Source organism: Erpetoichthys calabaricus, chromosome 2, assembly GCF_900747795.2.
Source record: "Erpetoichthys calabaricus chromosome 2, fErpCal1.3, whole genome shotgun sequence".
Lineage (NCBI taxonomy): Eukaryota > Metazoa > Chordata > Cladistia > Polypteriformes > Polypteridae > Erpetoichthys > Erpetoichthys calabaricus.
The window spans coordinates 239,994,774-240,066,862 of NC_041395.2; the positions used below are offsets into that span (position 1 = coordinate 239,994,774).

General features: G+C 37.3%; 1 protein-coding gene and 1 long non-coding RNA gene across 8 annotated transcripts; one reads left to right on the forward strand and one right to left on the reverse strand.

Annotated features, from left to right (window-relative positions):
• The first annotated feature begins 9,966 nt into the window (after positions 1 to 9,966).
• Positions 9,967 to 59,543, forward strand: mki67 (marker of proliferation Ki-67). Its single transcript, XM_051922265.1, has 16 exons — positions 9,967 to 10,297; positions 10,594 to 10,709; positions 11,198 to 11,279; positions 11,363 to 11,478; positions 11,791 to 11,854; positions 12,442 to 12,502; positions 24,354 to 26,028; positions 26,533 to 27,347; positions 28,433 to 28,695; positions 34,385 to 35,384; positions 35,505 to 35,626; positions 38,804 to 38,972; positions 45,627 to 45,764; positions 51,926 to 52,845; positions 59,005 to 59,062; positions 59,297 to 59,543. Exons 2-16 carry the CDS (start codon positions 10,618 to 10,620, stop codon positions 59,404 to 59,406), a joined length of 5,685 nt encoding a protein of 1,894 aa, XP_051778225.1. The 5' UTR covers positions 9,967 to 10,297; positions 10,594 to 10,617; the 3' UTR covers positions 59,407 to 59,543.
• LOC127526550 (uncharacterized) lies at positions 25,576 to 27,345 on the reverse strand. 7 transcript variants are annotated; one of them, XR_007934045.1, is made up of 5 exons: positions 27,204 to 27,345; positions 26,916 to 27,059; positions 26,484 to 26,627; positions 26,082 to 26,195; positions 25,576 to 25,721 (listed from the first exon to the last, which is right to left on the reverse strand). It is a non-coding gene; the product is annotated as an uncharacterized LOC127526550 (long non-coding RNA). The 7 variants fall into 7 exon arrangements; XR_007934044.1 differs by lacking the exon at positions 26,916 to 27,059; XR_007934040.1 differs by lacking the exons at positions 26,484 to 26,627; positions 26,916 to 27,059 and adding an exon at positions 26,628 to 26,771.
• Positions 59,544 to 72,089: the final 12,546 nt, after the last annotated feature.

The window sequence follows — 72,089 nt, forward strand, 5'->3', positions numbered from 1 at the left end:
ACACAACACAATGCCTTTCTCTTCAGGCCACCTCCTTGTCCTCCTCCGACGTCGTCCTTCTTCCACCCGACTCTTGTCCCTGTCTGAAGGGAGACGGCCCCTTTTATACGCACCTGGATGTGCTCCAGGTGCTCCCCGCCAATCTTCCACCGGCACTCCTCAGTGTGGCGGAAGTGCCGGCTGCGCACCCCGGAAGCACTCCGGGTGTCCCCTCTTTTCTACCCCCCAGCACTTCCGGGTGTGGCAGAAGCGCTGGGGTCCAGGGTCCCCAAGGCATTGGGGCGCCCCCTGGCGGTGACCACAGGCCCCTACAGGGTAGAGCTTCCAAGCTCTGTACCCATGGCCCCCAAAGCAACCAGGGTGGTCGCCCCCTTGTGGTCTGGAAGAGGCACAAGCCCTCCTCCGGTCCTCCTGGGCATCCCGGCTGGGTACTACCCCCATCCGGGCACCACAAGGGGTAAAAATCCCTCTTACAACAGAAAAGCTAAATACCCCAAAATTTCAAAAATGAAGATTTTATTGAAATCTGGTAATGCTTTAGAAAAAACAAAATTAACTAACATGTTTTTTATTTGTCAATAATTTTGTTTATTTGTCGATATTCATTATGCTCTTTGCTGCACTTAGAGAGTACTTTATGCAACTAAAGGATGCAGGAGAAGTGATTGATGGGCCCAGTGAATCTCACCACTACCCAAAAGGGTGGACGGATGACTGAAGATAGAGTGGTGTCCTGTACAGGAAAAAAGAGATATGATCACGTTGTGAAATGGAAAGTGAAGGTTTGGTGAAATTCAAGGAAGATACAAAGCTCAAAAGTTAGTAAGCACTGTGTTTTTTTTGTTTGTTTTGCTGTTGAGTACTGATACTCGTAGATGTGAACTGGCTCTCATCTTTGTTATCCCCTCCACTCCACTGACCTCCAGGCCCTGATCACAGCTCTGAAAACCAAACCCCGCTTCCACTGTCGCTTTTCGACTGTAACACTTAAAACATTAAATGAGACGCCCTCCCCAGTCTTTGATCACACTTCTGCAAACTCCAAAGGAGAAGTGTTGGTCTTAGATAGTGGCATTTGAATTTCTAATGGGAAAATACTCTGTGCTCATTGTTCTTCTCGTTAATAAATCAGTGTAACACCAGCAAGTAAATCCACTTAAAGCACTGCTTTGAATATACATTCACATCTGTGGACCTTAAATGAGGACTACATAAAACTCACCAAAAAAAAAAAAACACAAAAAGAATTACTCTACTTGAGTGAATGGCATAAACAAATGAAAATCATAAACATCTAATAATTATAATAATATATATTCAGATTTCCTATTTTTGCTACTGATTAGCTATTTCAATTCAAAATACTGTACTTCACTTTCCTATAAAATGGTCTTTTGCGGTGGCCATAAATAAAGTCCAAGTCACTAGGAAAAGCGGAAAAAAGCAGGAATTGATCTAATGCAGTTTTGTTTTACTCATGGACAATTGTGTATAGCATGTTCAAGAGTAAGCAGCTACAGTGACCTAACATTATCATCATTATTTGGCTAACACCTTTATCCAAAGTGACTTATAATATTTGAGATACAACTGGTTGCATTTCTTTTGTTTTTCCAAATGGAGCACAAGCAGATGAAGTGGCTTGTTCATGGTCACATAGTGTCAGTAGAAGGAGCTGACCCCATAATCTCAGGGTATGAAGTCCTAGGTCCAAAACCTTAACCACTGCAACACACTGCCTACTAATAATATTAGCCCTTGGTAAAAAGAAAAAAAAAACTACAAATACTGTATAGAGAAAAGTACTCAGTTTGTTACATAGTAATTTTACTACACCTGATTAACCAATGGTACTATAATTGACGCCTATTGTCTTATGAAATTCCCTGGACAAAACTGGGTAACACATCTAATAATAATATAATTGTGTACTGTACATAATAATTCCACTCCTGCGTGGAACCTGAGTCAGTATCCTACTCCTCATTGTTGCCTGTGCATTGGCTTTCCTCCCACATTCCCAAAGAAGTGCAGGGTAGGTGACTTGCAAAAAAAAATCGCAGCTTGAGATGAGGGATTTCAGTCCTTCCACCTACTCGGTACTAGACCAGTGACGCAACTGGAAAGTTATACAATAAAAGTTGCAATGTTTCATGCCATGATTTTTTTTCAAAGCTCCCACATGAAAGTGTATTCTTTGCAATTAAACGACAGAAAAACATGTTTTTTCCTCTCTAACTTGTAGAGTTATTTCAGTTTATGTAATCTTTTAGACAATTATTGAAGGACTTTCCAAGATATTGTCCTTATGCCAGTTTTCTTGATGACATCCCACTGACAGAATAACACAGTCAGGAGCAGCTATAGAAGCTAGTGGAACAGGTGCAGAGATGGAAGATTGCAGGTCTAAGCTGTAAAGATCAAAGTGAACGTACTTTGGTAAAATGAAACAGGGTCTCATAACATCTGGCATGATCTGTACATCGCAATGCAGATGCTGTGGGAACATATCCAAAGAAAGAAAAGGCAACAATATTCAAATCAATATACCTACACCTCCTTACATACTTGAGTTAAAAGAGAATTTGGAACATTTAAAGTATTACACATTTTTGAAGATGTTATCAGCATTTCAAGCTCTAGCATATACAGTAATCCCTTCTCCATCGCGGGTGTTGCGTTCCAGAGCCACCCGCGAAATAAGAAAATCTGCGAAGTAGAAACCATATGTTTATATGGTTATTTTTATATTGTCATGCTTGGGTCACAGATTTGCGCAGAAACACAGGAGGTTGTAGAGAGACAGGAACGTTATTCAAACACTGCAAACAAACATTTGTCTCTTTTTCAAAAGTTTAAACTGTGCTCCATGACAAGACAGAGATGACAGTTCCGTCTCACAATTAAAAGAATGCAAACATATCTTCCTCTTCAAATGAGTGCGTGTCAGGAGCAGTGAGATAGAGAAAAGCAAACAAATCAATAGGGCTGTTTGGCTTTTAAGTATGCGAAGCACCGCCGGCACAAAGCTGTTGAAGGCGGCAGCTCACACCCCCTCCGTCAGGAGCAGAGAGAGAGAAGAGAGACAGAGAAAAACAAACAATCGAAAATCAATACGTGCCCTTCGTGCTTTTAAGTATGCGAAGCACCACGGCACAAAGCTGTTGAAGGCGGCAGGTCACACTCCCTCAGTCAGGAGCAGGGAGAGAGAGAGAGAGAGAGAGAGAGAGAGAGAGAGACAGAGTTTGTTTTTCAATCAAAAATCAATACGTGCCCTTCGAGCTTTTAAGTATGCGAAGCAGCATGTCGTTTCAGGAAGCAGCTGCACAAAAGATAGCAACGTGAAGATAATCTTTCAGCATTTTTAGACGAGTGTCTGTATCGTCTAGGTGTGCGAACAGCCCCCCTGCTCAATCCCCCTACATCAGGATCAGAGAAAGTCAGCGCAAGAGAGAGAGAGAAAAGTAAGCTGGGTAGCTTCTCAGCCATCTGCCAATAGCGTCCCTTGTATGAAATCAACTGGGCAAACCAACTGAGGAAGCATGTACCAGAAATTAAAAGACCCATTGTCCGCAGAAATCCGCGAACCAGCAAAAAATCCGCGATATATATTTAAATATGCTTACATATAAAATCCGCGATGGAGTAAAGCCGCGAAAGGCGAAGCGCGATATAGCGAGGGATTACTGTATACCATTTCACAAAGATAAAAAAATGGTGAGGTATCAACAAACAAGTAACTCTTACACAATCAATTAAACTGATGCCTTCAGCAGATAAATTAGTTCACTGCAATGCTCAAATATCATAGTCTGTATAGTTAAGTATTATTCTATTATGGAATTTTAGAGAGATGAGTCCTATGACTATAGAACAAAGAACTTCAGAATAAAGGGAAGTCACTAAATAAGGATATTGGATAGAAGGGTTTTGAGATGAAAATCAAACTCAATCCTCTAAGGGAAAAAAGAATGCAACGTATAGGAACACAACAATACAATAATGAAGACAGATACTTGGAGGTAAGGTTGTTATATTCACTGGTTATGGGGCTGGAGAGTGCACACGTGTTGCTTATTGATTAGCACATGTAAGTAAGACTTTCACTGTACTCTACACAATATTATGACAATATTGACCCGCTAGACCTATGAATGGAAACATCTGAACTACTCCTTTTTTCTCCTGCTATTAGTGAGTTGATTGAACCAATGCTGATTCTTTCCAACACACTTGCATTTATACTTGTCAAAAATAAAAAGCAGAATACTGTCTTCTGATTGCTTAACACAAGCAGAATGACAAAGGGAAGTACTGTATAAGGCCCATAGTTTTATGTCTCATAGTTTTAACTCAACACAATGCCTTTGGAGTTTTGAACTTAACATACTGAAAGCTCAAATACTTCAAATATTTAAACAATGATCATGTTAAAAATGTAAATATGTTAAAAACCTTTTTTGTAAGAAATACTCTTTTGGTAAGGACTCACTGTGCTACCCATCTCTATAAGTAATCAACGTAGACCTCAGAGTTAACATTTGCGGTGCAACTTGCAATGCATATACTGTATGTAGCTCTATGCCATTTGGTATGGGATTTGTTAAAAACATACTAGTGTTTGTGATGTTTAACCTATTGGAATGACAAATACAATACATTTTACTACTAAAAATGTTTGTGATGCAAAATCTTTTAGAATGACAAGAGACAGCAACCAGAGGGACACACAAACATTTATGCTTTTAATAAGCTGGTTGATGAATCTTCCACTGTCATTTGTATACAATACAATGAAATTCTCACTAGCATGTCTGTTGTCTCTTCAGAATAGTGACAGTGATACAATACAATGAAAAAGACAAAAAAACACCTTATATAGGCTGTAGCCTTTTTACGTGTATATATATATTGTCACAAAAACGAGACATAATCAGATAAAGGTTTGGGGCAGCCACCCGTATAATTTGTTTTCCTGGCTGCAAAATTGCATTCTTTTAAATACAGCACTGATGTGCTCACAACAGAGTCCAAAACAAGACTGAGGAAATAGGGAAAAGGGGCAGGCTTTTAAAGGGGGAGACAGGAAGTGAGGTCATAAGGATCGGGCCCATGTTCTTCAGCCATTGGTTTGAGCCCGGACGTGACATCACAGGGGCCGGAGCTGGTAAGGTCTCCTTCCATTGGCTCGGTCCCGGAAGTGACGTCAAGAGAGCCAGATGGAATCTCCTGGGAATGGTCTACAGGAAAGGGAGAAAAAGAGTCAGTGCACTCTGCCACATCCCGGCATGCCTCAGAACTGCCTTCACTCAAGCCCTTTAGCTGCCTCCCATGCGCACGTGTGTGACAATTTATATATATATATAATATACAGTATATGTGCAAGAACACATACCATATTTTTTACTATTATAAGCAGAAATGTAACCCAGACATCTCTGGTGTGCCAATGGTTCTGTATTGTTTGTCCGAAGAAAGAAGTGATTAAAGCAACTGTGCAGGATGGCTGAGGTCTTTAAAGATCCTGCTTGTATTTCTGAGGCAACGACAGTTGTACAGTATATGTCATGAAAAGAAGGAAGCTGAGTGTTGGTACTGTTCTCTGCTGTCTTCACCACACTCTGCAGGTCTTTATGCTCTTCAGCCAAGCAGGTGCCGTACCAAGATGTGATGGATGGGCTCCACAGTGCACTAATTGAAGTTTGGGAGAGCAGATGGAGAAAAGGGAGCTTTCCACAGACATCTCAGTAACTACAGGTATTGTTGAGCCTTTTTTACCAAAGACAAACTATGTTGCTCCCACTTCAGATCATCAGTCACGGTCACTCCAAGAAATTTAAAGTTACTCAGCCTTTCAACAGAGTCCCCTTTGATGTATACAGGCAAGTTACTGGTTTTTTAAAGTCAATAACTAGATCCTTAATTTTGCTAACTTTAAAGGGGAGATTGTTGTCCTGACGACAACAACTGTGCCAAAATAAATCTCTACCCCGTGAGCTGTCTCTTCATTTTTGGTAATCAGACCTGCAAAGATGGTGTCATCATCAAATTTAATAATGGAGCTGTGGACCTATTTCTTGCATCACAGTCAAACACGAAGAAGGAGATCCAGAAAGACTACCATAAACTACCAAAACCAATACATCTTGCGCATAAGATCAATCTACAGAATAAAGAAAATTACTTACGAATTTAATATAATTTGCTTGTTTTGCAAACACTTCTAATTAATAGAGGCTCATGTTATTAATAATAATACATTTTATTTATATAGCGCCTTTCCCATGCTCAAGGCACTTCACAGAGTTTAAGAAAGAACGGCAGAGTATACAGTATATAGCATTGTACTAAACCAAATAAATAAATAAAGAAGAGTAAGATAGTAAATTCAGAGAAAAGCCTAACAGACAACATAATTGATGGTCTAGCACACACACACAGGTTACATGAGCATCTTGACATAGAGGTAAACTGAAAGAAGGGTAATAAAATCAGGTAGAGCTAAAAGCCTTCCTGAACAGATGAGTTTTGAGTTGTTTTTTAAAAGAATTCATGGAGTCAGCTGATCTAATTAATTTTGGTAGGTCATTCCAGAGTCTGGGTGCTATATAGCTGAAAGCCCTGACACCAATGGAGTGTAGATTAGTGTGGGGTACAACAAGATTGCCAGAATCAAAGGAACTTAGTGGGCGGACAGGCACATCGTGATGGAGAAGGTCACTGATGTAGTTTGGTGCAAAGTCGTTTAAGGCTTTGTAGGTTATTAGTAGAATTTTATATTCAATTCTGTAAGACACAGGGAGCCAGTGAAGGCGAAGCAGGATAGGTGTTATATGCTCGCTGCTGCTGGTCTGTGTAAGGATTCTGGCAGCTTAGTTTTGAATAAGCTGGAGCTGTGATATAAGATTAGAAGGGGCACCTGCCAGTAGGGAATTACAATAATCGATGCGGGATGTGATAAAAGCAGGGATAAGATTCTCAGTGTTAGAAAAGGAGAGGAAGGAGACGAACATGTGATATGTTACGGAGGTGAAAGTTTTTTTAATGTGATTTATGTGGGTGGAATAAGAAAGGGAGGAATCAAAATGACACTAAGATTCTTTGCAGTAGAGGCAGGTCTGATGAGATCACCGCCAAGATTGACTGGGAAGGAGCTCATTTTATTTAGTTGCACTTTAGTCCCAATTTGCAGGAGTTCAGTTTTGTTGCAATTTAATTTTAAAGAGTTCTGCTCCATCCAGGTTTTAATTTCACTGAGGCAAGTTGTGAGCTGAGAAAGCTCTGATGAAGTTCCACTGTTAACACTGAAATAGAGTTGAGTGTCATCTGCATAAAAATGATAACCCAGTCCATAGCTACAAATAATAACAAGGGGAAGCATGTAAATACAGAAGAGAAGAGGGCCGAGCCCTGAGGAGCTCCTTGTTTGACTGGCGCTGAGCTGGATCTGCTCTTGCCAAGATTAACAAACTCTTGCCTATCAGTCAGATAGGACTTGAACCACTGGAGGGCAGTGCCAGAGATACCCAGCATGTTCTCCATTCTGGACAGTAGAATGTCATGTCTGACAGTATCAAATGCTGCATTGAGGTCTAACAGAATTAATATGCTGGTTTGTCCAGTCTGCTGCCATAAGCAAATCACTGGTTACCCGTAGCAGAGCAGTTTCACAGCTGTGCTGTGCTTTGAAACCAGACTGAAAGGGTTCCATCAAATTATTAGAAGTTAAGTAGTTGGTGAGTTGGGAAGCTACAACACGCTCAAGAACTTTTGACAGAAAAGGTAAGTGGGAAATAGGCCGAAAATTGTTAAGATTGTCAGCATCAAGACCAGACTTTTTTAACATTGGGTTTAAAGAAGCGGTTTTAAAAGTGAGTGGCACAAAGCCAGTGTCAAGGGATGAGTTTATTATTGTTGTAATAGTCGGGATTATGGCATGAAGGCAGGATTTAAGAAGTGTGGTGGGGATGGGGTCCAGTACACAAGTAGCTGGCCTCATCTTACAAAGCAGGTCATTAACAAAAGCAGATATGACTGGTGAGAACTTAGAGAAGGATGGAGTGGGAAAACAGGGAAAGATATAAACAGATGATGTATTTATGTTAGTTGAATTATTTAGATCTTTAATTTTGTTACGGAAAAAGTGGAGGAATTTCTCACAGACTTCAGTAGAAGATGTAGGTTGAAGTAATTTAACTACAGAGAACAAAACCCTTGGTTTGTCATGGCCACTTTCTATTATCAACATGTTGTGACAAGTCAAAACAGTCCAGTAAGGATAGGAATTCATTTCTCAGTTTAGATGTGAGGATGTCAATATGGATGTTGAAATCACCAAGAAGAATGACTCTCTGGGAAAAGGAACTTAAGTGGGTTAATAGTTCAGTCAGATCAGATATGAAGGATGCATTGTATTTTGGAGGACGATAAAGAACAATGCTGCGGTGGGTTGGCACCCTGCCCAGGATTGGTTCCCTGCCTTGTGCCCTGTGTTGGCTGGGATTGGCTCCAGCAGACCCCTGTGTTCGGATTCAGCGGGTTGGAAAATGGATGGATGGATAAAGAACAATGAGTAAGACAGGACCTGATTCCATTATTAGTTTAAGAGCCAGACACTCGAAAGACAATGGACAATCAATTGGGATTCTTTTGATGTTTAATTCCATTCTAACAATTACTGCAAGTCCTCTGCCTTGTCTTGAGCTACAAGGCTGTGTGAGGAAAGTGTAGCCAGGTGGTGTCGCCTCCGTGAGAGACGTAAATTCATTAATTCATGTTATACCCAATGTGCATATTTATTACTTACTATTTAGCACCTTTATCTTTATAATACACTTAACACGTAATATTCCTGTTTGTATCGTTTTAACCTATAGAAAACATATTTGCTCAATTGAGTTTTTTTATTATTTAAAACTTTGTTAATTTTACTTACAATATTTTGCGACTTGATATAAGTGTCCGCTGCTCTTGTACACAGAAATCAAATTACTTTTACATATACGTATTAAGGATTTGAAATAAGTTCGACATATGAGCTGTGAAAAACGCTCGGCATTTGTCTTAAAAAACACTACTTTTTTATTATTATTACTACGACGACGTTAAAAACATATAAAAATAGTAATGTTAACAGAAAAGCAAAGGCCATTAATACAAGTCACTTTCTATTTTCTAGGTCGACTTTATGCATGTTCTGGAGTGGTTTCAATTTTACAAACAAAACAGGAGTCTCCAGAAGACCCTCAATAATCCAATATCGTGATCAGTTCGTTTAATATTTTAAAGTATACACCGCATCTTGTTCGTTGCGCTTGGTCCACGCCGGCGCTTTAATGCCTACTAGCCACATAAATCTTTCCAACTTTTTCTCATAATTATTTAACGTGTTTATTCGGAGGGCAAAACAAATAATATTTCGCCATCATCACCTTAAATGATTCAAACTGATTACTAATTTCCCTTTGGGATTAATAAAGTATCTATCTATCTACTAGTACAAATACGGCCATGCGCTTCTTAAACTAAGTCAATGCTAATCGTGAACTGTAATTCTTTCTCTTTGTGATTTCCGTACGCACAAAACTGTGAAGCATCCGTGACCTTCATTGCTTTTTATTTTATAATCCAGGCTCACATAAACATATTCACAGCAGTAAGGTCACCCGCGTTTTCTCCTTTTCTCTCACTCTTCCTTGTAGTGTCGTCAGCTTTGTTTGTTTTAAATCATTGGTTAAAGCGAACATTTCATTCGTATTATTGGTGAGTTATTCTGCCCATTACAGTCTAAGAACCGCCTTAAACCTTCAGCGGTGTGCGCGCATGACTGAGTCACCCAATAGGAATTCTTCGCGCAATTTTTCAAATTATTTTCCGAGTAGCGCTATCCGGCGCTTCACTCCTAATGATTTCCGGCACTAAATAGTTCTTAGAGGAAAAATACTTTTGGAGATAATAACAATGGAAAGAGCGCAACTCAGAAATGCACATTAATATTACTCTCAGCTCCAAGATGTGAAGATTGCCTTTGGGGCTTGGTAGCTGTTATCACATGGAAGTGTTGGTCTTGAGCCGCGGAGTGATATATTATGTACGTCAGATAGTGAAACGGCTACGCACAGGGTTGGCCGCGCTTTGAGACGTTGAGCCCGACTCAATGAACTGTTTCGTGTAATGCGGCAATGGTTTAATTCCTAGTTTTTTGGTTTTTTTTACATCACCTTGTTTTTTTAGGACAGTGTGATTTTCTGAGTTTATATGGATTTTGATATCTCGTGTTGTATTTTACGATAAACAGGTATGTGTATCTGCCGTTTGTCTGAAGTATAACGTTTATGCATGAAAATGTTACGATATTGCATGGCATTTGTTCATATCGCCCGCCACAATTTGCTTCTTAGTCTGCTTTGCGGAGACCGCAAGTAGTAGTAACGTGCTACTGCGGCTTATTTTAAGACATGTAAGAACTGTTTCTTAATAGTTTTGCGGTATATGTGTTTATATATGCTTATAATATACAGGTTCGTTCTGGTTAAAATGTGTACTTTATTAATACTGTAATTTCCGTAGTCAGACGTTCCATGTTTTCAACAGGTAAGCTGATTTTAACTGACCAAGATGACGGTGCATGGGAAAATTGTAATTATAAAGAGAAATGGAAGTGATGGGACAGAATTCCCGCTAACGATGCCTTTATGCATGTTTGGAAGGTCAGTGACAATTTAACCGTTCGTTTTTCTTAAACGATACACGATGATTGTATTTAATGTGCATTAGATAGGCGTAAAACTTCTGCACGGTGATCGTGGATCATTCCACCTTTGGTAAAAACCCCGAGTTTCAGCCATGTTTGTTTCAGATGTATTCATATTAGTCTTCTGTTTATGCCTTGGATAAATTGCATCCTTCAGCTCAGTTTCAGCATATAAGTTTAACTGCAGCACTGTCTGAATCTGACTTTTTTTTTTTTTTAAGGTTAAAAGCCATTATATAAATGGTTCCCAGTTTTTATTTTTATAAAAGTGTATTTAGACAGCATTAAATATATGGTCTAGTGGTAGGTAGTTACAGTTCTTAATTTTAAGATGCTGCTTTTCTGTTCATCTCTTTTGAAAATAAATTATTTTAAATATGCAAAGCAAAACAATAAATAACTGGCATATGAAATATGTTAACCTGCATTGTCTGTTACGTACAGGAAACCAGATTGTGATATTCGCATTCAACTACCCCATGTTTCTAAAGAACACTGTAAACTGGAAATTAATGAAAATAAGGCAGTAAGTCATGTTTTATGTAAATCTAATTTAAAATAGTTATGTTGTTTGTAGGTGTACATTGCTTTATTCATGTTTTCTTTTAGGTAATTTTAACTAACCTGAGCTTGGTTAATCCAACTTGTGTGAATGGAAATATTGTACCAGAACCTAAACAATTGAAGCACGGAGATATAATAACTATTATTGATCGTTCTTTCAGGTAATTTCATTATGCATTTTTATTATATGTGATGGTTACTGTCAATATTAAATGAATGCATACTGTGTAAATCGACGTCATTAGATTCAGCATGAAGTTCACACTGACCCCCTAAACTGAGTATGAACATGTGTACCTGTAGATGTTTGTAATTTACTCGTTTTCATTCTCCTTAGCAGATGGATTGCTGTTTCTTTAATTGTCAGTACACAGTTGAACATCCCTTAGTATTTACAGTATGTTCTTGACAATTTCTAGGATATCCTTTATTTCATCTTATTTAGTTACATTTACTATTGCTTGTGATTTTAGGTTTGAATATCCCAATGCTACTCCTAGGAAGAGAAGATCAACTGCAGGAAACAAAACTTTACAGGTAATGAAAAAAGTAGTCTAAATAACTGAGTGTTCATCGTTGGCAGTTATTGCCAACAAGTAAATTGTGATTGCCAAGGCTTATTTTGATAGCTTTATTGTACACCAGATTGTCAAGATCATAGAGTGGTGTATTTAAAAGCATTGTTACTATACTTTTAAAAGAAACTGTACTTTTAACAAAGATTTGCCGTCTTATTTTGAAGTGCTGTCTCTTTGTTTTTGAATATAAAAACCTGCTTTAAGTAGCATATTTATTAATTTAAAAAGTTTCATTTTATATGATACCTTTTTTATGTGTTGAGTAAAGGGATAGAGAAGTTTTGCATCATCAAATTCTGTAAATGTACTTTTTTGGCTAATTTTGTAGTTCGACTGTTGCCAAAAGTTTTCATACATTCAATTTGTAAAGAAAATGTAAATTTGTGTGCTTTTAAGTGTACATTGCAGAAAAAGTTCTTAATGTTTTAAAGGCTATTAAATTGAAATAAAGGCAATGGTGAAGATTCCATTAGAAACATCTTACTTTGTTGACCTGAATGCTTTTGTGAATGCTGTATAAATTAACAGGTGTTTATTCTTCAGCAGGTGAAGGAAACTGTTGGCCATTTATCTGAAAACAAGAGTGAATTTACAGCTTTGATTTCAGGTGGGTTTGATAAATGTGTGAGGAGTCTGAGTTTTCATATGATATCTTTACATTTTTATGCCTTAATGTAAAGTCTGTACACTTACACTTTATATAAAAACATGCATGATATCACAATTTGGGTATTTGAAATATGTGGAATAAGAAACAATCGTGTCCTAAAACTGTTAGTGCAGACTTGGAGATTTGTTTGTTCTATTTGTAAATTGGCAAACTGTTGATTATGAAAATGTTATGATTGGTTTATTTCTTTAGTGCTACTGCTACTTATTTATTTTGGTACTTTAATTTTCATTCAGTTATTCGTAGGTACTAAACATGTTAAGAAGAACTGTTATTCATATTTTACTTGGACAATTCTAAAAAAAAAAAAATAATGTTACTAGTATGATATGTCCACACTTATAAGTATTAAATAGTACGGTGTTTAACTTCCACCTCTTAGTAGGGCTGTTATACTAGCCTCTCTGTCGTTTTCAATCATTTAAATGTTCTTTAAATTCAGTAATGTTTCAAACATACTGATGTGATTAAAATTGGGGATGTTTGTCGTACATATTAAAAAATCTCCAATTGAATTTGGCACTAGTGACACCGGAGTAACAGCCACATGCTATACATCTTGCTACTTGGTCTGTTAAGCAAAAGCTTGAATTTAAAAAGCACTGAAGTTCAGATTCTGATACTCTTTAAATTGGAAATTTGTAGTTTGTTAGCATCTCCTTGTGTATCCAAGACAAGGATTATAGAGACTTTACTTCTTGTGTTGTTGACAACACAAATCTAAAACATTTATCAGCTTTTTGCAAGGTGGCATCATAGTTTCACCTTCCTAGCATCTATGTTTAGGTGGTTCAAGATGGAAATTCATAATGCTTTACGGCAGGCTTGATAATTCTGCCAGAAGTGAAACTTTTCATTTAGTGATAGGAGGCCACATTCTGTCAGACTCCCTACTTTCCTTATATTGTCCCGGTTTTGTGAAATGTCAGCTAAAACTTATTTATTTTCACTTTACGGTACTTAATGTTTGTCAGGCATATTTTTGAGGTCTCGCTGGTGTCTAACTTATTTTCAGTGCTGATCATTTTTTCATTTGGTTCTGATTTGTAATCCTGTTTACTTTGAAAGACATCTTAATGGTACTATTTAAAAATTAACATGAAATTTGCAAATATTCTGTGACAGTACAGTGGGGGACTATGAGACAGCATTATTTGTACCTTTTTCAGTATTGAGTAAGAAAATGTGCTTTTAACTTCCAAGTGACACTAGTTATAAAGTGAGTGTTCTTTTTTTTGTTAAGAATGTTTATCAGAAATGAAGATGCAGTTGCAAAGTGTTAGCAAGTTTCATTGCAGGGATCTATGTGTTTTGCACTTGTATATATTGATGTATGCTTCATCTGCATTGTTAAAAATGGTTATTTTGGTAGGCTCTTTGGTGTAATCGCTGAGATATACTGTATATCATCATTTTAAAGTGAAAGGTGTTCTCTTCCCAGTACTGGCTTTTCTTTTTTTGTGTGTGTGTGTGTGTGTGTGTGTGTGTGTGTGTGTGTGCTTCTTACCGAACTTTTTAAATGCCTGTATGTTGCATTTGTAAAGAGAAAAAAGGTTCTATACATATGTAGGATCCTGTTCACTACAGAAAATCACTATATAGGGAGATATATGCTGTTTCACTTAAACAGCGATTATATGGAAGTACCAAATGTTATCTTGCAAAATAAGTGTTTACTCAGAAAAAGTTAGTATTAAGTAACAGCCAAAGATCTCTTGTTTAAGAGTAAATTGGGCAAAATGATATTTTTAGGGCACAAGAGAACAGTTTAGAAAAGCTGCTGTATAAAAACAGATCAGTAAAATACTGCAGCTTAATATGTGTCTGGAGAATCTTGATGCCAAAATTAGTGCAGGCAAAACCGATAACCATTCTTTTACAGTTGAATGTCAGCTTTTCCTTTGAATAACACATTTTTAAAATAAATACAAATTATTTGAATGGCAACACTTGATCTGACAGCCTTTCTAGACAAGTGCTGAAAAATTCCAAACTTGCTATCACTCAAGTCTTTTATTGTGGTATGATGATAAAGAAATCACAATTGACTTTGGTAAACAAATGTACTTAGAAAGTAGTTGTGGAAACTTGGATTTTGCTGCAGGATGGGACATGGTACAGCACAAGCAGCAGTATTTGGGAATGTTAGAATGATTGTAAAAAAAAAGTTGATTTTAAAATTGCTATCAATCACAATATTAGAAGTACCACGTCATATTATGGATTTAAGCGGTTCCCCCTTGGTAGATATTTACTGAAGTTACTAATTAGTTTAGCTCACTCAACTGGATTCAGTTGTCACCCATGTTGGAAATGACATACATGAGGGCAGGTTGTTAATTCTGCAGTCCAATAGGGCTGCAACTGATGATTATTTTGGTAGACTAATCATTCAATTTTATTATTTATTTTTTTCTTCAATTAGTCACGATTATTTCGTGCCTGACTATTTTGATTACTGCGACCTGTGGTTGCACATCTAGTCCTGGGCTCCAGTGCATGTCTTACCTCATCTGCTCACGTCTGTCCACCTGTGAATGTCACCCTGATGTCTCTGCATTAACATGATTAAAGTTAATAAACAATCAAATTAAAATAACAACCACTGAAACATATGAATTTGAAAATAATCAGATGTTTTATATTAGTGTGACCATCACAATAAAGAAAAAAAATACGTTAAACAATACAAACTAAAGTGCACATAGTCTTTAAACAAAAAAAAATGCATTTAATTTAACCAAAAATTGCCACTGGTGTGTCTTAAAGTCCAAATGTTTAAATAAAGCTCCAATTCAAAAAAAATAAAACGATGTACAGTTAATAAAAGATTCAGTTCATATATTCCTGATTGCAGTGCAGGAACGTGAGCATTTCGAAATGCTCTGGTGTGAGGCTGGCTCTCTTCTTTGAGACAATGTTCCCAGCTGCTGAGAAGAGACGGTCAGAGGGAGTAGAGGTAGCAGGAATACACAAGAATGATGTTGCAGACAAAGATGTTTTAATCATCACACTCTGAAGGAAAAGTAGTGTTGTTTATCACATCATGTACTATATTATGTCAAAATAAAAAAATAATGGACTAAAATATGTAACAAGCTAATTACTGATATACTCCAAAACAGAAGTTACCTAACATTAGTTAGAGATGCTTTGCTATTCATATGAACTCAAATATTATATGAAGAAGAAAAAAAACTAGGACGGTTCAGCTACTCCTATTCACTCGTTTACTATAGCTCCAAATACGTTAGCAAACATAACTGAAATTATATTCACTTAACCCTTAAACCGCTGTAACTGGTTAAAGTTGTTTCTAGTGCAATTTCCCAGCACGCCGGAGCCGAGTATATTCGGCGATGTATATTCATCAAACCCTGCAACCGGCTATATTTGCTTCAGACCAGTTTGCCAGCTCACGCCGGAGGTGATTAGTCAAAGTCATATATTCGTTGAGCAGCCAGCTCACGACCACTGCCGGCCCCAGCAGAACTGCAGCCCCACTGTCTCTGGGATTCTGCCGCTGCACTAGACGAGCCTGCAAGCATCAGCGCTTCCCTTTGTGTGTTTGCGTGCAGCCAGTTCAAGCGTAGTTGGCTCGGTGATTTACTGAATTTCACCAATGACTTCAGTTGCACCTTGAACATATAATAGATTGTTGCAGTAGTTTTTTTTTTTTTTTTTTTTTTTTTTTTATAGTTTTTACAGTTCATTTGCAGTGTGTAAAATCAATGTTGCAATACTTGTGATGCTCTTTGCATGAAAAGAAATACGTCTTCCATTAAAATTTCACATATTCTTTGTGAATTGTGATGTTTACTTAAAAAGAGCAGCTAAAAAGTATTTGGCGTCCAAGGGTGCATTAACCTTTCAACCGACACATACTTGGGGGTTAACTATCATTGTTGAAACCTTGATATGCACATTACAGTACAAACATCGTTAGTGTCATGCGTTAACTTTACTCACTAAAACTTAACTCTCAAGAGACGGCAGCATCACCGCTCCAGGATGCTTGCGTTTCAGATGCTCATGCATTGCGGTGGTGCTGCCGTGAAAAGAAAGCTCTGCTTTGCATAATCTGCATTCAACTTTTTTTTTCCATCTCCTTCCCCCTCCTCTATGCGACTCGCCATTGCAACCACGTTTATTTTCCTCTACATTCTTCTTCTCCTCAGACATTCTTCTTTGTTGGTAGAACTGTATGCATTCTTGACAAACGATACATGTAGTGCATTGCAGTTACAAAAACCAATCTGCTTCTTTGTGACTGGAGCCTCTGTTGAAGGTTCTGTTTCACATGTCGGCAATAAAAAAAATTGGCGCCAATTGATTTTTTTGTAGTCAATGTCGATTACGTCGACTAATCATTGCAGCCCTACAGTCAAATCCAATTTATTATGCTTAGGAGCAGGTAATTTAAGTTGAGTATTGTTGAAATTAAGGAGGGGGGGGTGAGGCAGTGTGTAGAACAGTCAAGGTTTAGATTTATACATGAAGGGATGAAAATGAGTGTAAAGGCATATATACATCCATTTTCCAACCTGCTGAATCCAAACACAGGGTCACGGGGGGTCTGCTGGAGCCAATCCCAGCCAACACAGAGCACAAGGCAGGAACCAATCCTGGGCAGGGTGCCAACCCACTGCAGGCATATATACATAGTAACATAAATTGTAGCCCAAGGATTAACTGCAAAAGAAAAATAACACTTTAAAATGGCTTGCCTTGATGCTATAAGTATTTATATAAAAAAAGTTGTAGTTTTATGTAGCAGAGTATAATTATTTTAGCAATAACAGAAACCCAGTTAAATAAGGATACGGATGACCAACAGATGGTTACATTTTTAGGAAGGATAGACAGAACAGAAAGGGATGTGGGGGAGTTGTTGTTTAGGTCAAGCATAATTTAAATGCAAGTCTTCAGTTGGGTGATGAGCCACATGTTAGTGGGGACATCTGAAATGCAGCTGGGAAAGAGTCCTTATTTAAGGAGTGTGCAATAGACACTCCAAGGCAGACAGTAATTTCAATGTGCATCTTTTTCATATTAAAAAGGTAAGTTTACAGGGTGATGTTAGAATCCTGGTGGATTTTAACCCAATATTAACTGGGCAAACCTTGTTTAGATTTAATCAGTGTCTGTTTTTTAACACAGTATTTTAAAGCATTAATGCAGGAGGAAGCCTGTCCAGATTTAGTATTTTGTTAAAATTGGGATAAAGTTCAGGTTGTAGAGGTGATTGAACCGCTAGGGTGAAGTGACCATAATAGAATACAATTTTTTAGTGTTTTGGCAGTTTGGTTGCAAAGACTAAAACTGTTGCATTTAACTTTGCTGCATCTGTTCAGAATTTTCCTACTAAAGACTAAAAGCGATAATCTTTTCAGTGTAGAAACAGCTGAGGTCTAGAAACGTTTTACATTTAATGCAAGATGGGTACATCCCAGAAATAGGAATTGTTAGGAAATTGTGGGTAGGTAAGGAGATAAACTGTTAAAAAAAAAAAAAAAAACACCTGTTTTAGGGTATATAAAACTAATAATTCCAATATGAATTTTAGGGCGTATGAGAGAGACCATAGAGATTGATATTAGAGAAGTTCAAAGGCAGTTGGAGAGGAGATTCAGTAATTTAGTAGTAAAAGAACAGTCGAGGAGGAAAAGTACTGCTTAGAGAGGCTGAAATCTAACCTCACCTTCACCAGATGTTTATCCTTCAGTACTTAAGGAAGTTAGTACTAGGGAAATTCCAAAGGTCTAGAAAATGGCAAATATGAAAAAGGTGAACAGGAAGATCCAAGTATAGTATAAGCCAGAAAGCTTAGCATGCATCATAGATAAATTAATGGAAGGAATTAAGAATAAGATTGAGCAACAAGTGGCAAGATTAAGAGTTTCTCAAGTGTTCAGACAAGGAAGGGAGATGTTGTGCAAACATTCTGGATTCCTACAAGGAAGCAACAAAACTATCCAAATAAAGTGGTGCTTATATTTGTCTTGACTTTCAGAAAGCATTATTTGAGGTATCATGACAGATTAGGCATCAAACTAAAAGTGGTTGTTCAGGATGTGGTGTGTGGATGGGTGCAAAATTGGCTCAAACACAAGAAGCAGAGGGTTATGGTGGAACCTTTTTCAGAATCGAGTGTCAGTGGTAGAGCCTGTGCAATGTTTAAATTTATATAAATGATTTGATTTGGAATATAAATAAGATGGAAGTAAAAATGTTACATTTGAATTCACATTGAGACCTCTGAAAATTGAAAGTACACCTTATGAGAAAGATTTAGGAGTTGTAGTGGACTTGTCGCAATCAACTTAGAAGCTGTTAAGGCTAACAGAATGTTAGGTTATACAGCACAATGTGTAGAGTTCAAGTCCAAGGTGGTTATGCTCAAGCTTTATAACACACTGATAAGACTTCATCTGCTGTACTGTTTTGGTCTCCAGGCTACAAAAAGACATAGCAGAAAAAGTCCAGAGAAGAGGAAAGAGATTCCATGGCTACAGGGAATGAGTTTTGAGGAAAGATTAAAAGAGCTAAACATTTTCATTGTTAGCAAAAGGAGATTAGGGGCGACATGCTTATGTATTTAAAATTATGAAGGGAATTAGTACAGTACAGTGGATCAACACTGTTACTTTAAAATGAGTTTAACAAATGCACAGGGTCACAGTTGGAAACTTAAGGGTAAATTTCAAACAAACGTTAGGACCTTTTTCTTCACGCAGAAAACTATAAGCACATTGAATAAGTTACCAAGTAGTGTGATAGACACTCGGACTTTAGGGAACCTGAAAGCTAGACAAGATGTTATTTTGGAATAATTAAGTGGATAGCTTTGTTGGCCTGTTATTGTCTCAGTTGCTCTAATTAAGTAATCACATGTGATCAACAAGTTGTTGAATATATTAGGGCATTTTCTGAGTGGTAACAAGCTATTTTGATTGAATTACCTGCTGCATCAGTGTCCATTTTTGTTGCCATGCACATTTCATGAAATGACTTAGCACTGTATCCGCTTTTGTTAAATCTTCCAGGCTTACTGCAATTTTTCACCTTTTCAATCTAAAATTAGTTTTGTCTGAAAGCAATAGGCCGCTTTTTAATATCTGGTTTCTGGGTGCTGTCTGCATACAGCATGGTGCATTCTATGACTTGGTTGTGATACTGTCTCCTCTCAGCATTCAGTGATACTTTGGATTATCCTCCATAGTTTATGTGCTGTTAGCAGCTCTCTTTTAAAAGCAACATTCAAGCCAAAGAATTGGATCTTTTGTCTTTATCAAATTGTTTTTCATTAGGAAAATACCGTGTTGACCAAATATCCTAAACATCTAGTAGTCCACCAGGCTTTGTATGTGTAGTTACTCAGGTTGTCCGGCCTTAAACATTGCATTTCCTCCCATGCCATTTGTTTTGGTTAAATTTTAGTTGTCCTTCTAATAAACTGATGGAATTTATGAAACCAAAGTCATTATTAAACCATACAGATTTAGTATTTTCTAACTTGTTTTTTTTTGTAATTTTAAGTATGCTGCTTCAGCAGCACTGCTAATTGTGTCTGTAAGACTATATGCAGTTCTGTCAACCTAAAATACATCCATTTTTATAGTCATCCTGGTGCTTCTATGTCCTTTGTGCTATCAAATGATAAGAGCATTAACTTGGGTCACTTGTAGCAAACTCTTGAGCATCTCATCAGTTTTTGAGTTCTGTACTTCAGGTTCTTGCAAAGAATACAAAATGGCAGAGAGTCTATGAGATCTTCTCTTCATCCAACAGCTTGACTTTTTTTATATAAAAAAAAAAAAAAAGCTAAACTCTGTTTTCTTAGTTTAAGGCTAAAATTACAAATTTTAATTTGCAGCAAACTTAATGAAAATTGTATGTTGCGTATCATGGTTTTAAATATTAGTGTCTACCAATAACCAATATTTGCTGACTTACCAGTCCCCATATTTCTTTAACAAGACTGAATCAAAAGATCATTTTTTGTGGTGAACTAGACAGATATCATAGGTAATGTTACCAAAAATCAAATTTTTGTGTTGTATTTTATGGTGAAAACACATTAGGGTTGTGCGTTTTATCGGTATTTATATATTTAAAAAAAAAAAAAAAGTAAAGCGCAAATGGTACAGTAACATTTTTCTAATTTCAGTATTGGACGTAAACAGTAGATTTGAAAGACCTTGTTTTCTTCTGTCCAATGCACAGTGGATCCCATGGGGAACAAAACCAACCCCCTAGTGTTCCTTAAATTACAAGCCATGTTATAGAAATGTCTGCGGTGGGTCACCACATTTATTATAACATTGAGTTCATCCACATGTGAATTCTGTGTCGAATGATATGCCACCTGCCATTCATGTGCTGTTTATTGTTGTACTGCAGTATTTTAAACTGCACCATTGACAGTTCATGTAGTGCTTTCGTTTCTATAAAGCGAAACTACAAGTATCCCCTATCTTAAATTTTAATGCTTATTAAACGTTTAGTCTTTGAAGATCACCAGCAAAGACATGCATAATTGGGGGAGAGAATGGGTACTGGCATAAATGCTAGAATAAAATGAATGTCGTTAAAATATTGAAAACTAGGGGGCTTCGCTCGCCAACCCCCGTGTCTGGTTTTCCGGATACACACTTTTAAGATTTTTTTTCTTTCTTTGAATTGTTGCTATTTCATTAGTTTCACTTTTATTTCAGAACTTCTGTAAAAATATTTGTAATCTTGTGAGTCCCAATATGCTGAATCTTTTTAATCCTCACAGGTGGCGCAGTGGTAGTGCTGCTGCTTTGCAGTAAGGAGACTGTGGGTTTGCTTCCCGGTTCCTCCCTGTGTCGATAGCGCTTTGAGTACTGAGAAAAGCGCTATATAAATGTAATGAATTATTATTATTATTAATGAGGTCAGGATAGGTTTCTCTGTTTGGAATTTCAGCACACACAACGATCTAGACCATCAGCAGTTAAAAAAAAAAAATAACAAAGTAAAAAAAGTAAGTAGAGTTCTGCATTGGACTCCTGTCTGTAAAGTCATGCTGTTTTCCTCTCACAGTTCCAAAAGTACATGGGGTTACCAAGGTGATACACCAGCTTTTGTCTAGGTTTTTGTACAAGGGCTAGACAGAACGTTTTTGACTCCTGGGGTAAATTTAGCTTTTTAAATAAGCACACAGATCAATATATATATACATTAACAAAGTAAACAGTAAATGCATGTGCGGTAAACTCCGTTTTTGAAATTCTCAAGATTCATTTGTCACATGCATAGTTACACAGGACAACACGCAGTGAAATGTGTCCTGCTCCGCTTATCCAAAACTGTGCAAAGTTAGAAGAATAGCGGTTAGATTAACAAAAAGTCATAGATTGAAAGATAACAGTATAGTAGAACATAATAAATAAGTAAAATTATGTGAATAAAGTAGATTTAAGTGTTAAGGTGCAATAGTGTAGTAATTATTGTGCAAAACCAAAGTTAGACTGGTGCATAGTTAAATGAGGCAGTTTGTTTTGCGCTACTGTGATCTTTACTTACTTTTTTTATATTTCCTAATTTTCCTACTTTCATATCCTTTAACTTTCTCCACATGTTTATAGCGCTGTTTTTTTGAGCCTTTCTAATTTCCCTGGTTTCATAGTCTCTAACCTGCTCTGCATGTGTTTAGCGCCAACGTTTGTAAACGTCTTTATGAAGTTCTACTTTGTCTTTTACTCATTGTCTTTTAATTCTGAGCCGGATTGGACGTGCTTTTTTTTTTCCAATTCCATTTGTTCCGGGCTGATAATTACTTATTTTCTGAATTTGCACCTCGATTATTCTTTTTTGCTCTTTTATTCTTTCCAACGCATTTGTCTCTTTTCTCAGCGCTGCTTTCTTCTTCGCTTAGATGTCGACATTTAATTTATAACGTACTGTCTTTATACTCTTTATATACGCTGAGAGCCCTGAATCTGTGTATGCTCAAATCCTTCACAAGACTGAATGTTTTGCTGCCTATTGTCCTATTTGATAGATTGTAAGTAGGGTGTGTCTTTTGTCTTGTGGGTCTTTAAAATATCTTCCGAGATGATCACGTATCATAGACTTGCTTTTTGCTTTCCTGGACAGGATTTCTTTTTATAATAGATAACTGGTGGGACTGAAGAACATGATTTTTCAGGATGTTATAAAGGCTGAGTGAATTGGGTGAAAGTGGTGTATAGTAGATAGATAGATAGATACTTTATTAATCCCAATGGGAAATTCACATGGTGTACTATAGCATTGTTGTATGCACAACGCATTTTCAGTGGTCACTACATATTTCCAATGGTAGTGAAGTATCTGAGGAATCTATTCCCGTTTTAAGTAATTCTTTTACGTTCAAGCCTCAGGTGCTCCCTGTATGGTGTTTTGCATGTTCTCCCCATGTGCATATTTGTTTCCTCCAGGTACTCTAGTTTCCTTCCACAGTTCAAAGACATGCAGGTTAGGTTGATTGGTGATGTTAAAAAGGCTTAAATCTCTGTGTTCACCGTGTGATGTAATGGCGCATTGTGTAAGTGTTGTTCCTGCCTTTCACCCTAAGCTAGAAATAGACTTTGGCTCTCCTGCAACCCTACTATGGGTAAAGTTGGTTTTAGAAAATAGATAGGGTAATGTTTTAATAATACATTTGCTTCCCAATTTATTGTAACAATACTCTTTTTCATGTTAGAAGTCTGCTTGAAATGGGGGAAAAAATGTTAACTGATGGTAGTCGTCGTCTTGTGACCCATATTAAAACGTTTAAGAGATCATGCATTAGAGAATTCAAAGGAAGACTGCTCCTTGTACCAAGATAGTGTAGAGTAGGAGGTGGACAAACCACTCCTGAAAGCCCCACCCCATTCCCAAGCTTTTCAACATGGGAGAATGGCTGGTTTTGGCACACCTGGAGTGTTCAAAGTAGAACCATAGCTTCAGGGAGACGTGGGATTATGAGATGCAATAGTTGATGTGCACTTTGTGTGGTTCATCAGTCAGGTGCATTATTGAGCAACTTTTGGGGTGCTGTGGGTGATGTTGACATTAGTCATTATTTGCTTTGGTACCATGAAAATAATGGTGCTGTGGTCTGAAAGCTGGTATTGTGATCAAAGTCAAAATTTTAGCACAATCCAATACTATAACACATGAAGAGTGGATTTCACCTTTTTTGTTTTTTTTTTGAGTAATGAGGTCTCTACAATGTGATTAAAAACTTTTTTTAAAAGCAGCACAGAAAAGGTAAACTGAAAATCTGTATTCAATCAATATTTGAAGAACTTTTCAGTAAGGATTGTGGTTGATTTCAGAGTATATGATCAGAAATTATGCAAGAAAAGCTTTGTGTTTTTTTTTTTTTTGTTTGTTTTTTTTTAAATTCAAATATTTTATTTGTTCAGGGGATCTCGCATATGCTAAAACGTATGATGCTGCCATTTCTGAATTAAGTTAACAGAGCAGGGGAGGTAAAATAAGTTGTTTTTGGTCCACAGTCAACCCAAAAAATGAATGCAAAGTTGTAAATTTTTAATCATTTAACACCCCATCTCTGTGAACCTCCATAGAATGATTCAATAAAATGTTCGGAAATGCTGTTTTTTTTTTTGTTTTTTTTTTTAATGCTTTTTTCCTTTATTTCTATTTACTAATGGGAAAACCATGCCCAAAGTAATACTCTTTTTTTTTAACAACTTTTCATTTCCAGTTTGTTGTAAATATTTCATGCATTTTTAATCTGTGTGGTTTAATTTGGGGATTTCAACAGGTACAGCTGATGAATTGAATGATGAAGTGGAGCAAAAGAATGAGTCTGAAAACCCTAACGCCACACCAGCTAATTTGGCAGTTGAAGCACATAAGCAGAAGATATTGGATGGATCATCTCCATTTAGTCAACTTTATAAAATGCTTAAAAATCAGATTGAGGCTAATGACAAAAGTAACATCCATTTAACTGATGGTAAGCCACCTAGAAATGTTTCAGACAGTGCCAGTTTGCTGGTCCAGTCACCAAAGCGTAAATCTCAGAAAATATTGCAAAGTAAAGTCTTGGAAATGGAGATATTGGAGAATAAGCAGGAAAATCCATGTTTGTCATTGAAAGCTAATGATATTTCATTGGAAAAAGTAGTCTCTGGCAGAAGGAGTCAAAGAAGCAGCTGTAATTCCTTGGGTTCTGACAAAAGACTGGCAGAATCCTGGAGTATAGACCCTCAAGAAGTTAAAGCAGAAACACCAAATACCAGAAGAAAAAGTAACATAATACAGCATTTAGTTCCTAATGCAGATCGTGAAAATCAAGTACCTGACAATGGCAAGGAGAGTGAAGTACTTGAAACTCCTAAAACATGTTGGCGTTCAGGGACATCTTCAAGTTTATCTAATTTTGTAGTATCTGATTCTTCTGTTTCAGAGCCCCTTGTTTCAAAAGAAACCCCTTCACTTGGAACCCCTAAATCCTCAAGTAAGGGTCGTGGCAGAAAGTCACTGAAATCTTCCAGCTTGTCTTGTATAGATGTCCTGAGTAATGAAGTGCTGTCTACAAACAATGGCGTAGCTGAGAGCACAACCAGTACCCAGGAATTACTCTTGAAACAAGAGGATGGGAGAAAGAACCTTTCTGAAAGCTATCAAAGCCGTGCATCTATAAGAGGTGACAATAATAAGACTAGGCGAAGCTCACAGGTTATACACAGAAGATCTCTAAGTGCAAGTGAAGTTTTACAAGCAATTCAGGATTCACATTTGACTGAGGTTTCAGATTCAATAAGTGAACAAAATCATGAATCATGCAATGTAAAAACCAGAAGGAGCTTTAAAGCTGAAATAGTAGCATCCCAAGTAAATTCTCCCAAGCAGGATTCTATCTCTCCTAGTCTCAGAACTAGGTCAGCATCCCCTGCAAAGGTAAAGCAATTACCTCAGAAAGCTCTTCTGCAGCTACCAGCAACAAGCCATACAAACAGTCCTACACCAGCCATTCAGTCCCCTAAAAGTGAAACTAAGAAAGTTTTGTCAACACCGAGGAGATCCAGCAGTCTAGCTGCTGCCATTAAATCCCCTGAAAGTGAAACAGAGGCTGTTTTACCAACACCAAGGAGACCAGGCCGTCCTGCAGCTTCCACTAAATCACCTAAAAGTGAAATGGAGGCTGTTTCCTCAACACCAAGGAGAGCCAACAGTTCTGTAGCAGCCATTCAGTCCCCTAAAAGTGAAACTAGGAAGGTTTTGTCAACACCAAGGAGATCCAACAGTCCTGCAGCTGCAATTAAATCGCCTGAAAGTGAAACGGAGGCAGTTGTGTCAACACCAAGGAGACCAGGCCGTCCTGCAGTTGCCACTAAATCCCCCAAAAGTGAAACAGGGGTAGTTTTGTCAACACCAAAGAGATCCAACAGTCCTGCTGCAGCCATTCAGTCCCCTAAAAGTGAAACTAAGGCAGTTTCCTCAACGCCAAGGAGACCTGGCCGTCCAGCTGCTGCCACTAAATCACCTAAAAGTGAAACTAAGGCCGTTTCCTCAACACCAATGAGACCCAACAGTCCTGCATCTGCAATTAAATCGCCTGAAAGTGAAACGGAGGCAGTTTTGTCAACACCAAGGAGACCTGGCTGTCCTGCTGCTGCCACTAAATCCCCCAAAAATGAAACGGGGGTAGTTTTGTCAACACCAAGGAGACCTGGCTGTCCTGCTGCTGCCACTAAATCCCCCAAAAATGAAACGGGGGTAGTTTTGTCAACACCAAAGAGATCCAACAGTCCTGCTACTGCCACTAAATCCCCCAAAAGTGAAACTAAGGCAGTTGTGGCCACACCAAGGAGATCCAACAGTCCTACAGCTGCAATTAAATCGCTTGAAAGTGAAACTGAGGCAGTTGTGTCAACACCAAGGAGACCTGGGCGTCCTGCTACTGCCACTAAATCCCCCAAAAGTGAAATGGGGTTAGTTGTGTCAACACCAAGGAGATCCAACAGTCCTGCAGCTGCAATTAAATCTCCTGAAAGTGAAACGGATGCAGTTGTGTCAACACCAAGGAGACCTGGGCGTCCTGCTACTGCCACTAAATCCCCCAAAAGTGAAACGGGGTTAGTTGTGTCAACACCAAGGAGATCCAACAGTCCTGCAGCTGCAATTAAATCGCCTGAAAGTGAAACGGATGCAGTTGTGTCAACACCAAGGAGACCTGGGCGTCCTGCTACTGCCACTAAATCCCCCAAAAGTGAAACGGGGTTAGTTGTGTCAACACCAAGGAGATCCAACAGTCCTGCAGCTGCAATTAAATCGCCTGAAAGTGAAACGGAGGCAGTTGTGTCAACACCAAGGAGACCTGGGCGTCCTGCTACTGCCACTAAATCCCCCAAAAGTGAAACGGGGTTAGTTGTGTCAACACCAAGGAGATCCAACAGTCCTGCAGCTGCAATTAAATCGCCTGAAAGTGAAACGGAGGCAGTTGTGTCAACACCAAGGAGACCTGGGCGTCCTGCTACTGCCACTAAATCCCCCAAAAGTGAAACGGGGTTAGATATGTCAAGACCAAGGAGATCCAACAGTCCTGCAGCTGCAATTAAATCGCCTGAAAGTGAAACCGAGGCAGTTGTGTCAACACCAAGGAGACCTGGTCATCCTGCTACTACCACTAAATCCCCCAAAAGTGAAGAGGAAATCTCACCACGTAAGAGATCTGTGAGCAGTGTGACCAGAGGGATGATGCTGGAAGCTGGAGAGATTACTGGAGAAAATGATACAGTGCCTTCTCCTAGTAAGTCCTTTTTAGTAGCACTACAAATACAAACCTATTTAATACTTGTAACAGAAAAACTCTTATTTTGTCATATAATTGTAGACATTTCAAGACTAACCTTGCTATTTTGTTACCTAGTTCTGATTTCTACTAAGAACCTCTCCGATAACTTTATATATATATATATATATATATATATATATATATATATATATATATATAAGAAAAAAAAACTGAGTGGTCTCCCCTAGACTTTCTTGTATACTCGGATATGGGGATTTGAGGAGTAAAGCGCAAGTCAATGATTATATTACAGTATGTGCATTAAAGAACCATCAATATCAAATCAAATTAATATATTGTACAAATATTACAATAGTAAAGTTGAATAAATCTGACTCTGCATCTGCATGGATAATAGGTAAATTACCACCTCCAGTTAATGGAAATAGCCCAAAAGTTGTTAGAAATCTGTTTTGTACCTAATACTTGTATGTAAATTTTGGTTGACCGAAGTGAAAGTGTACTAAGTTATTGTGTTTACACACAAACATAATTCCAAAATTAGTATTTTAAGATGCAGGGAGGTCTAAAACGTTGAGATTCATCAATCCTGACATTAAATCTTTTGACGATTACAGTAATTTCCCTGTCCTTCGTATATGAGAAAGTTAAAAGTGCTGATTTTAAACATTTACATTATCCATTAATGGCCACATTTCCTTTTGGAAAACTACTTTTTTTTTTTTTTTTTTAAATTGTGTAAAGCAGAATTCAGTTTTTGAAAGGTTCAGGAACTAATATATGCAACTGAAATGTGTGTTCCATTTTCTGCTTCTACAAGTTTCATTAAATCTATGTGTCTGTAGCCTACTTTCTACCAAGTTAACTCCTAGAACTGATTTAATAATAGGGCAATATAAGAATGCCCATATTTGAAACACTGTCATCAGCTATTGTGTTAATAGGGTCTTTTGTGTAACTGGCTGTTTTTGTAAGGACAATATACAACATTACATATTAATTTTTTGGAAACTTGCCAAAATACAACTTGGAACATTTAAAGTTTTCCTCTCCTGAAACCTTTTTTTTTTTTTTTATAGCTTCTAATCAAATCTCAACACGAAAGCGGAGGAGTGGAGAGCATTTTGCGAAGTTATCAGAGCCTCCTACAAAGAGGAAGAGAGTTTCTTTTGGTGGACATTTAAGTCCAGAAATATTTGACAGACGTTTACCACCAAATTCGCCACTGAAAAAAGGTGCTGCCCCACTTAGACTGAGTTTATCAGTGATGAAGAAGAAGAAGAAGACCATTACTAAACCTAGCAGATATTCAATTTCTGTGGTTGGCTCTTCTATGATGAAGGTATATTTTACTGCTTTTTGATCATGATAGCTTTTAAGTAACTAAACGCAATCCCACCTTTTTGAAAGTGTTTTTGCAGGAGTGTGTTTGGGGTAAGTAGATAATTATGATAAAAGTGGAACACAGAGCTTGTTGGAACTGTTCGGATAGTGAGTTTTTTCATTCGCCTTGAAGATAGGCTTAAGTATACCATTTTACTAACAATGTATTAGCTTTCATTGCAATCATTTCATTTTGAACCACTATGTAATAAGAACTTTTGGTAAATTAGTTAATATACTGTATGTTTAAGTAAGTATTCTGCTATAAAGTATTACTCTGAGCTGTTTCAAGAATAAAATGTAAAGTAAGTTGTGTATTTGCAACAAAATAAAGTGACTTCATGTAGGAGAGGTTTTGAGTGTCAAATTAAAATACAAATAACAAAATCTTAAACCAGCTTAACCTTATTTAGGTTTGCAGGTTAGATGAGCAAGCCTCTGTAGCACTGTTCATATGGCAGGAAACCATGTTGTACAAGGCACCAAACCATTACAGGTTCAGCAGGCTCAAACCCACAGTTACACAGGCAATATCCGTGCAACCTGTTGTATTCAGCAAAATATACTTGCTCCCTGGGCACATATTCCTGTAGAGTTGCAGCCATACTATAACTAATGTCTCCCTTCACAGTAACCATAATTGAGGAGATATTGTTCTAAAGAAACTTGATTTGTAAATGCATCATATACAGATAGCTGAAGGATACTCAAAGCTATCTTGCAATACTTCACGGGGCCTTTGATTATTTGTCCATCTTTAGTGGGATTGAGGGCATTTTTCTAGTTACAGGCAAAGGGGAATGTCACCAGTTGTTCAGTTTAGGTAGGCTTGCTTCAAAAAGGCAATATGTTATTTATTTCCTTATGAAAGTCCATTAGTTAAACCTATTTACAGATGCTTCAGTTAGTACTGTAAATCCTTTTATTAGTCTAGTGCGGCATCCATTAACCATCTGTTGACTATTACTAAACATGGAATGCATTTTCTGTTCACTAACACAGCACATTTTAGTAAAACCATTAACTTTGTTGAGCTCCTTCATTTACTTTGCTCAGACTGTTACGGTTACATAGGAAAATATTTCTGCCTGGTATGTCAGTTAACATTTTCTTATTTCTGTATGCTGAAATTATGTATTTATGTAAAAATAGGTGTACTGAAACCAAGCAGGGTAACAGATCAGTGTTGCATTGATGACTAGTTTTTCAGATGTGCAAGGCTCGCAAAATTGCTAGCCCGACGTCCCGGGGCTATTGTGTCTTCCAGTCGGGCTACCAAAATCTATCTCATCCCTGCCCGTCGGGCTATCATAGGAAGGAAAAATATATGTCAATGCTTTTGCATTCTTTCGCAAATGTAGCTGGGTAATTGTGTCATTTTCGGGCATCGATGAGCCATTGTCAATATGTGAAATATTGAAATCACGTTTGAATTCGCGCTTGTTTTTTACTTTCACTTTGCAATCGCGCGAACTGTGTATAGAGAGCGGCAGTATTGCTTGGTCAGTGACGGATTAATTGCGCACCAATTCCTCTGACATCGTCTTATCACTCATTAGCTTACTATTCAAACGTGACAAGTGAAATCTCCCGCAGCAAGCTTAAACATGTGATAGAGGTTCATTGCGCAGAGAATTTAAAAAATCGCTGACCGTTATGTGTGTGCGTGTGTAAAAATAGATGGATTTACGCAGGCATTTTAGTTCTGCTGAGCCAAATAAGACAGGTCAGGATGAAGAAGGGACAGCCAAAGAAAAGCCTACCACAAAGCGGAAAAGTTATGACAAATCAGACTATGAGGCAAAAAGCGCAGCTTTTTGGTTTCATGGACAAAAGAATTTCTGTGGCTGGAATATGACAAGCTAAATAACAATGTTCTGCCGGGTGTGTCGTGAGTTTCCCTCGATTTCTGAATCAACAACCGTCTTTGTTACTGGGACCAGTAATTTTAGGAAAAACCCCATGAAAACCCATGAGAAATCTCTGCATCACAAGAAATGCATTGGTGCTCAGTCTGCAGCACCTTTCCCAGAACAAACACCAATTGTAAAAAACATACTAAAAATAAACCAAGCACAACAAGAAGTCCTAAAAAGGCTGTTTAGAACAGCGTACTATGTTGCAAAGAGTGAACTACCATTGGCAAAATTTAGCAGTCTTTGCAAACTTCAAAAAGCAAATGGCCTAGATCTTGGTTCCACTTACCTCAATGACCATGCTTGCAGAGAGTTTATTGGATCAATAGCACAAACTTCAAGAGACCAGATAGAAAAAGAAATTCAAGAAAGCAGGTTCTTATCCATTCTTGCAGATGGCAGTACAGACACTGGTATAATAGAACAGGAGTTGGTTCATGTCAGGTATGTGAGAGATAATGGTGACATATCCACATACATGATCAAATGTTAGCCAGTCAAGAGTGTAAAGGCTGCAGGTATTTTAGAGGCTATTGATGAAGCAGTGAACACCATGGGTATCAGAGAAGACGCATGGAAAAAGAAAGTAGTGTGTGCAAATTTTGATGGTGCTGCAGTGATGATGGGTGAGAAAACAGGAGTAGCTGGGAGACTGAAACAGAGGATACCCCACATCATAACAATCCACTGTGTGGCACACAAATTAGAGCTAGCCGTGCTGGATAGTGTGAAAGGTTGTGAGTACCTGGTAAAATTTGAAGATACACTGAAAACCATCTTTAAGATGTACTACTATTCCCCAAAGAAGCAAAGAGAACTGACAGAAATAAGTGAACTGCTAAATGAGAAACTGGCACATTTCAGTGGCCTGAAGAGCACACGGTGGCTTCTAAGCTCGCTGAGATGTCTGAAGGCTGTAGAAAAAAATTACACTCCCACTGTTGTTCACATGGAGAACATGGAAGGAGGAAGTGATGTCAAGTCCGAGGATGCAGCCAAGGCTAAGGGGGTGGTGCAGGAGATGAAGACTGAGAAATTTGTTCGCTTCCTGCATTTCATGTTGGACTACAGTACCATCTTATCCAAGTGCTGTACTGATTTTCAGCATGATAACCTAAACATCACGCTTACTCAGCCTAAAAACAAAACCAGGAGAATACCAGAAAACCTTGGACAAAAAGTTCACAGCGAACGAGGATGGTAGCATTTGCTACTGTGGAACTCGGCTCACAAAAAGTCAGCGACCTGCTAGAAGAGGTGAGGGCACAGACAAAGACACCTTTGGTGCAGAGATTCAGAAGATTATTGACAACACAGTCAAGTACATGGACAACAGATTTAAAAATCTGCATGAAAAGCCTCTCTTGTTTCAGGATTTTTGACCCTTCCACTCTTCCCTACCCCAGAGAAGAGCTGGCAAATTATGGGGATGAAGAGGTGGATTATCTTGTCATACATTTTGCCAGTTTGCTAGATGAGGAAGATTTAAAAATGTGGCTTGCAGAACACCGGGGTAGCAAGGTAGATGATTGCTAGTACAGAGATCTCCTCTCTGAGAATCCAGAACACCTCTCTCATATCTTGTTGCTGGTGAAATTAATGCTGGCACTTAGTCCATCAACAGCCATCTGTGAGAGAGGATTTTCTTGCATGAACCGAGTGAAGACAACACATCGTACCTCTCTACACCCTGAAACACTGAATGACTGCATGCAACTCTCCATTAATGGGGAAACAGTTGAATCTTTTTGCCCTGACAAGTCAATTCGTTTCTGGATGTTTTCTTGAAAAGGTTCAAGACACCTGGATCATAAAACCCCGACAAGAACAAAGAGCAGTGAAATGGAGGCCGATGCACAGGAAGAGAAAGCTGATGGAGATGCTATGCCCTCAACGTCGAGTGGCATTGTTCTCATCCGTGACTTCAGAGGAAATTTCAGATTCAGAATCTGACACAGACTGATTCATGTTCTACACAGTTCTTACAAGTTCATAGAAATTGCTGTTCAATTAGAACCAAATATTTGAGTTGATGATTGTAATTTTTATACAGTTTTAACAATTTTTTGATTGATGTTTTGTTTCCTTTACAATATTATACATTAGAAATCTTTTTTATTCGGGCTACTTAAATTTATTTTGGGCTACCAAAAACTGAAGAGTGCCTGCCCGAAGGGCTACCAGGGATTTCGAAATTTTGCGAGCCCTGATGTGGGTATACCAACTATGCATGCAGGGCTTAGTTTAGTGAGTAAGCTGCAAAGCCACAATTGCAAAGTGATAAAAGTAAATATGGAAGAGCTTTTTTTTTTTTTTTTGTTTTTTTGTTTTTTAGAGGAAGAAAAAAGTGTTTTCAGAAACATGCCCTAAACCCAGAAGTCATGTTTTCTGAATTCAAAACCTCTGCTGTTTCAAAGCACACACATTCAGTAAGTTTAACAGTTTCATTTTCGTGTTTGGCTCAATTCACTGTAGTCCCAATTTTAAACACAAGAACATGATAATTTATAAAATGCTTAACTAGAGAACACAATTTCTCATGACAAATTAGTGCTTTTATTGTGGGAAACGTAACTTACTTGATGGACATTGAACTTGTGCCTTAAGTGCATTGCAGTTGATGGTAATAACAGTTCACATTTGGAAATAAATATGCTCCTGCTTGCATTAAAAAATAGCCTATGTGCCTTGCAGCAATAACTGTTTTTGCTCTAAACTTTAAAGTGATCTCATTTTCACTCTATTAGACTTATGGTTTAATGTGGCTTATGCACATACTTTTGTGGCATTGATGATTAATTTATGTAGCTAATTGAATAATGAGATGTTGACCTCATTATATTGTATGGGGAAGGAAAAAGTCGATTTTCATAATTTTTTTTTTTTTTTATAGTAAAAAGTATACCGTGGGACAAAGCACCTTGTGTGGATTTTTGTCTGCACTTGTTAGAATAAGTTCGAGGTTCAGATGTTACTTGATGTTCTCCTTAAAAATTAGAATATCTAAAATAGTAGCCTGCTTTCACACGAAAAGCAAATTCAAAGCCTGCTATTCTACATTATAAATAAGTTAAATGTGAACTGGCTAATGGTTTGCTAATCGGTTCACATTGTTTATTTACAACTCTATAAATTTATATCACAGAGGTAAGCATTGTAACTAGAACGATCTCCAGGTGTTCAGATATTTTATGTTCCAGATTAGCTTAGAATAAGTTTTAAAAAATTTTTAATCTGGCTCTTTTGGGATGGGTTCTTCAACTTAAGTTTCAGAAAGAATGCTATTTATATATTTTCACTCTCTTCAGCTGGGTGTGTTGTGATTAGGAAACTAGTCAACAATCACTTACACATATACACACACAAGTCATTCAAGTATTTCTGTATGCATGTAATTTTTCAATATATTTTTGATTTGCTTAGATATATGCATGATTAGTAGTGGACAGTCCTGCTGCAATGTAGTTCTATATTTTTAAGAAACCTTAATGTGGTGGTCATTTTCAGAAAATTACATAAAATGCATATACGTTAAGACTGTTTGTTTTGTGTGTGTTTACATATTTTGTAGTCACAAAGGGAACCAGTAATGAAATAAAGGGCTAGGGTTTTGGGAGAGGTCATTAGCCTTTTTATTTGCTCCAAGAAAGTTCTTAGTTGGTGGGTCTATTTATACTAAATGTTTCTTTATGAAGTAATGTATTCTGAAAGATGACTGTTTTTAATTTGCAGGAAACTTTAGAGTCTTCTGCAGAGGATAAATCTATTAAGAAGTCCTCTCCTGGCAGATTGCTGCCTAAAGCTAGCAGTACTCCTCATAAATCGAAGACTCCATCGCCTTGCCAGAAATCAACTAATAAGTTGACACAAAGTGTGACACCAGATGTGATTGTGTCTGCATCAGCTGCTGAAATTGTGGTGAACAATTCTGTTGAATCTTTAGTTAAAACGCCATCTCCTGGCACAAGAGCACGTAGAAATGCAGCTAACATAGAGTCTGAATCTGTGACAAAAGTAAAGGGATCATCTTTCAGTAACAGGAGATCTTTGCAAGATAGTAAATCTGTCTCCTTTGTTTCAGAAGGATCACCATTGAGAAAACCAGTAGATGACTTAACATTCCCTTCACCAAGTAATAAACTGAGTGACTCTAATAAAAACAGTACAAAGTTAGGTATATCTTTAAGTGACTCCCCAAGATCTTCTCCTAGGACAAAGTCAGTAGTTGATCCTGGCCAATCTCATGTAAATTCCATCAGCACTCTTCAGATATCCCCTAGGAATAAACAACTCGGTGGATCTGAATCAACACCAGACAAGAAGCACCTTGTTGTAATGGGTACACCTCGTTCATCTCCTAGGAATCGTTCATTAATTAGCTCTTCTGGTACTAACAAAGCTGCTGTTGCAGACAGTGTTAATCTAGCCTCACCTAAAAGGAGGTCATCTCCTAGTGTCTCAACAGCACCTAGTGAGTCCAATGAAGGAACACCATATGTTCGTGGTCGTTTCTCAATTTCGAGAATACATACACCTTCACCCAGTACTGAAGAAAATGCTCCAAAAAATGTTAATGCAAATAAAAACATTAACTTCACTCCCAAACATGTTCAAGAACGAAAAAGCTTGTCCTCTACTGCAAAGAAGTCTATTACTAAAAGTCGCCGAAAGAGTGCTATTTTTGGTTCTGTACGTACAAGACGAAGTGGTGTACTACAGTCAAGCCTGTTCGGTGAGTTAGTACTCTTTTTTTTTTTTTTTTTTTAAATTGCATATTTATAAATTTGTGAGTAATCTATAGTGTTCTTCATTAGAAATTAGAAATCTATTTTTTTGTTTGTTCCTCTTGTAGCAAAAAAATCCTGGGCAGACATCGTTAAGCTTGGTGTTGCAAAAACCAAGACAGTGGCAGCTGCGAGGAAACTTTCTTCTCGAAAAAAGCACGTAAAAAAAGTGTCTTCTAAAGTTCAAAAGGTAGTATCTTTCCCGTTGTGTTTCATTATAAATGTACTTTTTATTTTAAATCCTAGTTTTAAAAAAAAAAAAGTATTCGAAAAGAATCATGCTTACCAGAGCAGCACTTTACATCTTTTGGAAATGTATGCTTCAGCATGTACAGTAAAGTATAGTATTTAAGGCTTTTTATGCTAAAAAGGTTCATAAAGCATTCAAATACATGAAGAGTCACTAGGCCATACAATGTCGGCCAAATAGTCTGTGTCTTAAGTACCACACTGTCAGGAAATGCGCTTAACAGAATGCATTGACTAAAAGTAATCGTGGTGAAGGATTACAAGGAATCATGTATTTTGTTGAAAAATTCTGCATGGCCTAACTTCATAAAAGAGAAAAAAAATGTAGGTGCTTTTTTAAGATAGAAATTGCAATAAGTTACTCCCATTGTTGCAAAGTTTGTCACGGTATAATGCAAGTTAAGAAGTGAAGTACTTTGACAGTTGACTTTATCAGCTGTGTGTACTATGGGGATAATACCCTGATGCAAGAAAGGTATCCAAATATTTTACACCGTAAAATCATTTTAAAGGCTTTTACCATATATACTCACGTATAAGTCGGGTCTTGAAACCCGGAAAATCAATTCTAAAATCAGACCCCGACTTATACGCACATTCAAAAATGCAAAAGTTAATTTTTATTTATATTTTTTTTACATCTTCTTGCCTCCTCCAATCTTGGATCAGTTTCTCGGACGCATCAAATTTTATTGCAGCAGTGTAGTTACCAATTTCTTTCGCTACTTTAACGACACTTAATTTAAAACCAGCTTCATATTTTTTTCTGATCGAATGCTCCATTGTAGATAAGGGATGCTCTTACGATAAAGGTGTATGAGGGTGTGAAATACAAAAACTAATCGCTGCAAATGTTGCTTCAGAATAGTTTGGGTATTGCCGTGTGGTCACGTAGGCACAATAGAGAGAGAGAGAGAGGTTAGGAGCACGCGCTGATACAGCGCATTGCCGCACCCACATAGGAATAAAAGGCAGTGTGCTCTGTGGTTACTCTCTCAGATGGGCGTTAGCATATCATAATCCCTTGTACGAATATCGTGAGTTTTCCGCATTCAACTTATACAACCGACATTATAAAATGCCACGAATTATACTGTAAAAGCAAGTCCCGACTTATCCGTGAGTATATACGGTAACTGTTTTTAAAGGAGATGAGCTGTTGGTGTTTCTGGTGTTCTGACTGAAAGAGCCAGTAAGCAACAAAGCGAAGGCCCAGTGTATTTCTGCTACAAATGTTCAAGTATTTATAAACACTGTTAAAACATACAGAGTAACATTTACAAGTGTGTAATACCAATCTTAGTGTTGTGCTGATTAAAACCTCCCGGCACAGAGTACCTTTCAGTTTAAAAATAATAATAATAATTTAGTGTTGCTCCCATCAGATTTTTTTTTTTTTAAGGCTGATACCGATTTCATGTTACTTGATCAGCCAATTCAGATGCGATTCAGTTTTTTTCCCTTCCTGTATCTTATATATATATATATATATATATATATATATATATATATATATATATATGTATATGTATATGTACTTTTTACACTAAGCTCCTCCATAACCAGATACATAGAAGCTGTATGACCTATATTAGTGTATTTGTATAATTAGTATAGACCACAGGTATTAACTGTTCATTTTTTTTTAAAGTGAAATTCTGTAGGCTTGTTGTTCAGTGACTATTAAAATACTAAAGTAAAATTTCCTTAAGGTACATACTTTATGTGCAAAATATGTATCCATAATACATACAGTATGACATAAAAGGAAATAAAATGCTTCTTGTTAATTACAAGCTGTCATATTTAATTTTTCTGTAATGCACCTATTTGAAACAACGTTTAATTAACGTAGTTTTCACCATTTCTCCAACATGATTTAATCACACAATTAATGGAAATTGACAATTAAACACTGCTTAAATGTACAGGCACTTATAGGTTTAATCATCTTAAATCATTAACTGTACTACAGCATTTTTGCTGTTAAAATATACATTTATTGTATTTATACAGGTGGGTTTTTTTTTTCCCCTCTCCAGTGTATCAGCTTGACATTCTTAGTTCTTGATGTTCTTATAAATATGGGTTTTCAGTTTTAATTCTGTAGTACTTGTTTCTTACCAAAACTTAGGCTGTATGACACAGTGACAAATAATAAACACAGTATAAATCTTTTAAAAAGCAGCCATTGTATCAAATGTTCGTAAGTTATCAAGAAAACACAAGACTAACATTCTTAACAGGTTTTTAAGTAAGATACATTTTGCTGTTAAGCTAACGGGCCTATTGTTTTATTACGCAACAATTTCAAATTCTTCTTTACCATTTCTTTTTCCAATTAAAAATGTAACCTCTTGCACTCAATGCTCAAGCTTGCCATCCAAAGTGAAAGTGTCCATTTTTTTAAAGGATAAAATGGAAAGGACTGAATTAATTTAAATATCTTGCCATTTGTCTTAACTACAGAGGACGACTACTCCGATTTCTTTTTCTCAGGGTATTACTCCACTTTCTTTAACATAAAGACAAATATTGCAATCGCCTCTCGCTCGATGCTGTACAGAAGAATCCATACTTTTAACATAAGCCTCGACTTGCTGTTCTTACACTGCAGCAAATTAAAAAAAAAAAAAAAAAAAGATGGTGCTGGCTTATCTACTTTAATACCTTGCGTAAAGGATAACTGAAACTAAGTTAATGTATAGAAAAGCAGAGGCTGAAACAATTGGTCACCATAAGTCTGCGTGGATTGATTACATTTTTACTATTCTAAAGTTTTACCTAAAACACACAGCTTTTTTTTTTCTTTCTCCAATTTACTTGTATTCTTCAAATTAGGAAAGTTCTGCTTGTCCACTCTACTAAACTGAAAGTAACAGTAAAATCCAAACAGTTGAAGTTGCTAAACATTAAATAATGGCCTTTTTAAAGTATTTTTTCACCTAGCATTTAATGAAATAAGCACTTGCAGTCTTAGAGATTCCTTTTTAATACTTTAATCTAGTCCTACCCAACTTTGAGTTTTCTATTAATGAATCATTCACAGAATTTTTGTAAAATTGTTTCTTACACTGTTGCATGGTCACCTGTTTTAATTTTTAAATTGTTTTAACAGACACCTGTTCGGAAGATAAAGGAACATTTTAGTACTGGTCACGCAGAGTCCCCAGCCACAATTGTTATTGGCAGAGCACATAGATCTGTGCAAGTAGTAGGTCAAGCACCTCGTCTCGTCCAAAATGTGGCTTTGTTGAAGAATATGGAAATGAATGAAAGTTTTACAGGTATGGTTGTAATTTTTCTCCTTTTATTACCATATTTTCACAAGCACACCATTGAAATTGTGCACATCCGTTTGGGATAGATATGTCTGGTTTCAGTAATTTTCTGTTCTTTGCAAGATGTGTTCTTTTGTTTGTTGTGAATTATGATACAAATGTAACTGGTAAACATCACTTTTTATGACTGATCAGTACAAACTTTTCTGCTATATGATATTCTTTTCCTAACCATACTATCCACTGGACAGGTCATCAATTCCATACTCGCATATGAAGCTCTTTGGTGGAAAAAAAAGTATTGTGTGTGTGTATTTAGGTCTGTAAAAGCTAGTGGTGCTCTGATCGAACTTTTAAAGGTTTGTACTTTTTTGCTTCATACAGTAGGCTTTGGTAAAAACAAGTACAATATTAATTTAAATGGTAGCCCATATTATTACATCTCAAGAATTAGGAATGTCTTGCTAGTAAATGGATAAAACACTAAAGTGCATTAAATTAATAAAAATGGTTAAAACATGCCAGTTATGTATATTTACACTTAAGTAGTGTTCAACTGCCAATATCAATTTATTGAATCAATGTGTGAGAATATATATATTTTTGTTAGACAAATGGTGAAAACTACTTAAGGTTTGTTTCAGATAAGTACATCACAGAAGAAATTAAACATGACAACTTGTAATTAAGAGTTGCGTTTTATTTTCTTGAATGCCATGTGTATTCTGAATAAATATTTTCTTTCTATTGAATTATGTATTTTAAGGGAATTTTATTTTTATGGTCACTAAACATATAAACCTATTGAATTTCATTTTTGAGAATAAAAAATTAATAGGTAACACCTGTGGTCTATGGTTTTAATTATTTAAAAAACAAAAACAAATGTAACACTTTAATATAGAACTAAAGCTTCTCTGTATTTGTTTATGCAGGAACTTAGTGTAAATGTGTTTTTAAATAGACACAAAATCCTGATTGGGCTGATCCAGTAGCATATTTTTGGTGAAAAGTAACAGCCCTAAAAGAACATGATTGGAGCAGCCCTGTCATCAACTAATCAATGTCATTTATAATAGATGCTGAAGATCGCTGCCATCAAATGTTGTCATCTATTAGATGCTTTGTTATTAATAGGAAGACAACCATGATGTGGGAGCACCAGAAAAGAAAAAAATATATAAGTATAGTGGTGCTCTCTAACACTAAATCACATTTATAGTTAATTCACACTCAGTCATTTTTGGAGTAAGCCTTACCTGTGCACTTGGTAAAATGGTGAATAAGCAGCTAGTAAACAAAAATAATCAAAGCAATAGAAAGATGATGTGACATCTTTAAGTGTCAGATCTAACAGCACATTATGTGGTAGTTTTTAATTCCTAGTCTAAGGCCTGCTCAAGGAGGTTTTTTTTTTGTTTGTTTGTTTGTTTTTTTATATAAGCATAAGGCAAAGAACATGCACTTAGCATGCTTAAGAATGTGAAAAAGCATACATATCAAGCTGGTTTTATGCAGTATACATTTCCTTTTGCAAACTTCAGAATGGTAGCATGACGTCACACCGGTATTCACTCATGCCAGTATACCGCCCACCACTAGTACATAAATGTACATGTATATTTGCTGTGTATATGTGGGTGGTAGTGTTTATTTGTAATATAAATATTATGGTGGTCCAAAAGTTCTTTTAATCTGTCAACACCGCAAGAGTAGGATATAGTTAGCAAATATGTCACTAGGTATTTTATGCCTACAGTCTGGTTAATCAGTCCCCAGATTGGCATTGTGCTTTGTCAGAATGTGTTTCTGCCTTTTATTCCACTATCATGCATGTGACATAAGCAATATGTTTTTTTCTCTCCTCTCTCCATGTTGCCATGTCAGATTTTCAAGACAGTTACACGTTTACCCCCCAAATATTTGATGGACATCTTCATAAAGAGTATTCCCCATTAACAGATTAATTGGTGTCTGCCCCCACCCTCATTTGTGTCTGTATATATGTGTACAGCATTAGGGCTACGTTTTAAAAATATCAGTATATTGGAATGAGCCATCACAATATGTGAGTTGATGCAGTCATTGCTGTATTGATATTAATCTTTTTTTTTTCCATATAGTTCATACAAGTATGTGAGTGATGCTGTGTTCAAATGTACAATGTTCAGCAGGTGGGAAACCTATTTAGCAACTCGGCATACATTGAAAGTGTCAGGCATCCCTCACTCTCTTGAAACAGTTTATATTTTTTTCAAATAAAACACCACTACCAGCAATACTCTTAAATGAAAAGAACAACTACTCCATTTGCCAGAAGACAAGTTGATGATTGATGTTTTGACAAGATTGAATAGTTCTTTCAACATGACTGAGTGATTCCTCAAAAAAACTTGCTACGGCACATGTATACCTTTTGAATTTGCAGAAGATGTTGCATAAACAATGAACCTCTTGAAATTTCTTGAAACATTACATCTGTCACAAACACTTCCACACTGTCAATTGTTTCACCTGTACACTCTCTGTTCCTTCAGTACATTCATATTACTTCAGGTGAGTGAGATATACAATGGTAGTGTCACCAATACTTGAGGTAGCAAGCTGTTCCTTGTAAAGACTTGGAGCAATTTTTTCAATGTGACCTTGGTATTAGATCCACATTTTAGATCCCTTATTTCCTGCAGAATAAAGACTCTTGACCCTTTCAAATTGCTGTCATTGCTGTACATTCAACAAAAGCCAAAAGTATGCAAAATGTAAATGTGACAACGATACTGTGCTTTAAGTTTCTCTTTACATTACAAAATAAAGTCTGCATTACTGTAGAACTAGTAACATTTTGTTGACTGTTGAATGATGTTAGTTACAGATTTTAAAAAATATGCCTAACTTTTTTTTTCTCATTTATTCATCATCCATCCATCCATTTTCCAACCCGCTGAATCCGAACACAGGGTCACGGGGGTCTGCTGGAGCCAATCCCAGCCAACACAGGGCACAAGGCAGGAACCAATCCTGGGCAGGGTGCCAACCCACCGCAGCATTTATTCATCATTTAAAAAAAATATTTGAATGTTTTTGGTTATGATTATTTATACATATGAATGGTTTTTCATATTCCATTTACTAACCCTTTTCTGGATGGTACAATAATTCAAAAACTTCTGGTAGTGCTTTGAGTATGAGGTTTGATTGTGCAGAATTAAAAGCTAGTAAACTACTGATTTGTCTGCTTCTGAATGTGTTTGTGTATCATATAAAATATTCATAATTTTCTGTGAATTTACAAATACGTATCATTTCATAACTTTTTTTCCTCAGTATAAGGTAGAAGGCAGCACCCTATCATTGTGTGATTTATATTTCTTTCAGATGGTGCTCATTTCTTTTGTAATATTATGTTTTTGAAATATTCATTATAGTGCTGGGCGGTATAACCAAAATTCTATATCACGGTATTTTTCAAAATTATACTGGTTTCACGGTATTCGACAGTACAGTATTTTTTCCCATGAATGAGTGGATGTTAACCACATTTTCCACGGCAATTACTGCAATAGACTGGCTAAGAATAACCTATTCTACTGTCCTGAGAATTGTACATTGTACAAAAAAAACATTTTTTACTGTGCACACAAGTATTAATACAAGTTAGCATGGCCCCATAAAGTGATAGTTTTCAGGGGGGCGGCACTAATGAAGAGCAGGAGTCACATTGCATGATAGTTGCAGTCGTAATATAGAACCTTTTTATTGAACAAAGTTTGCAAACAACTTTAAACTAAAATTTTGACAACATATTTTCAACCATCCAAAGAGGCATTTAGACTTAGTAAAATATCCAGAGGTGCTTGTCAAAAGTCGTATTTCTCTGAACATGTCTTAGAAAAGGAATAAATAGTAAATATTTTCGTAAACCAACTACACTTTGTTAATGTTAACAATTTCTTTTCACTGACACGTTTATTTTAAAGTGACTTTTTAAACAACTTTACCATTATTTAAACTGCATAATATTTAAACTAATAAATAATAAAATAAAAAGTCCAACTTCCAGTAATATTACTTCAAAACTTCAAGCCCAGATGCATTACAAAGTATTCACCAAATAAAAATTAAAATAAAACAAGTGCAACTTGCATTAATATGGACCTTGGTTCAAGCTAAGCTATATACATAAATAATAAAACTGCAAATTGTATTTATAATGCTATTCGTGGTATAGCCCTACGGAATCGTATTAGGGCCACAGTAAAGGAAAAAAAAAAATGCAGACACGGACGAAAAAAAACTATGTAGAGAAAGTCGACATGTTGACTTTATTCTCAACATTTCCACTTTAATCTCTATGCTTATGTTGAGATTAAAGTCAGCATTTCCACTTTGTTCTCATAGTTTATTTTGTATTAAAGTAGAATGTCGTAAACTAAACTTCATCCTAAAATCAATGTTTAATTTACTAATTTTCTCAAACCCCATCATAAGTTAATGTAGCACATTAAATGCTTTGTGTTGTGTTCCCTGACCCAGTTGTTAATCGCTACACGCTTCTTAAACTGACTTCCTCTACACTAAGAGGAGGCGCACGATCGCCGCACAGAATACATTCAGTTCATGATATTCCTGCTCTCTGAAAATTTAGAATGCTAAGATAAATACTTGATATAATTTTCAGGATGAAATGCATTAAAGCAGGTATTAAATATGCACGGTAGTGTGGCAGTAGTGCTGCTCCCTTTTAGTGTAGAGAACTTTATGGCAGGTGTGACGAGGCTCCAAAAAACGATGTATGAATGGGTATCGCACCGGTTTAACGTAAATGTTGGGTTCGCAATCTGGTGTTCAGAGACACGAACACAAAATTCAATGGATGTTCATCTGAGCGGGCTTTCTTTATTGCATGCGTGCTGTCTCTGACATACCAAACCCCCCAGTTTCTATCGTTCCTTTTTCTTTCTCCACATAACCAATCGGCACACAATAAACATCTTGGTGAAATTAATACTAGTTATAAACTTAGACCACGGAGTGTTCAGAACTTAAAAAAATCTTTGTTATACATGTTTAATTATGCCATTCATTCATGGTTGTGCCCATCCCAGCAAGCACTGTGTGCGAAGCAGGAGCAAATCCCGAACGGGGCGCCAGCACATCGCAGTGTGAATACAAGCAATACATACACTAGCAAAATTAATATAGCATAACAAAACCCCACATCCTACATGACTTTGAAAGGAAACTGATGCACACCAAGTAAACCCACCAGAAAAATATGCAAATTCAAAGCAGGGAACACCTGGGACTCCATTGCTGCGAGGCAGCAGTGCAACCTCCACGCCACCGTACCCCCACATGATTAATACATGGTTTAATGCATTTTATCAAGTATTTATCTTAGCATTCTAAATGTTCAAGGAGCAGGAATATCATGTAATTAATGTATTCTGTGTGCTGCCTGCGTCTCCTCTTAGTGCAAGAGGAAGTCAGTTTAAAAAGCACGTAGTGATTAACATGGCTCGGGAAACACTTAACACAAAGCATTTAATGTGCTGCATAGCTTATGACGGGGTTTGAGAAAATCTAGTAAATTAAACATTGATTTTAGAATGAATTTTAGTTTATGATGATCTACTTTAATAACAAATTATGAAAATAAAGTCAACATGTCATCACACTATTACACAGTACCCAGGTACATTACATAGTATTGAAAACAAACAATAAAACAAGTACAACTTGGCTTGCAGTATTATCCAGTAGTATAGAAACAGTATCCTCACATTTGAACATAATGGTCCACATCCGACCTTTTAAATCCAAAGTATCTCCAGACAACAGACGTAACTCCTTTTTCCAACAAAAGTTTTTCTGTGTCGTCATGTTCATCTTTATCATCTGCTACAGCTTCAGTTTCGGAATGTTTTCTGTCCATTTTCACCACGCAATACTTCCACTACTGCATGTACTCCATTGTATGCATGTATAGCGGTGTAGCAGTGAAAAAGAGCCCCCTGCACAACACCTCCACTAACACATGTACTCCATTGCATGTGTTTAGCTGTTTAGCAGTGTAGCAGTGAAAAAGGTCCCCCTTAAACAGTTTCCCGCTGCGCCACGTTCCAAACGTTGTTTAGACAGTTTAAACCGGTGTTGCGGTATAAGAGAAATCCATATCATAGCAAAAATAAACTTTTCGGTATGAACCGGTATACCGCCCAGCACTAATTGATTATATTGATATATTGTAAACATAAAATATTTGAGTATGATAAAGAACTTAACTTTTATAGTAGGATATATGTTCATATTTGATATTTTCTTATAGTTAATGCTGGGAATTCATCATTCAGAAAATGTTCTTTTAATATCTTGTCAAATATAGGTGTAATAAAGTTAATTGTTGTAGTGTAACATTCCTGAAACAAGCTGAAGTCATTTTATTGTTTTAATTGTCTAAGCAATTATTTTAATGATTACATTTTGGGAAAAGCTTTAATATTGAAACATGATAGTAGCATTTGCTTTGGTTAAATTAAAGGAGCTTAGGATGATTTAAGGTTCTGTGAAGCAAGGTTTTTTTTTTGTTTTGTTTTTTTTAATATAATTATCCTTAAATGTAACAGTCTGAATTTCAAACAATCTACATTCTTTCTTCAGGAATTGATATATTGTTTAGTACACCACCCACCTATAAAGTAAAAAGATCTTCAAGACGCTCCAGAGATCTTGAGGTTCCTGATATTACTTCAGTGTCTCCTTCTGAAGCTTCAACTATGAAAACCCCTGAGGAGACAGGTCAGATTCTTTACTATATAAAACAGGATGCTTATACTAATGCTGTGTTTGAGGCAATAATTCCACCATCAGGTTCAATTTGAGCAGCAATCTGCACCACAGGACACTTGAGAAATTAAACCTGTATTTGAAAGATGAAAGGTAGTGCAGGTGGTCAGGAATTGACTGGATAAAAGTTTCCACACAAGATTCTTTATTTTGCCCAATTAATACATTGGCAAACAATAGAAGTCCTTTCTCTGACAAGTGAATGTAATCTTTTACCTATATACCTATAACAGGATCCCCGTGCACATTGCACCTTTGTATTTACTCTGATATGCACATTGCTTCTTTTTTTCCTTTTTTTAAAAACAAAAGTCCCTTATTGTTCTCCAGCTAAATATTTTTTTACGTTTGCATTTTCACTTGAATATGATTTTAATAACTTTGGCTTTAAGTATGTGGATAAATTTTAGAGTAGTGGATCACCAAAGTGAGAACTTCTTCAGTGTAATGTGTATATTCAGTATATTGTATCTTTTGCTGAAACCGGTGTACAGTCTGCTATAAATATTTTAGAAACCATGGCCTCCACTTTATTTCTTTATGGTTATCTTTCTTTTTTTTTTTTCTTTTTTTTTTCACAAATTCAGCTAAAACCTCCTAAAGGAAAAAAATATTTTTAATTTGCTTTTCAAGATGTATTTGGAGGTTCTTACTGCTGCCTTCGCCTCCTCTCTAAATGTCTGTTCTTCGTTTCATCATGCTTAGAACTTTAATTTCATGTGGTCTCTATTTTGTTTAGGAAAAGGACTTGGTATATACTTTGTCCTTGACAAGCAGTGCAGCGGTTCTTGGTTTAATGTTCCTTTGTCTTAATCATGTTGCTCAATAGGCATATGCTTCTTAAGGAAATAGTCCTTTTGAAAGAATTAAAGAAAAAAGTTTCTTAGGCCTAAACACGTACAGGGTTCCATACTAGACCAGTATCACTTGATTTCCAACATAGGTTACAGATTCGCTTCTTTTAAGCAACATCCAGTCTTTTCAAAGCCAAAACACCTCCACGTGAGTGAGGATGATCCACATCTTGTAATTAATTCTAACAACGGAGATTGTGAGGCTGGTGCCGTTTGCTTACTCCGTTTCAGGCAGCTACACTAGCTTCTCTTGTGGTGTGCTGGCCGTGCACACATGTGCAGTAGTCTATCCTATTAGGTTACCTGAGACAGTGAATGTGTGGACTCAAGGCATGTTTTTGTAAATTGAGTGACATTCTTAATAATGTACGAGCTGAAATTATCAAAACACCAATTAAGATATTAAAACATGATACATATCTCACACAAACACACTGAAATTTCAAAGCTCAATCATAATATTCTGTATGTGTTTTTTTAAAAAGTACTGGATCTGCGTTGTATTGCATCTTGAACATCTGCGTATTACTCTTTTACAGTAAGCACATCTTGGTGGTTGATTTGCTGCATACTGGTATACTGAAAATGGCATGCCATGTGACTTGTGGAAAATAGGAAACTTTATTAATCAAAAGCAATAGAAAAATATTCAGAAGTAATTCAGTAATATCTTTAGGGTGGTTCAGAACATTTATTTTACTTTTCAAAATTGCTTAGTTTTGAAATTCAGTTCTTAATGTTTTGTTTCTCTGTACATTTACATCAGTAATCTACAAGCTCCTGAATGCCTTTGGAAAATGTTTGTGTCAACTCAAAGCTTTCTGTACTCCAGTAATGTCATTATCTAACAGATGTGTTGATCTTTGACTGAAACTCTAATTTCCTCCCCATCCATTCTGTTTTGGCAGTGAAAACAGTGGCCATAGTTCTGACTTGTCTGTTTTCTGAGCTCAATGCACCCATCACACTTGTTTGACTATTTTTGAAAATCTTTGCCCATTTCCCAAGGTATGGCGTTGTCCCTTTACTAAGAAATACATATGAATTGTATTTCATTTAGCACATAATGCCCCTAAAAAGTGCATAGCACATTTTCTGTTCTTTGAACCAAATGGTTAGATTTACCTATATAGCCATGTTAAAAACTCTGCAGAATAGACATTACATTAGAGTAATGAACCGTCAAACCAAGGAGCTGTAGTGCTGCAAACCCTCGGTGAGCTACAGAACAAAAATGACCTCGAAACAGATTTTTGAAGAAAATTAATCTCTAAAAACCTTGCAATGGATAGGAAAACAGTGCACTCATTGAAGACTTCCTTACCAAGAAATACATTTTTCATTACAGCTAAACTAGGGGAGCATAGGTATAAGGGGTCAAAAAGAATATCTACGGACAAAACAACCAAATACTCTTTGGGGTCTATCAATATAGGTCTTAGACCCCCTCTCTATGGTGGAATGGCTCACTTGCTTGTTAACAAGCATACTGAACAAAGTATTCCCTTTATTTTCACACATCTCTTCTTCTAGGTTTTTGCCTATCATCATTCTGTCTGTTTGGTCATCAGCCCTTTCTCCTCCTAACTCAGCACTCCATGAGCCCCCTTACCGTGAAGCAGCTTTAAATCTTTTTTCTTAAGTCTCCAGACTAGAACACTCTAATAGTCTTAAGTGTCCCTGCATTTTTTAGATTTCTATTGCCCTTAATAGGGCCATTTCAGTAAAGCACCTTTCTAGCTGCCTACTCTAAGGGGCAACATTGTCTTGTATGTTTTCTTTGTTTCTTTCCTAGTCTTTTTAGACAGGGCCAAGCATACCTGATAACTGCTATTCTGGAGTAGCATCACATATCTCTGTCCAGATTCCCTGGTGTTCATTTACATTCCATAGGTTTATAGCTCCCAGCTTCCCCTTTGTGCCCACCCTACCCACATGTATATCTAATAACAGTATCTAGTTGTGTTCTGCGCCATCCTGATTTGCCCTTGCACCTAACAAAATCTAGACATCCAAGTATTTCCTCAGATGGGCCACTGAAAGAAATTAACACTAGAATTACCATAGCCAACGAAAAAATTTGTAATTCCTGCCCACCTTAAATCCCTTTGCACCTTTCCGTCAGTGTCTTTTTGTCTTCTAAATGTGTCGATAAGCCCAAGCAGCTTGCTGTTCCATAACCCCCACCGCCTCAGAATGGACAAGAAGTTCTCCCAGTTCGTTCCTTGATTTATTATCTGGGAGTGAGCTACCCAGAATTGTAAGGGGAAATAATTTGATGTGTATTTTGTGTCTACAACAATCTATGTAAACACATCGTTAAAACAAACATTTTTCATGTTTTAGTAATAAATAACAAAATGTCGACGTGAACTGTATAATGTGTAAAGGCTGATGGCCAAATATCAAATAAACACTTTCACAAAAGGTGCAAGTACAATACGACAGCTTCTGTGGTTACAACTGCCGACTTGCAATCCAGAGGCCATGAATTCGAAACCAGCTTCGCTGCAAATTTACCGTTTTGAGTAGTGAGCTGCTCTTACTGTTATTATATATAGTATCCATGACCATGGCGTTTTCAACATAGTGCAGGCAGGCTTATCAAATGCAATGGACCCTTAAAAGCATTTTTTTTCTTCCTTTGTTTAATTCCAGATTGTGTACCTGATTAGTTTTTGCTTTGTAGTTCATTATTTTAATATATGCAGTAGATGAAGATACAGATGTATAGCTTGATAACCTCCTTAGCCTTTGACCACAGCACCACTATGGGCCATTAAAACCGTGCTAAAAGCTGGGTCACATGTTTTGGGCCTGCTCCAAATTAACATCATTTTGGACCAAAATTTTTAAGTGCCTTTCAGATAGCCTTGGTGTGACAATCCCTCCTGACCCATTAACAGCTGTGTTTGGTGTTCTTCCAGATGGGTTTAAAGTGGAGAAGGACAAGCAAACAGTGATTGCATTCACTACACTTTTGGCACGCAGGCTTATTTTGCTAAACTGGAAGAATCCTAACGCTCCTCTTTTAAGTCAGTGGGAAACCGATGTTTTATACTATTTGAAATTGGAAAAAATCAAATATACAGTTAGAGGTTCTGTACAGATTTTTTTTAAAACCTGGCAGGATATAATCAATAAAATTTTAGAATAAGCTCTTAAAGCACCGAGGAAGCAATTATCTCCACATCTTTTTCCTCTCCATTCATCTCTACTGGCCTATTAAGCTCATCAATTTAGGTATGTCTATAAGCCTTAAGTTGTACTCTGTTGGCCATGCGCTCTCTCTGGTTTTTTTTTTTTTTTTTTTTCAATCTTATTTGTAAAAGTTGATTTTTGTATGAATGATTACAATAAAATTTTTTAAAAAATGTGCTAAAAGCATTAGTCCTGAACATCACTCGGGCACCTTTTAAAGAGGCTTCTCGCAGAAGCACTAGTGCCAAGTATTGCTCGGAAAACTCTATTGGCGTGTCTTAAGTGACGGACCCGAGTGTAACCCAGGTAATGGTGCAGATGACATGTCTTTTTGCTAACCTCATAATGGCGTCTTGTAAGAAACATTTTTCAGCAGCCCAGATGTTGGATGCTCTTGACAGTGATATGAGCAGTGTTGACAAAGTGAATCTGTATTCAGGGAGTGAAACTGAAAGAATGAAATAGAAAGTGATTCTGATGAGTCTGAAAGTGACGCTGGTGTCAATCACACTTATGCATTGTGCTGTTGAAAAGCTGATCAGTCTGGAAAGAAAATCCACAAGGAATCGCGTTACTAATGTCCCGACCGTGAGGTTGGATTGTGTATTTCTCTGTGCTTCAATATATATTATACAAACAACACATTTTGACAGTATATGCAGTATTAGCAATATTTTTATTATTTGTATCATTATACTTTCTACACTTCTGACTTTGCACATTGTTTTTCACATTTTATAGTAGAAAGATCAGTTTTTGTAATTTTTCAAGCCAAACCTTGCTTTTTACATATTTTTTCGAGACAAAACGTAATGCTAAGGAGGCTAAGCTATAGATGTAATGATGTTTTCAATCTATAAACATTTAAAGTTTAAGAATCATTAGAAATAATTTAGCCAGTCATTTTCCCACCCACTATATCCTAACTACAGGGTCATTGGTCCGCTGGAGCCAATCCCAGCCAGCACAGGGTGCAAGGCAGGAACAAACCCCGGGCAGGGTGCCAGCCCACTGCAGAGAAATAATTTACATAATTACAATAATGGGTACTGAAGACCAGTACTTTCTGGCAGATGTTCTCTTTATGGAAAACTGTCATTTTTCCACCTTTTCACCAATATTACTTCAGTCCCTTCACAACAACCAGAGGAATCCTAATGGAATTTTAGCAATGGTTACAGACAACGCATCATACTGTCTGAAAGCATACCAGGAAGTTTTAAAAGGGTTCCTTCTACCTGCTTCTGTCATGTAATGTTTGGTGGGAGAGACGACAGCGCCATAAATAAGTAAGGCTGCATCACTAGTGATGCTGGTGAAGTTTGCTTTCTTCAAGAAGCTTGCCTGGAAAAGGAGACTGGCAACCTTCTTGTCACTGAAAGAGATTCTGCTGACCAAGCCTCCATAGTGACCAATCAATCACCTCCCATACAGTTGTGCTAGTGTGCTGTTTCATTAAAAGGAATGTAAAGTTTCATTTCTGTATTTTGATTTATTGTAGCTGTTGCTACCTTCTTATAGTTTTTAAAAAAAAATAATAATGGTAAAAACTTAAATCTGAATCAAAGAAAAATGGTGCACAATAAAAAAGCACAATACACAACCCAATTGTCCGTTCTTTCTTTTTCTTTCTATCTATCTATCATTGCCTTACCTTTGAGCATTGGTGTGTCACTTATATGACGAGATCATTTTAATGCCTGCATTTGACTACTCCTAATTTCCGACTATTAAGAATTCTTTATCTCCAATTAGAAATGGTTAGAATTAAAACTAGTGATGTTTTTAATCCACTGTATATACACCTGAAGGATTTATCCTACTTATTTCTGTGGAGCTTTTAACTTGAAACGGCTAAGTTCCAAATAGTCGATGTTCTCATTTAACTTGAAATATACAAGAGTTGGAATATACAGTATTTGATTTTTTTTTTTTTTTTTTTTTTTTTATCTAATCTAGGTTTATATTAAACACGCGTCTTGAAAATGTACTTTGTAGTACAAAATATTTAAATTCACCAGGTAATTTCAGTGTGCTTTCTCCCCTTTATTTCTTTAGGAGAAATGGTAGTGTCGCCTTTAAGTCTTCCTAGTACTTTCAGACGTGGAAGGTACAACAGAGAAGCTGTTTCACGTCTTCTCCAAGAAGAGTACAACGGTGCAGAGTCTCCTAGCAAACCACTGAATAGATCAGCGTCAAGAAACATTAAAACATCCATCATAAATATTGAAAATCCTATGACATCGGACCAAAAATTAGATTCTTTGGAAAACCTGAGAGGAATAGCAAAGCTAGTGCAGACTCCAAAGCAAAAAACAGTTGTACAGTATTCTGAGATTAAGGATGTGAAAAGAAGTATGAAAACCCCAAAGAAGAAATCTGATTCTGTAGAAGATTTTGTTGGGCTGAAGAGAATTATGCGGACTCCAAAAGATAAAGTAACTGTAGAAGACTCTGAAGTCCTTAAGGGTGTTAAAAGGATCATGAAAACTCCAAAGCAGAAATCTGATCCAGTAGAACATTTTTTTGGGCTGAAGAGAATTATGAGGACTCCGAAACAAAAAGCAACTGTAGAAGACTCTACTAAAGCCCTTGAGGGTGTTAAAAGGATCCTGAGAACACCAAAACAAAAGTCTGAGCATGTAGAAGATCTCCGTGGACTTAAGAGACTCCTGCGCTCACCTAAAGAGCCAAAAGTATTTATTGAGGATCTAACAGGAGTAAAAACAATTATGAGTACTCCAAAGCAAAAAAGTCAGCCAGTTGAAGACATGATTGGTATAAAGAGAATAATGACTACTCCTAAACAAAAGGGAAGTCCCGTTGACCGTGCTTTTGGAATTAGTAGAATTATGAAATCTCCAAAGCAGAAACACTCTCCAGTGAAAGACTTTGCTGGATTGACTAGTCTATTTGCAGAACCCCAGCAAACTGGAGGCCAGACAATAAACACAGAGCTGTTGAAAACAAAAAGCACAGTAAGCACTTTTTTCTGTAAATCTTTTAAAATATTAGTCTGGGTAAATCAATGTTACCTGTCTTGTGAAGTGAACTGTGAAACTAACTTTCTCACAGATGTAGTTTAGCAGAAGTCTGAATGTAGATGTAGTTTTCCCAATACTTTCTGCTCTATTCTTTAACTTTTTTTTTTTTTAATTAAGCAATGGCCAGATTAATAATTTTGCAAGAAAATATACTTCTAAAGTGCAGTTAAACAAAAAAATATCTTACTGAATACTTACATTCAGTTTGTCTGTGTAATGATTCCTGGGAGAAACTTAACACTGTTGTTGCAACTTTATAATGAAACTGTTAAGCATCCGGTGCCATAAGCAAAGGCTGAATTTGTTTCTGATTAGACAGAATCTGTTTTTCCTTATGTTATAATGACAGTTCTAATGGCCATTTTCAGTGTTGGCTTATTTTAGTTATTTAGCAGACAGTTACAAATGCAGTGTGCATCTTAGACATTGAGTGTCAAGTTAACAGCCACTTAATGATGCCATTTTGAAAAATTAAATATTGAGTTCACCTGGAAAAGTAAAACTGTTTAATCTTGTAAGTTATTCCTTGCCCTCATGTTCCTTCTTGCAGCAGTATGCTGGCATCCTGTCCCGTAGAATATCCAGTCAGGTCCAACACGCTCAGACTATACTACACCAGTTGCTAGGGAAAAAATAATATTAAGGCATTTCAATAAGGCAGTCGCACATGATTTTGCCTTTTTGTATTTTACAAGTATAAACATGCTTTAGGAATCGTGCTTTATTTTTCTGCTTGGTTACACCAAGTTTGTGCACAGAAAATGGTATTTTTATGAAGAGCTGTGTTTTCAAATGTAATTTATTTTGAAGGCATTGTTTATCCACCTGCTTCTTTTGTTTGTAGTATGTCTGATGACTTTAAAACAGTAAAAATAACAAAAAAATATGCAAAAGTACATAAGCTACAAACATTTATGTTCCACCCAGAATATTTAAGCCATGTTCGATTATACCCTTATTTTAAATGATTATATAATTCTTAAGTTTTTGGCTAGTTTGACAGCCTTAATTTCTAGTATCTGAGTGCAGGTTTTCTTCTGCTCTTAGTACTGTATGAAAGAATTCGTAGTCTAGTGGAGTTAAAGTAATGTAGTAATTTAATTAACCAAATGTGGTAGTAAACAAGAATTTAATGTCCAGTTTCATGACTTGCATGTAATGCTGTCTTTTTACCAACTTTAATGTGCTCTATGTATCATGACAAGTTGAGTAAGGGTTTGGGTAAGTACAGTTTCGAAACATGAGGTGTGACTTTGTAAAGATTACATCAGTGATGCTATAAGTGAAGAAATATATGTATATTAACAAGCAAATCGATGTATTTTACTTATTCTCATATATATGTTGACATAGACAACTTCTGTTAAACTTAATATGGTAACGTAAGATTATTTTAAAATACTATGGACAAGCAATTTTATATACTACCACATAAGCATGTGCCGATAATTTTTTGCCCACAGCTTTAATCATGATACACAACTGACAGTGTCAACCAAATTTTAACTGCCATGTAACTTCTAATCATTTGAATAGTAAGTTTAATCTGAGTGCTACATGCTTGTCATATTTTTACAATATATTTTGATCTTTTCCATCACATTTTGTTTGTAAAGGGTTAAGTGTCTGTAAATCAAGCACTGTTGCTCAAGATGCTTAAGATGCATGAGAAAACACAAAAAATGTGACACTTGAAATGTCCTCCCTTCACAAAATTTAATTTTCATTGCACCTAAAGTGATGTGGCCAGAATGGTGGATCTGAGCCTAGGGATCTGCACTGGCAATCAGAAGGTTGCTGGTTCAAATCCTGTAAATGCCAGAGATGATTCCACTCCATTGGGCCCTAGAGCAAAACCCTTAACTTGCAATTGCTCCATCCAGAGTATGATGTTAACCTGCATCCAGCCCTGCAAGAAGGCCCTTCAGCACCACACTAGTTCAGAACGTTTTTTTTTTTTTTTTTTTTATGGTGAAGTGTCACCCGTTGCATTGCTGCACTCTGGTCCTAATCTGGGATTCTGAGGTGATTTGTCATGTGGTGGGTGTGGCATTGCGCTGTTTCAGCGCATGCTCCTAACCCCCTCCCCCCTCTCTAAAGTAATGTGATACATTATCTGTAGTATATATCAACCCTGACAAGATCACCTGTAATTATTAAAAAGTATTAATACAGTTTTTCATAACTGTGCTTCTTTTTGTGTACATCAGAAGTATGACTGCCCTGTCTTTAATTAAATTGGGGTACTGTCAGCATGTACATTTTCTGCAACTGAATGCATTTAATGCTACATTATTATGGTCCTCATGTATTTCCTGCACGTTATAATTTGTTTAGGATATGTTTTTTCTAACAACTTTTTTTATAGAGATTTGTATGAGGGTTATTCAAGAAACTACTATGTTAAATAATACAGAATGAAATTTTGAAGGAAAGAGTTGAAAGCACAGGTGCTAGATCAGATGTGTGGGACAGTACTTTAGTGGCACAGATGGGATAAGTAAGTTAAGGACTAACGTAGAACTAAATTTAAGTTTCACTCCTTCTCTTTCCCTTTATACTTGCAGTAAAAGTGATAAGAAAATACAGATATAGGTAGATCTATTTATATAGATATATTTATTTTATGTCTTCAACAATTTTCTGTAAGTCGGCAGCTAACTTAGACTTTGTGTGAAACCATGTATATTAGCTGTGGTGGCTAAATGGGCATTATTGACACTGACCAGGTTTTTCAGGATTTTAAAGGCATTATAATTAGAGGAAAATCATTATAGTAATTCTAGTATATAGTAATTACTAGAATATACTAATTTTCCAATGCCCTTAATGATAATGAAAAGCAAAGGTTGGTGTGATGGATGCTTAAATGTGCTGTCATAAAACAGCAGTAACTCTGAGATCTTACTGCCCTGCTTTTTAATCTAGTGGACTGAGGGAGGAAAAAACAGGTCCCAAAATATGACATGAACAGGTATGTTTAAGAAACTGAAGACTGATTGTGGAAATGATGGGCTAAAACAGATCTATTACATATAGTAATATTAGCATAACAATAATGCAGTAAAATCATCCTGAAAGTACTGTCAGGTAAAGCAAATAACCATTCTTTTACATTGATGCATCCACTTTTGGCCTTTGAATAAGACATTTATAATATTTTGAATTATTAAAATTGTGACACTTGATCTGATAGTCCTATTTTGTAGCAGTATCTTTTCTAGCACATTATCTTTGCTTTTACCTGGTATCAGGTACATGCCTCATACCGTGAAAGGTCTTAATGTCTTGTAAAATATATGCAAGGTGCGCTGAATAAAGTTTTTGTCATTTAAATAAAATGAACAAGCAAGCATTAAAATTTCTGAGCCAAAATGAGTAACCCTACATAATGACTGATAAACTTATGTTTTGTGCATTAAAAGTGTAAAAAAAATAAGGATTTATTTTCACATGTTTATGTTCAGATTGTTTTTTTTCCTGTTATTTGTATAGGCACAGGGCAATTAACCTTGCATTAAGACTTTAAATTTGTACTGGGAAATTTAATTTGCTATTCTGCATTGCAACACCTGATACAGACAAGTTTATTGAGACATGTGAGGCAGTATTAAAGCTATATGTCAGATTGGTTTATTTCCAGATGTGGAGGGGGCCAAACCCCATAGTCTGTACACTTTTTTGGAATCCAGTAACTAAGAATATCACAACAACCTGTCATTACATAGATGGAGACTGAAAAATAATAAAGCACAGCGTGCAGCTTCACCAAGAAGCTAGTCGAAGTAGTTGTGTGTATTCACGATGATGTTTGAAACAAATGTGGCAACTAATTTACACATATCCAGATTTTCCCACTTAGTTACACTAAATTTGTTTGAAAATATTAAGATGACTGGTTCATCTTTTTTTGTTGTATTTAAATTTGGACAGTTATTTTGCATACAGTACAAATTAGTTTGATGGACTTATTTCCTGTCCAGGTTTATTCTTGTTTTTGTTTCCATTGCTGTAAGGAAAGGCTGTAGCTTTCTGCTCTTTGGGTAGATGAATGGATGGGTATAGTCAAATTTAAGGTAATTATAAGATAAAATGGAGTCAGGAAATATTCAGATTCACTTTCTGCAGAATTTGTTGCAGACTTAATTATAAATTGATAAATTTGCCAGTTTTGCACATCAGTCTACACTTGGTAACCCATAATGACAAAGTAAAAGTGTATTTTCAGAACAGTTTGTGAATTTAAAAAAATATATATATGTATAAATATATCAAAAGCTGAAATCTCTCATGTAAACATTTAGACCATTAATTCAGTACCTTGTATACCTACCCTAATCCCCGCCCCCCTCAAAATCCAGCAGCAATTCCTGCTTTGAACATTCTTGTGCAAGTTTCTACAAACTTTGCACATGTACATTTAGGCACATTAATTTTTCAAGGCATATCTTCTTGGGCTCTGTTAGATTAGATGGATAGTGCTGCCATCTTTAGGTCTCTCCAGATATTCTGCCCAAAAAGTTACATTTTTGTTATTGACCGGAGTCGGGTTTTTTTTTCTACCCCCCCCCCCCCTTCCCCTCCACTCGTGCTGTCAAGTCTTTAAATTTCTTTTGTTAAACTGCAAGTGGAAGTTAGCCACTCTATCATAAATTCCTGATTTTTGGAGAGCTATTGAGATGGTTATACAGTAATCCCTCATCTATCGCGGGGGTTACGTTCCAGAGCCCCCTGCGATAGGTGAAAATCCGCGAAGTAGCGACCTATATTTATTTTATTATTTATACATATTTTAAGGCTTTATAAACCCTTCCCACACTCTTATAAACCTTTCTCACTCTCTTATTAACCTTTCCCACACTCTTATAAACACTTCCTATGCTCTTAAACACTTTCTACACTCTTAAACACCGCAGACCAACACTGCACGCAGCGATCAGACGTCAATGTGTCTGCACTCGCTTTGTGAAGGGGGGCAGCTGAACTCACACTGAGCAGAAATGGACTTTGTGCTGCTTCTGCCAAAATGCCTGCTTGTCGCTCTGCGCGTTTGGAAGGAGGAGGAGAAATGGGGGGGGGGGGGGGGGAGGGCTGAACGCACGTTCGCTCAAACCCCTCCCTGGAGGCGCAGTAGCTCCTGCCACTTCGCATTGTCAAGGAGGTGGGGAGCTGAATGAACGCTAAGGAGAAGTGGACTTTGTGCTGCTTGTCGCTCTGCGTGTCAATAATTTAAAAGCCTGTACAATCGGGCTTTTAGGTGTACATCACCTATTTTCCTGTCTCACTGTCTTGTCTTGCGTGAAGTTAAAATGTTTTATAATAGTGAGATGTTACTCATATACTTAGCCCGACATCCACATATCATATGTGTTAACAAAGTGTGTTTTATAAGTTTACATGTGTTTGAAGCATGTGGGATGGGTATTTTAAGGCTAAAACTATAAAAAATGTTTGTTTATATGGTCTTTCTATATCGCGGATTTTCTCCTGTTGCTGATGGGTCTGGAACATAACTTCCGCGATAGGCGGGCAATCACTTGTATTTAAAAACCCGCGAAGTCGTGAATCCGCGAAAAGTGAACCGCGAAGTAGCGAGGGAATACTGTAGTCTCCATTGGGTTCTTGGTCACCTCCCTGACTAAAGGTTTTCTTTCTGAGTTGTTCAGCTTGGGCAGATGGCCAGCTCTATGAAGAGTCCTGGTGGTTTCAAACTTCTTTCTGGCTCTCAATTATTGAGGCCACTGTGCTCCTGGGAAGACTCAGAGGTTTAGAAATGGTTTTTATACCTTTTCCCTAATCAATGTCTCACCAGTTTAATTGGAGAAATCTACAGAGGAGTTTTCGAGGCTTGGTTTTTATCCTGGCATGCATTGTGAACTGTAGAGCCTTTTATACACGGGTTCTAAACTTTCTCAAATCTGTCTAGTCAGTTCAGGTTGACACTGGTGGACTCCAGTCAAGTCCTAGACACATCTTAAGGATAACTGAAGCAAACAGGACACACCTGTACCTATACTTTTGAGTCCACTCTATGCACCTAAACAAACCTACATTTTTATAATGTACCTTTTTTCCCCTTTTTGTTTAATTCAGAGGCAGTCCAGAAGATTTTCTAAAGAGCATCAAGAAGGACTAACACCTTCACATAAAGGTTTGTATTTTTAGAGTTCATACCCACACATTATGAGGAAAAGAATCATAATTGGAATGCAAGGGTTTTTTTTTTTAACCTGAAATTCTAACTAGTATAAAACATTTACTATTATAATTTTAAGATTTGTATTGGCCCAAGGATCTGTTTTTACTCCTAAGCTATATTTTATGTTAATGTATTTGTGTTGCTAATTGTGCTCTCTCTGTTTCTCTCTCTCTCTCTGTCTCTCAGCAGAATTAATACTGGAAAAGCCAACAAGTCCAAAGACTGTAAATGAACCTGCACCAGTTGCATCTGCATCAGATTATTCTGAAAAAAACTGTTGCAGTTTCAGCTGCTAGTGTGCAGTCATGTTTCTCTCCTCCCAAGTCTAGAAAATCTCCAAGAGGCAATAGAATCTCTTCGGATATTCTGCCTAATGCTCCTTTACCTGTGCAAAATGACACTTCTGATGGTAATCTGCTTGTGTCTGCTTGTCTTAAAACAACTGAAAGTTCTTTGAATGTTGACACAGTGAAACCTGTAAAGTCTCCAGTGATATCCAGGAGGTCACAACAGAAATTAGTTGCTCACAAAAATTTAACAAGTACCACACGATCTACACGTAGCAGAAGAGGTGCTCATAGTGAAAGTGAAGAAAATCTGTCTTGTGTCACAGCAGTGACAAGTGCAGTGATCTCAGAAGTTGCAGAAAAGGTGAACACACCTATTTCAAAAAGATCAGGTCGTGGTTCAGGCAAAGAAGTTGCAAAGAAGATTGAAAACCTTGAACTCCCTGCTAAGAAATCTACTAGAGGAAGAAAAGTACAATTAGACATGAAGGAAAGCAGGTCAAGGTCTGAAGAGGTTTTGGGTGAAGATGTTAAGGAATGTGAATCTCGCCTAAAATTGCACACAAGCCCACAGCAACCTACATCAGCCAAAAAACCTGGAAGGAAGCGGAAAACCCATGAAAATTCTTCAAATGTGATCCTCAGTGAGAAAAATTCCAGTCCAAATATGATAACAGATTCATGTGCTGAAGAAAATTATCCTAATCCTGCGTTAGCTGAAGATGCTTCTAAGCCAGAGAAAATGGTGTTGCAAGCTGAACATGCTGCATTGTCTGGTTTACCTCGAAAGTCTTCACGAGGTCAAAATAATAAACCGGGTACTGATAGCCAAAATGTGGCTGAAGCAAGTCCTGTCAAAAATGATACGATAGCACGTTCAAAGAGGGCAAGACTTGGTGTAGTAAAGGGTGCTTCAGAGTTGGAACAAAGTGTGTCAATTGTTCCCACCAGATCTGTCAGAAGTAAAGCAAAACAGGTTTCTGATAAATCGGAAATTGAATTCATTGAAAAAAGTCTTGTGGAAAGTGAAATTCCAGTTATTTCAAAAAGGTCTCGGTCTAAAGCTTTGAAAAAAAAGGAAATGGTTAAACTTACTATGTCAGATGATACCGATTTGGCAGATCCTAGCCTTGAAAAATCAGATCCATCTGTCACCTCTGAGACAAGTCCCAACTTTAGTAGAAATGTCATCTTAGAGGCAGAAACCGTTTCTACAGTGTCTGCACATGTACCTGTTAGAATGGGTACCAGGAAAAGGAGTTCTATAGATAGTGAGACTAAAGGTGAGGAAACTGAAAAAGCCACAGCAGTCTTAAAACGTTCTCGTAGGGGAGCTGGAAGCTTACTGGTTTTAACTGATATTGAATCTGCATTAGATATTAACTCTAGGAAAATTAGTGGTAGAAGAAAGCGAGAGGATATCAACACTCAAACCCTGATATCAAATGTAGAGGATTCAGGAACCAAGAAAAAACTGAAAGCAGAAAAGGGTTCCAATACTACCTTGAAGAAATTAAGAGGAAAGAAAGTAGTGCTAGAGCTTTTATCAGAAAGTGGTAATGATGAGTCTCAAAAAATAGTCGAGACAAATCTTAATTCAGCAGATGAGAAAGAAGTTCCTAATGAAGCTACCAGTATGTCAGAAACTAAATCCAAGAAAAGGTGCAAAAAACATGTAAACTGGCATCCTTTGATGTCTGAAACTGTGCAGGAGAGTAAAGAGTTGGAACAGCAGGCAAGTGAAACAAAATCTAATACACCAGATGCTGAAGTTGTGATGCTTCAAGTAACCAATGAAAAGTCCCCTGAAAATAAAAGCGGTGGCGAGTTAACTAAGCCAAAAGGTCGAAAGTATACAAAGTCAAAGTTACTGCAAGCTCATAATACCATTTGTGAAGATGCATCAGGAGAAAGTTCTGTTGAAGTTGTCACACTTCCACGCAGAAAAGGTCGACCTTCCAAAACTAGACTAGCAGCTGAAGCAGTTTTGCCGCTGGAAAAATCTACAAGAAAGCGCAAAATACCTGACACTGATACTGCAAATAACCCAGTCCTGGAGAGTGCAAACCAAGAACAGCTGATATCAAAAAGACCAAGACGAGAAAAAATTATTCCTGCCAGTAAGGGACATGAAGACTTAAATACTGTTGTTACTTCCCTTGAAGCCAGTGGTGAGGTCACTGTGAGCATCAGAAGGGGGAGACAGGTAAAAGGTGGTAATGAAATACCTGCAGAAGCTGTGAACAAACTTAAAAGTGAAGAAAAACTAAAGGTAGCACAAGGAAAATCGGACTGTTTACAAACGGACAACAGCCAAGAAGCTGCTAAATTAGAGAAACCTTTAAGGAGAGGGAGAAGAGTGCTTGCAGAAACGGCTATTGCTGAATCTGTCAGCCCTGTGAAATCTTTAAGGGGCAGAAGAGCAGTGACTAAAGATAAAACTTCAGAAAATGTCCATGGTAGGTATCTTATGTTTAGTTTTCTAATGTACTTTATATCTTTTTCCCAATTGACCTGAAGTGTCGTTTTTGTACAAACATTCAGCGGGTGAAACGCACAGGTTCTAGCTTAACTCAGTGAATGAATGTTATTTTCAGATTACTGTAAGCAATTTGATTGGATAATCTGAGCAAACGTGGTTTAAATTGTACTTTAATGTTTGATTTTAGAAGAAAAAGTTTTAATTTTATTCATGTAAAACTATAGGTTTGTTGATGCACTGAAGTGAATAGCTGTCTTGCAGATTCATATTTAAGGTATTCCAGTTGTATAAATATGCAACAACATTGTTACTATAAATTCCTGCAAATTTTTACATGTGATCCCATAAAATATACATACGGTACTCCTGTTACTAGACAGACAGCCACATTTTAATTCCAATACAACATGGACTTTTAACACCACTTTTTCCTTCATATTTCTAGACAAATTACCCGATACTGAAATTAAACCTCAAAGGATGTCTAGAAGAGGACAATACACAGAAAAGAAAACCAACAATAAAATGTTGAATCCAGTTAAAAGGAGGAAATAGGCATGAAGTTTAATTTTGAAATATTAGCCTTTAGTTCATGGTGTTTCAGGTATTTTAAACGTAAGGCACTGCTAGCTAGTTATGCTTGTATTGTTTTTTCAGCATACTTGTTAAATCTTATTGTTGCAATAACTTTTTAAATATATGGCTATAAGGATTGTGTATATATTTTCAAAAGGGAGTTTTAAATATACAGTTTATCATGTTATATCTGTATGTTTTAGTTTTTCCATGGTTTTTAGTTTTAAATTAAGTAGTCTTAAAAAAACTTTCTGTAGCAAAATCAGAACAAAATATGAATATTTAAAATTTTGTATTCATCCTAAGGCTCAATCACCAGTAATGCATGTCATTTTCCAATATTAGATTACAACAATGTTTACATCATTGTAGTCCGATTTGGTTAGGAAGCAAAATGATCTGTATATGTAGATTTTCATTGGTGGCTAACTTACATCAGTTATTTTGTGATCTGAAAAAAATATGATATTTGTAGAATCTGCAGAGCTTAATGGTTCAGTATACCAAAACAATAAAATTGAAGCTATTATTTCTTACCCATTTCTTCTTCTGGGAAATTATTTGTTAAATAAATGTTAAAACTATTTTTTGCACTTTTTTATTCTCTATTTTTGATAACTTTTTAAAATGCCTTATTTCTTTCCCGGCTTGGCCACACGACTGTGCACTGCACAATGCCCAGCTTCTCTCTTGATAGTTTAAAGTGTGCAAAGTTCTAGCTAAGTCCAGATTAAACAGCATGATGACAAATGCTGCTCTATATCACTGAAGAATAAGCAAGGAAAAATGGCTGAGCTGACAGCAGTGCCCCAAAGAGAATCTCACCAGTCTCATTGGAGTCCAAGAAGATGTGAAGCAGTCTCATAGTACTGGACAATCTGCAGTCCTCTCAGATTTATAACCTGAAGTTGATGCTGGTGATTCCTTGGTATTGGCAGTGGTCATCAAAAGCTAAAGTTTCTGCAGCTGTGGTCAAAGATGGTGCAATCGGAAGATGAAGCAATTCAAATCTAATATTGACATAAGAAGTGACTTGGAAGTGGGTACTTCCAACAGAGGGTCACCAGCTGTCAATTTGCCATTTCTACATTGACCAACTATGAAAGGACAAGAACTATCAGGAATAATCAACAGCCTGCATAAATAACATAACGTGTAGAACCACCACAGCATTTATGTAACTGTTGGGTTTTATAGGCATGGGTGACAAGTTTTAAAGCACCTGCTCATCAAGAGAAAGCACTGATTGAAAAACTGGTTGCATCCATCAGGGAGACCCCTGCACAGCACAAATGAGGTCACTTTTGATGTATATGTGTGGGTGGGTTGGTCAGTGTTTATTTTGGACTGTGGAAGAAATTCTTTTCCTGCTTATAAGTTTGTGTTTCTGTTTTCAAGTATATATGCATTTTGTTCTTCGCATCATATGATGCACTAGGGCACATCCATCAGTGAAGTAACCTGTGGGCGGTGAGTGTTTCAGGTCTTCCAACATTGGATACCCTTGCACAGATGAACTCCACCAAGGCTGATCAGGTAACAGCCTGTTTCCCCGGAGAACTCCTTATCCACAGCTAACTCCAACTCTGTCTTGATGGCTCTTTTCTTGCTCATTCCACCACACCCAGCAAATTAGATTCCACTGTTGGCTCCAACCAGGACTTCCATCCCCAGGTTCAACACTGCACTCAGAATGGAGGAGGTTAGTGAGAAGAAAAGCAGTATTTTCCTGGGAAAGTGACTTCCAACATGACCACCTGTCTAGTTGATTCAGATAGCAGAACAATATCAAGGTGGTCATGTAGACATCTCAACTGCTTTCGAAAGTCAACAGTTTGCTTCCAGTCCGTTGTCCAGATGCAACAAAACTTGTGGTTGTCTCCTAGACCCAAGGCATCACTCCTTGCCTAATAAATCTAATAATGCATCTTGATGGTTACAGGTGCCTGATGTTACCAATGGCATGGGAGATGGTTTTAACTAACCCTTTGAGAACCTCACCGATTGTGTTCTTTTCACAGTACCTTGGAGCAACAGTTAAGGATATGCTTCAGTGTCCCCCTTCTTGGGTACAACGGACCTGCTGGAGTTGCTGCCCTAGGATGGTCTAGTCTGAATATCATAGATGGCTCAAATCAGGAAACCAGTATGTTGAGGTTTTGTTTTCCAAGGCTTGTGAGACATCTGACTTCAAGTTCTAGTGCTCAGAATGTTTGCAAAAATTGATTTTTTTACTGATATTGAGAGCAATATTTGCTTTAATGATGTTAAGTCTCCATGTGCCAAGTTATGATTCTTTGCTTAAGAGGTGTGTTGAGGCCCTTAACCACCATGGTTTAGTTCTCACTTTCATAGGTGTTGATATTAATGGCTGGCACATTATTTGAAGTTGCTACCTCACATCTCCACACCCTAGGTTTTTGGACCTGCTTGATTGAGTTTGCATGTTTTCCCTGATGCCTGTGTGGGTTTTTCTCTCAGCACTCTGGTTTTCCATCCATACTGCAAAGGTGTGTATGTTAGGTAAACTGGGCAGTAGTGGCTGTCTGTGTGTGCCACCTTTGCAATGGGTTGCTGGCCTGTGCAGGGTTTCTTTTCACCTTTTGTTGCAAGTGTGATCAAAACGGATAGACTGATGTTTGGATAACAACTCATGGGACTACATTCTTAATGACGGTTTTTAAAGCAATATTATTAATTTCAGTATCCAGTCACTTGCACAGAATGGTAATACCTGTAATTGTATTTTAAAGTGCATGTTCTGTATTTTAATACAATTTTCTTTATCATGGCACCTGCCAGTGATGATAAATAAATAACGGTTGTGTGGATGTAACCTGAGTGTATTATATATCGGGGAAGTACATTTTAAAAGTCTTGATCGTTGTAGTACTTCATACTTAAGGAATTCTTAAGTAAACCTCTTAAGAGAAGCACACTGAAATATTCACTGTGAAGCAAATGATGTTTTTAGGGTTGAACTCCATCTTTGCTTCAGATGTAGGCAATCGCCTATTATTGCTATTTGTTGGATGCTGTTATTCACACTATAACATAAGAGAGTAAATCAAAAAGTAAAGACAATTGGAAAATTGCATAGTAACTGCAATGGATAGAAGCTGATGCAATACAACACATTTGTGATGGCTCATAGGTAGTTTGTACACTCACAGTGCAGCGCTCCACTGTTAGTCTAGTTGAAGCCAAGGTTAAAGGAACATGAATGCTCTGTTGCAGGATTGCCCCTTTGTCAACCAACATTCTGTAATGAGAATTCTTTGGGCAGAGGTAATGAAACCAGCTGAAATTCATCAAAGGATGTTGGCACAGTATGGAAGTGAAAACTGTGGCTGAATGAAAAGTTGATGAATGGGTAGAAAAGTTTAAAGTGTAACCAACAAAGCTAGATCTGGTTGACAATCAACCTGGGGAATGCCTATATCAGAGAAGACTGATGGATTGTGTTGTCTGCTTTTGCTGCACATTTGGTTATCAGCTATGGATCTGCGCATGCTGTAGTATGATTTTTGGTACCATTAAGTTTACTGAACTGCACATGCAAATAAAAAGTCTTGCTGCCCAATGACGAGGCACGTCCTAATGTAACAGCTGCAGTATGAACGCTTCGACATCGGCCCTAGTCTAGCATTATGCAGCTATCACCTCTTCGATCCACTTAATTTGGTCCTATGTAGTCACACTTTTATGACGAGGTAAAGGAAGCTGTGCACTCCTGGATTCGGGAGCAGCCATAAATCATCATCCCACGGAATGGAACAAGAAGTGCATCTACCTGCAAGAAGACGGTGGAGAAGTGATGCAGATGTTAGGTTCATCTGCTAACAGTTACCGGTATTAAAGAGTAAGTTGACTTTACTTTTTGCTTATCGCTTGTAAATTGAATTTGTAGGTTATAAAAACACATTACCCATTCATTCATAGAAAATACAGGTGCTGGTCATAAAATTAGAATATCATGACAAAGTTGATTTATTTCAGTAATTCCATTCAAAAAGTGAAACTTGTATATTAGATTCATTCATTACTGATGTATTTCAAATGTTTATTTCTTTTAATGTTGATGATTATAACTGACAACTAATGAAAGTCCCAAATTCAGTATCTCAGAAAATTAGAATATTGTGAAAAGGTTCAATATTGAAGACACCTGGTGCCACACTCTAATCAGCTAATTAACTCAAACCACCTGCAAAAGCCTTTAAATGGTCTCTCGGTCTAGTTCTGTAGGCTACACAATCATGGGGAAGACTGCTGACTTGACAGTTGTCCAAAAGACGACCATTGACACCTTGCACAAGGAGGGCAAGACACAAAAGGTCATTGCTAAAGAGGTTGGCTGTTCACAGAGCTCTGTGTCCAAGCACATTAATAGAGAGGCGAAGGGAAGGACAAGATGTGGTAGAAAAAAGTGTAGAAGCAATAGGGATAACCGCACCCTGGAGAGGATTGTGAAACAAAACCCATTCAAAAATGTGGGGGAGATTCACAAAGAGTGGACTGCAGCTGGAGTCAGTGCTTCAAGAACCACCACGCACAGACGTATGCAAGACATGGGTTTCAGCTGTCGCATTCCTTGTGTCAAGCCACTCTTGAACAAGAGACAGCGTCAGAAGCGTCTCGCCTGGGCTAAAGACAAAAAGGACTGGACTGCTGCTGAGTGGTCCAAAGTTATGTTCTCTGATGAAAGTAAATTTAGCATTTCCTTTGGAAATCAAGGTCCCAGAGTCTGGAGGAAGAGAGGAGAGGCACAGAATCCACATTGCGTGAGGTCCAGTGTAAAGTTTCCACAGTCAGTGATGGTTTGGGGTGCCATGTCATCTGCTAGTGTTGGTCCATTGTGTTTTCTGAGGTCCAAGGTCAATGCAGCCGTCTACCAGGAAGTTTTAGAGCACTTCAGGCTTCCTGCTGCTGACGAACTTTATGGAGATGTAGATTTCATTTTCCAACAGGACCTGGCACCTGCACACAGTGCCAAAGCTACCAGTACCTGGTTTAAGGACCATGGTATCCCTGTTCTTGATTGGCCAGCAAACTCGCCTGACCTTAACCCCATAGAAAATCTATGGGGTATTGTGAAGAGGAAGATGCAATACGCCAGACCCAACAATTGAGAAGAGCTGAAGGCCACTATCAGAGCAACATGGGCTCTCATAACACCTGAGCAGTGCCACAGACTGATCGACTCCATGCCACGCCGCATTGCTGCAGTAATCCAGGCCAAAGGAGCTCCAACTAAATATTGAGTGCTGTACATGCTCATACTTTTCATGTTCATAACTTTCAGTTGTCCAACATTTCTAAAAATCCTTTTTTTGCATTGGTCTTAATTGAAATTCTAATTTTCCAAGATACTGAATTTGGGACTTTCATTAGTTGTCAGTTATAATCATCAACATTAAAAGAAATAAACATTTGAAATACATCAGTCTGTGTGTAATGAATGAATCTAATGTACAAGTTTCACTTTTTGAATGGAATTACTGAAATAAATCAACTTTGTCATGATATCCTAATTTTATGACCAGCACCTGTAAAGCAACAACCATCAAAAAATGTGGCTGTAAACCATCCCTCTATTTTCAAAACTATGTAAGCCAATTTAAGTTTACAAGGGACTGGAGCCTACCATTGTAGTGTTTCCTTAAACAGGTTATAAAATATCTGAATTAGTGTAAGCCACACTAATTTGAGGAGTTAGCAAAATTTCAAAACTGTGCAAAAGTCTGAGCACGATGTCCATTGCGTCATCACGCATACTGGTTATGCGTGAGCATGTGTATTGTGTGTGTTCTTGTGCCTGATACGCTGAAATTCCTGGAGCCTGCACGTTGTCCCATTTGTTTAATTATTTGTTAACCTTGTGTACGTCTATTTTGTTGTTAGTTTCATGTTTTGTTGTTAGATCCATCTATCTATGTATATATAAAATCCAATATCTGTCTGTCATTATGTATGTGTGTCTGGTTTTCACGAGAGAACTACTTAACGGATTTAGATTGGGTTTTTTTCTATAATTTGCCTGAACATTCCGGTTGATTTTTGCAACTTCTCATTAGGGCGCCAAGTATTATAGTTCGCTTGTGGCAGCGATTTATTCGTGCAAATCTAAGATGGGCCAATGGCAGGGAGTAGGGAGCAGGGCGGGGCCATCCTCTCTCACGCGCCAGCTTCTGTTCAAGTTGGCCTACCTCTTGCCACGTGTTGGAGCGTACCTTGCCTCCGCTTAGCTAGCTATATCTGTTTGTTCAGCAGACATTATCATCTGCAGATTGTTAAGGAGTAATGTCTGAGTTTTTGAGAGGAAGATCACAGCTACGTGTTTTTTAGAGGATAGCCGCTGATTTCCAGTGCTATCACAGCCACGTGCTCTTCTCCTCATGCGGGGGGATGCTCTCCCATCAGAGCTGAACACTATCAGATACAGTGCCAACGTCTGACTTCGGAGCGTATCTACCTTCTGCTTAGCCAGAGATACCTTGCCAACTTTTTGAATTTTTGGAAAACAGATCACAGCTACATTGATGCCTATCAACTCAGCAAGAGTACGAGCCAACTGAAGAGCGTGCATCGTGCCTCAGGGCTAATCGAGGGAGGAATGCGATTCTTCTCAATACAAATACATTTTTTTTTTTTAATTTTGATTTTTTTAAAAAGTTTGTCCTGTTTCACTACTACATGGACGGAGCCACGAGGGACAGCTATTTAGAAATAGAACACATTTTTTATTATGTGAGTAATGTTAAAAGCTCTAACGATGTTTTACTAACATGTCCAGGCAACCTTTTATGTTAAAGTGTCTTTAATGTTTAAAACTGTGTAAAGTACATTAAGAAATGTTTCTTTATTCATATATGTATACTTGTAGAAAACAGATATGTTAAATGGTGTTTAAGTAGTGACAGTGAACACAGTTTTAATACATTTAGTAACTTCTTTTCAGTGCCTTTGCCAATGATGGCATACCACAGAGCTCTGTTAATTTCTGCTGCCATCTACTGGCCTTTTTGAGTATTATTGTTTTTTTAGTATTCTTTAGGCATTTACTTTATGATGAATGTTTAATGTTACGGTTATTTATTCTGTTTCAGAAACCACACAAACCTCTGCCAAGAAATATTTAGCTTTGCAACAAATCCTCCTTTGAAAACATTTGGCGGTTAATTAGCTCATTCTAATATAACTATGGTAAGGCAGATGAAGTGGACCAGGGACTAGGATTTGGTACCACATACACACGCTTTTAAAACTCTACTCTAGTACATAATAAACAAGAATAGTGGTTGTCAGCTATTTGAAATATTAAAATGTTTAAAGTCTAAATATTCTCGGTTGTAACAGAAATTGGTCATTTTTGACCGTTTGATTTAAGTCCATAGAAGGCTAGATCCCTAGTGATGGATCAAAAATAACACCACACACATAATCATTGACTTTGATATAGATTAAAATGATACCCAACATGCTGTGACAGGCAGCGGGAACGACAGTGGGATGAAGAACCGGGCGAGAGAGCATCTCCGAGGCACTATGTCCCCTGGGAAACTAGAGGGAAGCCCTCCTGGGCAGCTGTGGCACCACGGATTCCCACAGCGTATGCCAGAACTTGGAGTTTGGTACAGCCCTGTTGGGTTCCGTGGGGGCAAAGCCCTATAATGGCCTTCCACCACAGCTGGGAGTAATTCCAGGTAATATTAATGAGCCCCCTGGAGCACTCCCGAGAGTAGAATAAAAGGAGCCACCTCACTCCATTCGAGGAGCCTGAGTCGGGAGGAGGTGGATGAAGCTTGCTGAAGAGGAGTGGAGATGGAAAGACTGGGAAAAGGAATGGATTGGCAAAGAGAAGGGACTGTACTGTGCTGTAGCTATTCTGTAGCTGTGGAGAACAAAGAAAGCGCCTCCACGTGTAATAAACTGTGTGCTGTGTGGTAAATTTGTGTCTCAGTCTGTCTGTCGGGGTTAGTGTGGCTGTATATGCCCCTGTGGTTCACAATGCTTATGCTTGTCATTTCTAACCTGGGATATTTTGATCAAGTATCAAAACTATATTTGTGATCAGTAACCTCACAATAGCATAAAACAACGTTCCACATGCCTAATTATCAATCCCTTTGGTTTTTTTTTTTTTTCCAAAATTTTAAAAAAAGGAGTAACTTTGACCCTTTGTATTTCATTAGGGGGTGAACCCTTGGGGTTGATGGTTCTGACATTCACAACTTCAAGTCTGTCTGAATTTTGGCTGAAGACACCTATGGGTTTACTCTTCATCATAAGGGTGTAATATCCTGCACAAAACATAATATGAAGGTTTTCAGATCTAGAGGAGGAGGTCACAAACAGCTTGATGGATAACTAGACATCAAGACGCAATGAACAGTATATCATATGGGGTTTTTCTCACACTGGTGAGTCAGGAGATGCTGGACAAAGAAAACTGAAATAATTTCAGCGTTTGTAAGTAATTCCTACGAACACACAACTATTAGTGTAACATATTAATTGTTCCTTATACTGTAATATCTATTCTAGTTTCATGACTTTGTCCATCCACTTGCGACCATATGGTGGCACTCTACCAGCCATCACACCCATTCTTTGAATAAATATCTCCTCTCCAGACTGTCGAGGAGCTTTCACTGGAAGCCAGGATGAGGAACACAAATCAAAATTGAAGTACAAAGTTGGATCTCTTGTCAGTTGAGATGTTGCAGAAGCTCATTATATGTGAAAATGGGGAGACCGTTGAAACTTCACAGATGACGTTCTCTCCTGAAGTCAATGGCTGTAAGCAGGTGATGCTCCCTGCCGTGCCACGTTACCATCATTTTTAATGTTTCTTTGACTGAAATGAAAGCCTTTACTAGAGAACTAGAAAGTGGTATATACATGTAGCAGCTAAGAAATACTGTATGAGTACCGGATGAGCACGTCTATGTGCAGGTAATATTAGGTCTTGTATTCACAGTAGGACACATACATGCATTTAATAACCTTATTTTACACATATTAAAAGAATATATTGCCAATCAATTGTAGACACGCAAAGACAATGGAGTGATGATTCAGACTATCCATCCATTATCCAACCCGCTGAATCCGAACACAGGGTCACGAGGGTCCGCTGGAGCCAATCCCAGCCAACACAGGGCACAAGGCAGGGAACCAGTCCTGGACAGGGTGCCAACTCACCACAGGACACACACAAACACACCAAGCACACACTAGGGCCAATTTAGAATCGCCAATCCACCTAACCTGCATGTCTTTGGACTGTGGGAGGAAACCAGAGCGCCCGGAGGAAACCCACGCAGACACGGGGAGAACATGCAAACTCCATGCAGGGAGGACCCAGGTCTCCTAACTGCGAGGCAGCAGCGCTACCACTGCGCCACCGTGCCGCCCACTGATTCAGACTAGTGTTCACTATAAACACAACATAATTAAGCACACATTAAGCGCTGATAATATTCTTAAACACATGAACAGGTTACAACTGTGCATTTTCTCAGATTAACAATGGTCATTTTTGGACTTTGACATTGATAAGCTGTTCTCATAATGTTCTAATTAGATGAAATGTAAACTTTGGCATTCACTTCTGTCCTACTGGCTTTCT

Bases quoted from the DNA above. Each gene is read 5' to 3' on its own strand.
- mki67 (XM_051922265.1), top strand. From the start codon at position 10,618: ATGACGGTGCATGGGAAAATTGTAATTATAAAGAGAAATGGAAGTGAT. The intron at 11,479-11,790 runs GTAATTTCATTA...TTGTGATTTTAG, and splicing joins ATTATTGATCGTTCTTTCAG to GTTTGAATATCCCAATGCTA. The intron at 26,029-26,532 runs AGTTTCCTCAAC...TGAAATGGGGTT, and splicing joins CCTAAAAGTGAAACTAAGGC to AGTTGTGTCAACACCAAGGA.